At 48.0% G+C, this 72,089-nt stretch overlaps 2 long non-coding RNA genes across 2 annotated transcripts; both read right to left on the bottom strand.

Moving 5' to 3' along the window:
* Positions 1 to 6,774: 6,774 nt before the first annotated feature.
* On the bottom strand, positions 6,775 to 10,855 carry LOC143443256 (uncharacterized). The gene is made up of 4 exons (XR_013112060.1): positions 10,741 to 10,855; positions 10,079 to 10,188; positions 8,417 to 8,838; positions 6,775 to 7,981 (listed from the first exon to the last, which is right to left on the bottom strand). It is a non-coding gene; the product is annotated as an uncharacterized LOC143443256 (long non-coding RNA).
* Positions 10,856 to 13,390: 2,535 nt separating this feature from the next.
* Positions 13,391 to 29,910, bottom strand: LOC143443257 (uncharacterized). The gene is made up of 3 exons (XR_013112061.1): positions 29,810 to 29,910; positions 29,267 to 29,352; positions 13,391 to 13,521 (listed from the first exon to the last, which is right to left on the bottom strand). It is a non-coding gene; the product is annotated as an uncharacterized LOC143443257 (long non-coding RNA).
* Between the last annotated feature and the right edge of the window lie 42,179 nt (positions 29,911 to 72,089).

The raw sequence follows: 72,089 nt of genomic DNA on the forward strand, positions 1-72,089 counted from the left end.
AATGTGATCAGAGGCTGTTGAGCCAGGGGCAGCTCACTTCCGTATGTCCTCAAGCCTCAAGCCCTAGTGACAAGGTCTCTCCCACCAGGTCTCCTTATCTTTTTGCCTTCGGCCTATGTATACCCTAGATGAAGCTACCTGTCCTTGAGAAGCAACATTGTGAATCTGAACAGCTTAGAAGAATTAACTTTATCCTTCCTTTCTGTGGCGTTTTATTCTGTTCCTTGGGTGAACTCTGCCTTTTAATCTCTCCAGCCTCATGGGCTTTCTTATAACTGGGACACCCAAGCTCCCAGGTTTTATTTACAGAGAACCACTTTTAGCTTTACTTATGATTTGTAAGTGAGGAAGTTGGAAGTGCCGGAGGGCGGCGGGAGGGAGTCTAGTTTAGGCCTTTGCATGGAGCCATGACCAGATGTTACCAGAAGGTTTTGCAGGCGGGAGTGACATGGCTATTGAGTGCAGCTGCACACCCTCATCTCAAGATCTCAAGGCTATCAGGCAGGCATCTTGTACGGAGGCTCACTCACCTTGAGAACCTGGTTTAGAAGTACCACTGTGGTATATCCACTCTTTCTGTGATCAGAAGATGGTCACGGTTGGTGTGTGTGTGTGTGTGTGTGTGTGTGTGTGTGTGTGTGTGTGTGTGTGTTGGGGGGTGCTGCTCAGAGCTGAAATCTTGTTGAGTGTTCTAAGGCCACGGATACAGGGCAGGAGATTGTGCTCCAGCCTTTCTTAACAAACCTCCAGCAAGTGGCCTGGTACTACAGTCCTTGGTCATCACTCTACAAATAATACTTATCGGTCATCAGTAGCATGTTCCCAGTCCTAGATCCTCTGAGAAGAATGAATGTTGATCAAGCCTGAAGCTCCAGCTGAAGGTCTGAGAGCCTCTCTCACTTTTTGACTCTGGCTCTACAATCCGAAAGAAATCTACGGTGGTTAACAGCCAAAGATCTCTGCTCATTTCAGCCTTATCAACTAGAATCTCCTACTGTTTATAAATAGGCCCCAGGCCAGAACAGTTTTGATATACAGGCCTAGAAAGGGCTCCACGATGGGCCGGACTACTGGTCAAACAGACTTCTGGAACTTAAGTCATAGAAAACAGCAAGCATTTTGTATCTCAGGATCTCTGTAGACAAAGAGCAGGCTGGCTATGGCTATTTGTCTCTGACTTAGGGTTTCCCCCCAGGCGTTATGGCCAGTTCTTTCAAGACTTGCCTTGAGGCTTATTTGCTTCCTTGATCACTGTGGCTTCTTGCAAGTTCTCCAGGCTCCATCTCAGGACCAAAGACTCAACTCCATGAGAAACAGGCAGCTTGGGATGAAGGGGTAGATCTACTCTAAGCACTGGGAAAGAAGAGAACCACCCAGAGGTGGTGACTGTGCAGCAGAGCTAACAGACCAACCAGTACAGTTTGGTGTGAAGAGGCTCCACACAGAGCCACCCCATGGACCTGGGCCCTTGCTCCTCCATCTACACACACGGAGCAGGGAGCAAACAGTGAGGAGTGATGAGCAGGGACACTGATGTCATAGCATGGACACTGACCACATGGCAGATAACTGAACTCTCAGCCAGGACACTGCATCCGCGTTAAGGCCGATGACCACACTGCAGAGATACTGACCACACCAATCCCACCCATTTGCAAGAATGATAAACCTTAGTTCTGGGGAGATGGCTCAGTGAGTGAAGTCCTTGTTTTATAAACATGGGGATCTGAATTCAGATTCCTGGCACCCAAGGGAAAATTCAGGCAGAGCATCAGGTGAAGCAGAAATGGAAGAATGTCTCAGGCTTCTAGGCTAGCCACTCTGGCTTAATCAGTGTGCCCCAGGTTCCATGAGATGTATCCTGTCAGGGAAAAGTGAGGTGAAGACAGACTGAGGAGCCATCCAACAGTGACTCCTGGACTCCTCATGTCCTATGTTTACACACACACACACACACACACACACACACAATCATTTCACCTATGTCAGTACAAAATACTGAGTATCCCTATGTTTAACTTGGTAAGCCAATGAGGTTTTATTGGAGTTACTAACAGAAGTACAGGCGAGGGGGTTCTGACAAGGAGCGGGGAACAACTCAAAAAACAAAATGGAAATAAACCAATAAATAAAAAGCCCGAGTTTCATTACCAGAAAGCTTACCTCAGAGTGGGACAGCCCAAGACAGAAGCAACCCTGGAGTTCTCTGCATGGCTTACAGGGAGCTCTATAATTGGCATATGTATTTTCCTTGGACTATGATGGTGTAGAACCCCTTCTTCCATCAGCTGCATATTCCATCTTGTGCTTCTGTTCCAAAGCCTTCAGGAAGAGTCCAAGTTTCTATTCTCTCCATCACCTGACAGTTTGCTTACCTTCTGAGGCTCTGGGCCTTTCCTGTCCACCCCATCAGGATATTGAACTTAGAAGGAAAGCACTACCCAGCCAGCCATCCCCTCCTCTGTGCTTAGGTTCTTCCCAAACCCCTCTTTCACAGAGCTCGCTGAGTCTGGAAGCAGGTGGTATAGATGCTCACATATGACCATGAACTGGGCCCCTAAGCCATAAGAGGTACTTCGTTCTCCACAGCTTCACCAGTGGTTATGAGTATTCTATACCATCCTTTGGGGGGGGGGGTTAAGGGCATTGTTGTTTTTGTGACAATTTGAAGCTGACAGTAACAGTGACGTGTTTGCTGCTTTTACTCCCATGGTCTGGGTGCCAGGCATCCACAGGGATGAATAGTGTCCCTTCTAATCTTTTATCTGGCTTAGCTGTTGGTTCAGTGATTGGAAAAGGCTCAGTGGCTTGAAAAGACACTGTCCCCAGTACAGCCTACATGGCAATGGCGGTGGAGCTCACACACACTACACCACGTTGCTGTAAATATGTGCATCACCTTTGTAAGGTTTGATTCTGTGCCACCCCAGAGAGGATTGGCTAGAGGGCTTTCAGTCTAAGCCATAATTGCATGAGCTCTTTTTGTGTGACTGGGGTGGGAGCCAGTGATGTTGAGTTCTTCCAACTGTAATGCTTTATCTACAGGGAGCCACCGCCGCTCTGGTACTCTACACCAAGCTTCTGCCCTTTTCCATACCTGTTGGAACTGTTTGCTCAGATTGTTTCTGCTCTAGTTCTTCAGGGCTTCTGGTAATTTCTAACTAAGACGCAAGGAGAGTGGGGGTGATGGGTATATAGATGTTTAACCTGCCTCACAAGGGTCTTAGCCTGCTCAATGGCTTTTGAGCTTTTGAACTCCCAACTCCATTTGGACTTTATCAACCTATACCAAAGATGAGCAATTAAGCAAGGTAGGCTGTGACAATCCTCCCCAAAACCCTGGAGCCCCAAGAACACCTGCAGCTCCTTTGCATTTACAGACACTGGCCGCTGTAGGGTTCTTTTCAATGACTTTGTCACCCATCAAGTGTGGCTTGCAATACTGTAACTCTCCCAGGAGTTTTACAGCTGCATCTGGCCTTGCATCTCATGTGGTGGATTCATCCCCCATCTTTGTTCCCCCAGGTGCACTGTGTGTCCTTTAGCTGCTGTGCTCAATCTGTAAAGCCCTCAGAGGATAGCATTATGTCATCTACATAATGAAAGCTTTGGACAGAGGAATACAGGATAACAGAGAGAGTTCCAGAGCCGTCATCTCATGACAAACAGTGGATACTGTAAAGGTCACCTTGGGAAGGTACTATGAAGGTCTACTGATGACCACTCCATGTGAATATAAATGAGCCTTGGGACCCAGCAGCTAAAAAAAAAAAAAAAAAAAAAAAAAAAAAAAAAACAGCAAAGTCTAGCAGAGCATAGAAAGACATCATTGCTTTTATCAGCTGTTCAGTCAAATATTTTGTATAGAGTCATTGTGGTTTGAGTATGTTTGGCCTAGGAAGTGGCACTATTAGGAGGTGTGGCCTTGTTGGAGTAGGTGTGACCTTGTTGGAGGAAGTGTGTTATTGTGGGTGTGGGCTTTAAGACCCTTGTCCTAACTACCTGGAAGCCAGTCTTCTCCTAGTAGCCTTCGGATGAAGATGTAGAACTCTCAGCTCCTCCTGAACCATGCCTGCCTGGATGCTGCCATGCTCCCACCTTGATAATAAACTGGACCTCTGACCTGTAAGCCAACCCCAATTAAATGTTGTCTTTATAATAGTTGCCTTGGTAATGGTATTTCTTCACAGCAATAGAACATTGACTAAGACAGGCATGGATGAGAGAACTATCTTATTTAATTAATCTTATTTATTTTATTTCATCTTATTTAACTATCTGTAAGTCACAGTCATTCTCTGGGAGCCATAGCTTTTTCATGGACCATAACGAGTTATTAAAAGGCTCTGCATGGGATAAACAATCTCTACCCTTTCCAAGTCTCTAATGATTTTTTTTAACTTTATCATGGCCTCCCAGGTCATCCATACTACTTGGCCTTCATCACTCTACTACGATCATAGGTTATCAACCCGTGGGTCATCACCCCTTTGGAGGGAGTAAATTGACCCTTTCATGGGGTTCTCCTGAGATCATTGGAAAATACAGATATTTACATTATGATTCATAACAGTAGCAGAATTATAGTTATGAAGTAGCAACAGAAATAATTTGATGGTTGGGGGTCACCACAACATGAGGAACTATATTAAAGGGTCACGGCCTTAGAGAGGTTGAGAAGCTTCTGTTCTACTTTGAGTAGGCAATTCTACAGGCTCCCTCCCGTCTTGCCCGACCACACATAACTCTGGCTTCATCATTTGCACTCCTAGACAAAACTCACCAAGAGTTGTATAGAGGGTGTGGCCCAATGGTATATCTAACCCAAGGGTGTTCTCTCGCAGTGGAGAGAAGCGCACCATGTACTCTTGGGTGGGATACTTCCTCACCAGAAGAACAAAAAAGCCCCTTTTACCTGCACCGGCTTTTCCCTATGTTCATCCGCTGGGGCCCTGTTGTTCCCGGTGCTTTTGGGGTATGCCATGAATTGAGCTTCACTCAGCTCCAATATCCACCAAATCCCAAATATTTAACACATTAGTTGGGGGCCAATAAATCCATAATTCAACCTGAGGTCTCAGGTTACTGTGATGTTTCCTTCGCTCACAGGCACCCTTGGCTGTCCCCAGAACAGGAATGTTTCAGTGGCTCCCACTCTGGGGCATCTTCTTGCATAGGGGGTGCAGTGGGGACCACCTATACTTCCATGTCTTCTGTTTTCTAACATCATTTGCTGAGTTGCTGGTCAGACCTTAAGGCCTTCCAAAGATCCATAAGCTCAGATTTTTGGCTTCTTATAAAATACTTGCCCTAGAAAATCTAGCTGGACACACTTCTCTCTAAATCCTCCTTTGGGTAATTCAGACAGGACCCATTGTCTGTTTACACCTCATCTCCTCCCAAGTGATTAAGCACTTTATAAACCTGATTCACATTCTGGTCTAGATTGTTCAGATTTGCCAAAGCCTCTCTTACGAGACCGTACTTCACCACAAGACTCACCAAAGCCCCATACCAATTTTAACCGTGAATTAACATTTGTTGTTTTTCAAGTGTCCTGTGAACACAGTTCTATCTGACCCACTGACCCAAGGATTGAACACAGGCTCCCCATAGTCCTAGGTCTACTAGCAAAGTTTACCAATATTCATTCTATTGGGTTTTATGTTTATTCCCAGATAATTTACAGGAACTTCTGATGAAGAATATAACCAAGTGCCCTACTGGCTCTGATAAGCCAACCTATATGGGACTACTCTACTCCTCACCATCTCAGGATGCAGACTGCATCTTGAGGAGGAGGTAGGTAGGTATACTGTTAGCTTTTCTGCCTCGACAGCAGTCAGACTGATCTGGTGCATGTCCATATCTCACAGTCTCACAAGCCAAACTGTGACAGTCTCTTATTACTCATTTAAAGGATTTCCCAATTCTATAGGTTCAGGTGTGAGCCTTCTGGTACTGGACCATTGTTAAGGTTCAATGTTAGAACACGGATTTTCCTTCTTTTCTGTCAAAGGTCACACTGGGTGGGTTACTTCTCATTACTTCTACCAATTCTCCCTACTCTCAGGTTCTTCTCATGGATGCAGAGGTCTTGGTTCCCAGGAAGGGCTTCTCAGCACGGATCCAACTTATATTATTCTTTTCTTTTGACCTCCAAGCCAAAGACATGCAAGCCAACATCGGTACATGATCCTCTAATTTATCTAATTTGCCTGCTGAAGCGGAGGCTGCCATGGACAGGCTACCATGGAGAATACCAGCCATCTTCCCCCTCTCTCAGTCTAATTTCTCCTTTACACAAATGAGTTCCTGTTTGGCTGTCGCCTTGGCCTCTGATGCATTTCTGATTACAGGCATCAGTAGTGGCCAGGCCATGTCTGTAGCCACGTTCAGACAATCTCAACCCTTGCATGTTACTCTGAAAGGCAGCTTCATCCTCACGTCATAGACCTCGTTCTTCAAATAGACATGCCACATCACACAATATAGGCAACGACTGCCATCCTCCACTGCCCCCATAGACACTCCAACTTGCAGTCTCTCAGCACAGCTGCATCCTTCCGTACCTATAGTAAGAACCATGCAACCCACTGCCACAGCAGGCTACCCACAGCACCACCATGCAACGGTCCTCTCCGATTCTGTCAAGTCCTTGTTAGGATGCAAAGTGTCATAGGATGGACCTTTTCCCAGGGAGACACAATGCAAACACGTTTGTTCACCCCAGAAAGGAAGTCCGTGAGAGACCAAAGTAATGAATACATGATTATACACAAATGTTTTATTTGGTGAAGCAATGAAGTTTTATTGGGGGGTCACTGTCAGGAATATTGATGTGGGGTTACATACAAGGCACAGCAATGACTTTAAGAAAAAAGGACATTTTTACCACTGGAAGGCCCACCCAAACCTGAGTGACAGTCCATGAAAGCTGAAAACCTGGGCCTGTCTATGCATAGCTACAGGTAGCTTGGCAGTCCAAACATCTCTGAATTTCTACTACTCAAGAGTCTCTTCCCCTGGCTATTTGGAGGACTATGCCACACAAGGCTGTCCTCCAAGGAGACAAGTATGTCAGTTAACCTTCCATAAACATACAATTCAGAAGTATTCAGTTTGTGACCACGGGAGACTTATTTTGTCCCTGAGTTTTGGAGGTTTCCACCCGTGATCCAATCTCTAACCTGTCTAAGCCCGAGGTGACCTGCACAGCGCACCTATCAGCACAGGTCTACCTCATGAACTGGTTATCTCTCATTTGCACTTCCAAAGGTACAAGACAGATTTACGTGCTCTGTGGCCAAAGCTGTAGCCATTCCTCATTAGGCTATGGGAAGACTGCAGTGGAGGACACTGTGGGAAGGGTCGCTAAGAGCTGTGTGCATGCAGCAGCCATTTAGAGTGGGACCCTGTGGCCCACAGTGGCCTAGAGGAGACTCACAGAGGACCCGAACAGTCCACATTTCCACTTTATTTATGTTGTCTTTAGTCCTTAGGACAAAGGGTGTTTTAACCCTGGGGAAGTTTTATTCAGCAAATGGAGAGGGTTTGGCTCTTAAAAGGCTTAAGAGGATAGGCTACAGACACTACTGTTTTCCATTTGGCTTGCAGGCATCCCAGCCAGGGTGGGAAGAAGCTTGAAGCCTGACAGAACATATACCAACCAGCAAAGGGTCAGTTGTCCTTCAATAGCAGAAAGGAGCCTGGAGAAGGGGTGGGGATGGTTTTGTGCCACCTGGACACCTCTGTGCTCTGCAAGTGGGGAGACAGATCCTTGCAGACAAAGGCGAAGCAGTACATGGAAACAACCACTCACTATCACGCATCAGCAATGTCATGGATACATCTCTGGAGCAGAAGGCTCTATTGGGAGCCTTGGAGCTGCAAGCTGGGCACCATCCCCCTTCTTGGGGGGATGGGATTTTCAGGGTAACAGCAGCCATCACAAAAGGAGGTTTTAGTACTGTCTTTATCCCTGCCAGAACAATAGAAAGAAATGAGGAGACTGAGTCTGAAGGTAGACGGGACAGACACAAACTGAAATTCTCTATACTCTGTCACCATATTCTTTTTGGCATGTCTTAGCAGCATTTTGCTCCTAGCTTCAGTGAGTCACGTGGTTTTGACTCCCTGTGGGTCTTGTGCCCACAAGTGGCTGCGTGACACCAAGTACCAACAGTGGTGCCATTGGCCATGAAGTAAGATGGGCACTTTCCTGGGGAGACTCTTTCTCAACATCACTTAAATCTAAACATGTGCCCCATTACCTTAAACTGTGGGCAGCCATGAAGGTACTTCCCTCCTTTGTCGAGCATACTTATGAACGGCTGCTCATCTAGGAATATGTTTAAGCTCCCTGAGTAAAGTCCTCATGCTTTTATCAGAGGGGGACAGCGGCTTGATTCCTTACCTGCTGAGGGTATTAAATCTTTCTCATCTCTTTATGTGTCATCTTCTATGTGATTAGTCTTTGCATTCATAGACATGAGAGTCCTTGGAGTTCAATTACAGTGTCTTCTAAGCCATCTGGGTAGTCACTAATAAGCATGCGACAGCTATGGCATTCTCTATGTCTGGTTAGAACTTGTGATCTCAAGAGCAGCCTAGCTGAGCTGTGGCTCTCTCAGGGCAGGCCAGCCCTTTAAGGCCAAGGAGAGATTGTCCGTGTGGATGTTCCCAAGTCATCTTCACATCAGCAGTGACCTGGGACAAGGAAGAGAAACATGCCTTTCCCCAGGTGATTTTGTCCAGGGACAGGCACAGCTCTACATTGACTTTGCAGGGATCCGCTGGGGACACATTCTTAAACCCTTTCAAGGTTTTTTGGAGAAGCTGTATGGAAAAAACAGAGACATTGGTAACCTTTCTGCTCTGTGAAAATACAAAACAGCCAAAGGGGGAGAGGTTTCAACAGCAAGCCCCCAGGTGATGCTACCCAAGGGAATTCTCTTTCTCCCAGATCTTACCGAGGAGGAGAGAGGCCATACATAGTAACTGGTATCTGGGATTAAAATTGTCTGGGTCCCCCAAACACATCCTGTCCTCATAGGCCCCTGCGAGGCTGGGTCATATTCTGGAGTCCCCAGGAAACCCACTGTCCAGTCTCCATAGTGAGTGAAAGTTGATGGACCTATGCAACCAGCACTGGGCAGCAATGCAGGCTGCCAGCTCAAGGCAGACCTAGCTACAGGTAGCAAGGTTTGGCCAAGCAACTATTTTTTTTTTTAAAAAAGTACATTCCAGACAAATTGATAGCTTGACACAAAGTCCCATGTTCCCCAGGACTGAGACCGAAGCCTCTGTAGAGAACAGCTTGTTCATTTTCACTGGTGATGGTCAGAGACTAAAGAGAGGCAAGTAAACAGCCTGTCTCCTTCCTTTGTGACTTCTTCTGGGTAGAGGCACGAAGCAGAGCCTCTCAGTCCAGGGTTGGGCTCAGCCCTGTTGGCCCTGCAGCTTTCCTCTGGAAGGAAAGCTTTCATCTTTCCTTCCAGAAGGCTCTGGAAGCAGATGATCAGAAATGGCTTCCCACCACTTTTCTCTGCCCTTCACTCTCAATCTCCCTTATACTTGTCCAGGGTGAGTGAAGAGAGTTTTAATGCCAAACATATCAAACAGAGCCAGCAGAGCTGAGGAAAGAAAAAAAAAAAAAAAAAAAAAAAAAAAAAAGGAGACCACGGTGGAACTCTGGAGTTGACATGTGAACTCCAAACCCAGCCTGGAGTCACAAAGGACTGCATGACTAGGGCCACATGCCTGGCTCAGAGATACAGCGGCCCCCAAGGGCAAGGGATCCTGTGAGACCCATGATGTCTCCTCTGTTGTGAGGTGGGAAGATGATTCGGCCACTCCCTTCGGTATGTATGACTCAGTGCTCCACAATGGTCTGGAGAGTGAAATTCACAGTGAAGACCTGCTGCCCAGTAGAGTGGACCACACCTGTAGCCTGTGTGCTACACTGGAACATCGAGTGTGGGCAGCCCGATACCCAGTAGCTGCTGGTGACCACATTGGTGCCAGCTGGCAAGGTGAGAACACATACGTGTGCAGGGCTTTGGGATCCATTCCTCACCTAATTCTCTGCTCTCAGGAAGCAAGCCAAAGGTCCGTTTTGGAGAATGCGTGTAAAGTTTATGCCCCTTGCACATCTCCATCCTCCACACGTGGGGAAGGAGGATGGTCCTGGTGGAGAACAGGAGAAATAAATGTTCACACTTGAGAACTGCATTTGGCCCACACCTAAAGAAGGTGGCTGGGCGCCACTCATTGAACGAGGGATCTTCTAGAAAATTAGAACCAAGGGTAACACGTAGCCATTGAAATAGGAGTCTTCAATGACCCACCAATGTCAATTGAAATCCTCTAAGAATGCCATGGAGGGAGAATGCGCTCGGCTACCTGGTATCCCTTTCTTTTCACTTTGGCAGATGCTGCCAAGATGAGACTTCGGAACAGACCCATCCTGGAGTTAACATTACCTTCAGTGGCATGACCAGCACAGATTAACTCCCCTGCTGATTCAGGTAGCTGATGCCCACCTGGGGATGCCCAAGAGAGCCCTGTGTCCACTCTTACCCAGCAGGGGTCCATGCAGCTGATATCTGCAGCCACACAGTGACCAAGACATCCTTCTAAGCCTGGTCCCTAAGATGGGCACTGGACACAAAGCAGTCCCATGGCTACTGGCCTTGTAAAAAGCAATGCTGAGTCCCAGGCCTGAAAATACCTACTTACCTTGCCTCAGTGTAGCAGAAAAAAAAAAATCTCAAAGGTGTAGTCAAAATGAAAATCAAGATGCCCCTCCATGGGACAGGAAAAATTACACCAGTTTTTGGAATCCTGGGACAGGGGACCAGCACGGAAGGAGGCCTGTGAAAATGAAGACACGGACATTACCAGATCATCCCAAGGCTGGGTTAAGCAGAGGCAGAAGAAGGCACCAGTGGAACCCTGCCTTAGCACCTCAGGACAGGGGCAGGTTTGCAAGGCAGCATGCCACCGACGCACCCTGGCACAAGTTGTTACCCAAGAAGAAATCCTCTTCTTCTCACAGATACCTGTAGAGGGACTGGGGGCCATAACACTTGCAGGGATGGCCACAGGGACAGGTGCCCTCGACCCCCAACTCTCTTTAGGGAAAGTTTGCTCCCACTTGTCCAAGGCCATGGTCCCCACCCAAAACACCCATTCCTTTCCTCTCAGGCACCTGACTCTGAAGTTTCCTCTGAACAGACTCTCTCATGCCCTTTCCCTTCCTGTCTTCTTCCTTTTCTTTCTGTCTTCCCCATGTCCCATTTCCCCCTCACCCCCCTTCTCTCCTCCCTTTACAGTCAGTCACCATCCTGCTAGACTTACACAGTCTCTGCACTGGTCAGTGACAATGTTGGTGAGGATGAGGGGCAAGCTGGTGAAGACCCTGAGTCCAGTGGGACACTCAGTTCTCTCACTGTGGACGTTCCATCCCACATATCCTGCCAAGGCCGGAGGGATGTAGCTTCATAAGATGGAAGCCATGTGGACCATGTCCTTCTCCAGAGGACAATACCGGCCTCATGTTAAACTAAAGGAAGGAGGAGCTGTTAGCTCAGACCCGGAAGCTAGAGGAGGGGTAGGGAGCCTGTGCCTGGCTCCCACAGTTGTCCGAATGGCAACAGGTGTTCAAGCAGACAGGCTCCTGGAGTTCTAGCCTGGCTCCTTCCTGTAGCTCTCAGTCCATACCAGGTCGACCCCAGCCCTGTGGTTTGATGACCACAGAGCTGGGCTTGTTTTCACCCCTTGAAAAAGAACACAAGAAAAGGACTCTGTTAGTGACTTTGACACAGACTTTTAGCACTGAGCTATCCCTGATGGACCACAGTGCTCCTCCTGATTCCTCACACCTGAGCCTGTGTTCCCCTTCCCCAAGCCCTGGTCCTTCCTCCCTCCTCCCTCACCCCTCACCCCTCATCCCTCAGCCCCCGTCACACCCTCTGCTCTCTGCTCCTGGATCAACTTCCCTGGAGTTCACATTAGGGGGATTCAGGGATACATTTCCCTCTCGGGTCACAGACATCTTAGGGTTCATGCCCTATACATGGTGCATCCCATTGGCAAGTGAATGTCGGTAGTCAGTTGTGCTGTGTTTCCCATGAGACCACATTTTCCTCCCTTCATTACCTCTTACCTGGGAAATGTGCTGTTTTCCTCTGAGATAGAGAGGCAACAACATAGATTGTGAAGCAAGTGAACAATCTGCACCCTCACCTCCTTTCAGCCCCTTCGTACAGAGGTATGGGAGGCTGTGGGGGCCGCCTGGCTGCGGCCAGTGCTCACTGATGATAGGAACCAGTGACAGCTCCTCAGGGGACCTTCTCCTGTCATTCTCTTCTTTGGTTCTCCTATCCTAGGGAGGGTTCAGGGAGCCTATATCATCAGGTAATGTTTCACTGGATCCCAAGTCAAAGCCGATCTCTTCCGTGATGCTGCAGCTACTCCCAGCATGCACAGTGGCACGTGGTGGGGTTGGGTAGGAAGGATGGGCAGCGCGGTAGGTCACGTGGGCTGGACCTTGAGCAGCCCTTGCTCCTTCCTTTCTCATCCACCTCCTGCAGTTGGTCCTTCCCAGATGAGATGAAAGTGCCCAAGAGGCAAATGGGAGAAGGACCTGTAGGACTCATGTTTGAACGGTGCTTCGCAAACTTTCCTGTTTGATGGAAAATGAACCCATGGCTCAATCAGTATCTCGGTATAGTACGTGTTCCCGAGACATCATTAGACTTTCTCTTTCCCACAGACTCAATGACTTCTTGGACTTCGAAGTCATTGGTGCCCATGGCTTCCGCAATCTTGGTGACTGGAATTACTGGGGTGATTACTGTGAAGGCTGGTGACAAAGCTTCTTCACAGAGACGTAGCCATGAGTATCCCATGAGTTGGCCTATGGTTTAACCTGTACTCAAGACCTATAACAGACAGTAGGATATAAAGGTTTCCCAGTTCTCACAGGCTCTGTGGCCTTGGGGGTCTGCAATCAGCTGGTGCAGATCTGAAGGGCTCGGTGCCTTGTGAGCCCAGCAACCACAGAGTAAATCAGGATGCTGAGGTTCTGTGTATCCATGGGGAGTCTATGACAGCCGGGGCCCACCAATAGCTCTGGTGCTACATAAGAATGTGTGCGGCAGACTTCTTCTAACATCTGGCCAGTGGTGACTTTTATGGCCATTCCCAAGCCACAAAGTTCCATCATTCTGGACACTGACTTCATCCCCCATCTACAGGCTCCAGCAGAGAGCTCACCTTTCTGGGAGGTCTGCTGTGAGCTTCAAGCATCTCAACGTTTCTCAGCTGTATTTGAGGCTAGGATGTCTCTGGCCCCAGGAAGTCACTTTATGGGCCTTCCTCCCAGCAGACAAGCACGTCAGTTGTCCTATTATCACTCACAGAGGCCCAAACGCAGCTTCTTGGCAGAGAAGGTACAGTTGGGCTCACAGTTTTGGAAGCTTCAGGACATGCTCCGATCTTTCCATTGCTTGAGGCCTGAAGTGACACAATATGACCAGAGCATACAGTAGAACAAAACCACTCACTTCACAACCAGGCAGCAAAAGGTGGGGTGGGGAGAGAGAGGAAGAGAAAGAGAGAGAGAGAGAGGAGGAGAGAGGGGGAGAGGGAGAGAGAGAGAGAGAGAAAGGGAGAGAGGGAGAGAGAGAGAGAGAGAGGGAGAGAGGGAGAGAGAGAGAGAGAGAAAGAAAGAGAGAGGGAGAGAGAGAGAGAGAAAGAGAGAAAGGGAGAGAGAAAGGGAGAGAAAGGGGGAGAGAGACGGGGAGAGAGACAGAGAGAGAGAGAGAGAAAGGGAGAGAAAAAGGAGGAGAGAGAAAGAGAGACAGACAGAGAGAGAGACACACAGACACACAGAGAGAGAGAGAGAGACAGAAAGAGAGAGACAGAACATTAGGATTCTACAGCTCTCTCCCAGAAAAGCTCTTCAATGACTCAAAAAGCTCTCACTGAACCGAACTCCCAGAGGCTCCCCCACCTCAAGTTACAGACCCAACTTTCCATGCTTGGTCTGGATGGGATGGTCTACATCAAGCAAGAGCAGAGACTCCTGGAAGGATGGCTGAGATGCTCACCCTTGCTTTTTCCCTCCTTCCCTGAGCCATTATAGTACACTTGGAAGGCAGCCTGACAGCAGAGGTGACAGGGTTGTAGAAGAGCTGCCAAGGGCGCAGCACTCACTGGCACTATCTCTGAGATGCAGGCAGGCTCCTGGGTTGCTCCTCTCATAATTCTTTACCCATGGAATTCCACACAGCAGCTTTTGTAAAAGCATAAACTCACCCCTCCAGGTCTTTGCCTTTTGTGTGACAAATTGTGTTTTATTTCCATTTCTTCTTCCCTTCAGAGTACGTGACTTCCCCCAACTATGAAACTTGAGGTCAATTCTGCTTTAGGCCAATGAAAAATCCGTTCCATGTGTCACTGTCCATGTTTAGGGAGCTACAACCAAAGATTGGGGACTAAAACGTCCATCGGCTGTGGAGCAGGTCAGCTGAGGATTCTCCTGGAATCCTCACACACAGTGCTGATCTCTACTTGATACGGCTTTCCACTGGGGAGCATGAGCAGTTGAGTCAGAGGACAGCAGTCTGTGTGTGGTTCCTGACGCCTGGGGGTGGAGAAAATGCCTGTTTCTGAAACTCTCTATTCCCAGGACACACATTGCTTCAGGCCCCACTGAGTTCGATAGGACAGCTGGCGCCATAGTATTAGGCCACTCCACTGGGCCAGGAAGCAGGAATTAAGGAAGTAGCACACTTCCATTGGCCTAGGAACAATCCCAGGGACCCACCCCAGTTCCACTTCACCCCCTGCGTGGACTGGAGATACTTTACAGCACCCTCAGCTCCTCTAAAGGCAAGTGTAAGGAAGAGACAGGCATGGAGTCAAAACATTGTGCAATGGGGTTGGAATATCCACATATGCAAGAAGCTGGGTTCTCTTACTTTCATGATAAAGAGAGCTGGTTGGGTGAGCCCAATTGAGAAGTAACCTGGTATGGTAGGAACACGAGTTCAAAGGAAACCCAGCAAGTGGGCTGCAGAAGATCCCCCCCCCCTTCTAGTCCAGCCTGGTTCCTCTGTTCCCAGGCTAGCCAAGGTAGCCAAGGGCAGCCTCCCAGCCCCCACTCTTCCTGGTATCTGGTCTCCCTGGCCTTGCAGCCCCCACGGAGATTATCAGCTCCCCTGAAGTGAGCTCTCAGCTGCTCATGGGTTTGCCACTCGTCCCTCATTTCCCAGTGACTGAGCTCATGCCCGGTCACTCATCAGACTCTTGCAGAGCACACCAAGTGGGCACATCTTGACTTTCCTAGAAAGGACAAGACAGGAAGTGGAGGTCCCACCCTCACGGTTTTGTGGCTAGAAACTGCTCCTTTGCATTAGAAGGTGACTTGCACTGTGGAACCTCTCCCTGGCCAGGCTTCCCACTGGTGTATACATCACCCAAAAGCCCTTGTCTCTAATTGTCTGCTATCTTGAGCAACTGCCAACCCCCCTGAAAACATGGCTTTTCTCCAGGAAGGAGCCCAGGTGAACCAAATTTATGTCAGTAAGTGATGGAGAAGTTGTTGAGTTGCCCCACCTGGATTCTGACCAGAGTAAAGAATCCATTCTCTCTCAGGGAGGATGAAGGCCTGACTGCCCAGTGGGATAGTGTGTTCAGAAGGGAAACCAAGGCCACTGTGAGTCGAGGCTCTGGACTTCCTGAGCAGGAGCACCTCTGTCATAGGGAAGACATATTTACCATGAATCAGGGTTCAGATGCATGGGTAGCAGAAGGTGCCCATAAATGATGTGCTACTACAACTTTGATTGGAATTTGGAAAAGTGCATTGGTAAGATCCCTCGCTCAGCCACCTTGTGTGAGTACAAGCACATGACATTTCTTCCTGCCATGACAAATCCCTGAGATGAGAAGGAGTATTCTGGCTCGTAGTCTGAGGGGACACAGGCCTTTGTTGTGGGGAAGTCACAGCAGAAGGCAGGGAGTGAGTGAGTAACAGGAGCAGGAAGCCAGCTGGTCACAAGGTAGAGAGCGGTGCCTCAACAGGAAGTCGTACTGGGTTATAAACCTCAAAATCCTGCCTCTGGTGACTCATTTTCTCTAGCCAGGATCTGCTTCCTAAAGGTTCCACACCATTCCCAAATATCGCCTTCACACGAGGAACAAATGTTCCAACCCTGGAGCCTGAATGGTGGTTCACATTCAAACCACAACAGCATCCCTCTTCCTAGCTCTGCTCCTCCATTTTAGCCTCAGCATATTTCTCTCATATGGCTCCCCTGCAACACAGTTGGGCCACTGGAGCAGGAAACCAAAGAGTAGGTTGCAAGTTAACACAGTCCATGGTAGCACACTGTAACATTTGCCAAGTTGAGCTGAGGAGCCTCTTGGGAGGGAACACCCTTACCCCTGTGCCTCTTGCTGGAACCAAGTTCTGTGGAGGAGAACACACTGTGCAGGGTTCCACCTGCGCAGGCTCAAGTCACATCCTCCTGCCTTCTCACGTTTCCACCCAACAGCCTTTCCCTAAGAATAATTCATCCTGTACTTCAAAACAAACAAATAAAAGGGGCTCTGTGGACCCACTGTTTCAAAGGGGGGGAGCACCCAGACCTTCACCTGCACACAGGGGCAGGCTGCATCCTGGGAACCTATGGTATGCAGCAGAATAGGATTCACTCCCTCCTTTAGCAGGATCAGCAGAAGAGACAGTTCCCCCTCAGGAGGCAGCACTACAAGCATGGCTCCTACCTGCTGCTGTTTATCTGCGGCCAGAAAGCAAGCTGCCCGCTCAAACGAGCAGGCTGCATGAGTACCAGTCAATTTCTACTCTGGCACTAAAGCAAAAAGGGAAGGAGGAGGAACAGCCTAGGTGCCTTGAAGACAGTACAAGCATGCCATGTGTGGTCAACGGCCCATGCTGTTAGCAATGGGAGAGACATTTTGTACCAGCCTGTGCTCAGAATGGCTCAGCCCACTCCTGAGCCAAGGACAATTTAGTCAGAGTACAAATCCTTGGGCTCTGTCGGTACCACTTCACTGGGAGTGGGCCCATCTTCCTCACAAATGGGCTGACGATGCTCTTCAAAGAGAGGAAAAGGAATGCTTCAGCTTGGGCTCCAGCTTCCTTTCCTCTCTCCATAGCCCTGTTACTTGTTCTCTCTCTCTCTCTCTCTCTCTCTCTCTCTCTCTCTCTCTCTCTCTCTCTCTCTCTGTGTGTGTGTGTGTGTGTGTGTGCTTGTGTACACGAGTTAATGATTACATGAATGTGTGCCCTCGTGTGTGCATGCATTATTATTATAAGCATGTGTGTGTGTGTATGTGTGTGTGTGTGTGTGTGGTCATGTGTGTAAGTGCAGATGTGCTAGTGCCATGAGACCTATGGATGCCAGAGAGCAACCTCCACTGTTAGCCCACATCTTCCCTGTCGCCTGAGGCAGGGTTTCTTGGTATCCGCCACTGAGATAGCTGGCCTGAGAGCTTCCAAGTATTCTCCTGTTTCTCCTAGCTCACTGTAGATGTGCTGCTCGAACAGATGCCTGCTACCACTTCAAGGTTTTATATGTGTTCTAAGGATCCAAACTTAGGTCCTTACATTCTAGCTATGTCCCCAGATCAAAGCCCTAATGGTACCTGTTTGTGTGTGCATGCGCATGCACACACACACACACACACACACACACACACACACACACAAACTTGACCTGGAGCACTTCCCCCTTGTGACCTTAGCACCTTCCTTCCTCTTTCACCACAGCACCTGAGGGCTCTTCCCTGTGACTGCCAACTGCCTCTGCTTTCCTGTTTCCTCTGCTCCCTTGTCTCTTCCTTCACATCTGGATGGGAGGCTGGCGTCTTCCCAAAGATGCTCTGGGGCTCTCCAAAATCCTTCATGACTCCTGAATCTTTCTTATGTCATTCTTGCTCTTTGCCAACCTCTGTCTGAGAGCAGGGACTCTCTCCTCACATCTCCTGGCTCTCTGCCTAAGTGAGGAGTCATCACCTGCCTGATTCCCTGAAAACTACAGCGTCAACCTCAGAGTCTGTCTCCTTCATGCAGGGTAAACTTGGTGTGTGTCTTTCTCTCTCCAGGAAGCTGCATGCTGCCACAAGAGCACCTTGGGATTCCTCAGACCATTCCATGAGCCACCTGCTTGTACCCTCAGTCCCAGCCCCATCTTGCTACATCCTTCACATTTGCATGTTGATCTAGCCCAAGTGGCTTTGCACAGATGTGGAAATGTTCGGTTTGCATTATGGGGGAAGGGCTAGGTGTGTGTGTGTGTGTGTGTGTATGCTCACACGCACCCTCACACAACATACATATATGTGTACACACACATGGATGATTATGTGGGAAATGACACAGAGAAACAGGGAAATAGAGATGGGAACAGATAGAGCTTGGTGAAGTCACTTCCCTCCCTTATGGTCCTGCTGACCCTGGAACCCCATAGACTTGATTCCACTATGCTAGACACAGACTCTTTACCCATCTATGACCCTGCTAATCAGGATGTTAAGAATATAGGTTTTCTTTTCTTTCCATATGCTCAGAATGCTTGGTGCCACTTGTTGGTGGGAAAACCCAACAAGTCAGTCATTATACAAGGTGGTGACTGCACAAATAAATCAGTCTTCAGGAAAGAGCACTTGGGGAGACCTTCAGTGGGTAGCTTTGAAAGGGTTTGGGAGATGCTTGGTGGGTTAAGGTCCTTACAGTGCAAATATGAGGATCTGAGCTTGGACCCCCAGCACCCACATAAAGAGCCATATCTGGTTGGTGCATGTCCGTAACCCCAGTACTCGGGAAGGGACAAAGATAAGTGATCCTTGGGGCTCACTGCTCAGTCCAGTCTACCAGAAATCAGCATTCGAGGTTCAGCAAGAGATCCTGACTCAATAAATAATGGGGATGGTTTTTGAGGAATGACCCCTGACTGACATTAACTTCTGGTCCCCACATATGCACCTACCTCAATATATACATATATATATATATATATATATATATATATATATATATTCCATGTATAGCACATAAAGACACAGACTTAGAAATGAAAAACAAAATTAAAAAACGAGCTTTCAAAAGTGAACTAGGCTCCTGTAGAACTTTCTAGACTTCTCCTCCAGGAAAAACAAATGGAAGGACGCTGAGTTGGCCCCGCTCTGAGAGCTACAAATGGCTGCATTCCAGACCACGAAGCTGAGAGCTGCTCAGTCCTTCCTGGAACACTTCAGCTAACACAGAACTCAGCGAGAGGTCTGAGCCTCATCTGCAGGAAAACACATTCATTGTTTCCTCAAGGACTGGTGAGCTTCGCTTTCTGACGGGGGTTGTGTCCCCATAACTAGAGAGCACTGCCACAGCAGGCACAGAGCAGCAGAGCAGCAGTTGCCCTGGGGGGGGGGGGGGGTGGTTACAGAACCAACAAGAAGCTACAGCCTACTGCCTCTGGCCAGCATCACACACACACACACACACACACACACACACACACACTGGTCATATAGAATGTCACTATCCCTGAAAATACAAAAATTTAAAACCTAAGGTATGGTTTCTTCTGATTGCCTATAGGTTTTTGTTTTTTTTTTGTTTTTTTTTTTTAATCCATCATGAAATCAAATGGAAAAAAAAAAAACTTTCGAAACCCACCATATGCCAGGAACCACGTGCATTAACTGGTCCCTTGGCAGTACTGGGCTGTAGAGTATGGAACTAGGAAAGAGCAAATATTCTGTAACTGAAAAGATAGTACTAAGAACATGTGTGTGATCAGACAGTGCAAACACTTCAGGAGAGGCAATGAGGAGAGAGATTTAGCTAGGAAAATATTTATTAGGATTGACCAAAAGGCTGAAGCAAAATAAGACACAAGGAGGGTTCTTCGATTCCTGTGGGCATAACTAGACACACCCACTGCAGGAAAGACTACAGGGGAATGCATGGGATGCCAAAGGACACATCATGACTTGGTGTCTAGAAACGGGAAGGGTCTTCAAGGTAACTACGGTGCAACCCTGAGCCAGCCGGCCAGGAGCTATGCAAATTTTAAGCTCTGAAGATTATGTCAATATGATGACAGAAATATGTATATAGTTTGCAAATCAGTGGTTTTGTAGAGCCAAAAGAACATAATCACATCTAACCAAAACTTCAACCTAAATTGAGGTCAGCAATGAAAGGATTCAATATCTCACAGAACAAGAAGCATGGCCTTAGAGCCACTAAAGGGTGACTCATCTCACCATGACACAGACAACCCATCCTTCTTAGGAATCACCCCAATATCTTGACTAAATCTGTAGGATGCAGAGGTAGTGGCAGTCCTACAGTGTTGTCCAGGAGTCCTGTCTCGGGTCAACAAAAAGTCAGTATTCCTAAGGTCTCTCCTATGGAGAATGAGGCTCAGAAAAGCCACTCAGCAGAGGAAGTTGGATCCCATGCAGAGATATTCCCATCTGACTGACTGGCTTGTATCTACCGGGGCTGGATCCCAAGTCACGTGAAAAGATGGGCCAATCTGGAACCTTGACAAGAAATAAGGAAGTGACTGTAGGAGGAAATTGCTGCGGTTCAGGTGAAAATTCAGAAGGAAGGCCCCAGTTTAACAGCGGTTTTACAGGGTCAACCTGCCAGGAGACTGAGGTGTGGCCAAAGAGGAGGAGGAAACCCAGGACCGAGGGCAAATCCAGCTTCATCTGCTGTTCTCATTTGTAAGAACTCCGCAGAGCGAACATGCAGCGCACAGAGACTGTTAGTCACCTGAACCATGGGTGTATCGCTGGCACAGTGCCAGCAGAAGCTAGATCACAGTGATGGCAAAGTGACAGGGAAGAGAAAACTGGAGTAGTGTAGGCAGCCCCTGCGGGGGAAACCCCGCCCCTGCAGAGTCAAGGCCGGGCAGGAGTTGCAGCTTGGTGGTTTTTGCTAGGTTTTAATTTTGAAAGAGGCTTACTGCATTTCACAGATCACTGCAGGAACCCAGTAGAGAGAAGGAGAAGACTAAGCAGGGAGGAAAAGAGATGGTGGACAGGCAGAGAGTCCTGCAAAGATAAGAAAATGGCTGCAGTGATTTTGGAGAGAGTGGCAGGGGCTGGCATTAGGTGGGAGGAAGCAGCCCTTCCTTCACCAGGCAGGACAGGCAGGCCCTGCAAGGCTGTGATGGTTAATACTGTCAACGTGACAGAAGGATCCAGAGTCTCCTAGGAGACAAGCCTCTGGCCATACCTGTGAGGGAGCTTCAAATGGAAGATTTGCCCCAAATGAGGGTAGCGCCATTCAACAGATGGGGTCACAGGCTGCATGAAAAGGACCAGAATTCTCATTCATTCCCTATCCTCCCCCCTCCCTTCTCCCTCCCCCTCTCTCCTTCCCCCTCCCCTCCCCCCCTTTCCTTACTGACAGTGGATGCAATGTGAACAAGCCACTTCACACTCCTGTCACCATGCTTTTCTCACCATAATGGACTATGTCCTCAAATTGTGAGCAATAATCCTTTTCTTCCTCAAACTGCTTTTTTTGGGGTGGGGCAGATGATGCCAAAGTGAGGAGAAGAGTAATTACAACAACAGGTGTGCAGAAGTGACAGGTCTTAAGGGGATGAGAAACACCCATGTGGTGGCTTCTGTCTTCAGCACAAAGGCTGCTGTGCACTCTGTCCACGTCTCAATGACCCAAGGGCAAGGGCTTAAGGCAATCATCTGAAACTTAAAACTCTCATCACCCACCCTATGTCCCTATGTCCTGAGCCACTTGAGGAAGAAGAATCCAGAATCAGCATTGGGGAGGAGGCAGAAAGATCATTTTTGTTACTGACATGAGTTAGAGAATATGATGTACCCCCACAGGGAGGGCTCGCTGATGTTCATCTGAGAATGACTAGACCAGAGGTAGCACAGTTCTGAGCCCACAGAGCCCAGCAGGAGAGACAGTGGGTACAAGAAGCTTTTAGACCTCAGGACGAACAGAACTTCCCCCAGAAATGACATGAGCATGGAAATCTTAGCATCCCAACCAAGTAGATCAATAAAATGAATTCCAAGACCACTCCATGACTAAGATCGAGCCTGCCTTCCTTCCACCATGCCAACCTTTGTCCTTCTGTTCCACACACCAGGAGTCCTCACTAAACCCATAAGGAGAAGGCAAATTTCTGTGCCTTGTGCAAAACACTAGTGTGGTCAAAGGGACAGGATCTCCAGTTGCTGAGTTCCCAGGCAAAGAAGCTAAATCTTCTGGCAGCTTCAAATTTCTGAAGCCTATGCAGGCACCTGAGAGGGTTCAAAGACCTCTTGAAGGATACAAATTCCCCTAAAGAGAAGTGGATAACACAAGTGGCCCCTTGCCTGGAATATTGGTTCATATTATATATTCAGTAGTTCCTTGGATAACATGTGAAAACACTAAAAATAAGAACCACCCAGCTCAGGTACTTCTACCAGTAAATTCCAAAAAACATCTAAAGAAGACACAATACTAATTTTTTATACTTTCTTCTAGAAAACAAGAGAGCAGATCTGTGGTGAGGGCACAAAAACCGAGCTGTCAAGCCTGGGATCTCAGAGCCTTCGGTCTCCTGGTGTAGGATTTCAATCCCAGCATTATGGGGGGCTGACATAGGAAGATCAGAAGGTCAAAGAAAGCCTGGGCTACATAGCAAGACTCCGTCTCAAGCCTGAGAGCCTTCGTACCCTCGTAGCAGGCGATTGAGAAGACACTAGCTACTAAACCCACCGTGGCCTCAGTCTTTGACTTTCAGCTTCGTGGACTATGAGAAATATGGGCTGGGAGACAAGTTACTTAGGAAGTGCTGGTCATAGAAGCTTTCGGACCTGCATGCTCTCCAGAACCTACTTCAAAAGTCAGGCATGGCGGCATCAACTTGTATCCGTGTGCTGAGAAGGTAGAGTCAGACGGGAGCTGGTGCTGGCCAGCCACTTTAGTCTACCCAGTCAACTCCAAGTTCAGTGAGTGGCCTGACTCAAAAAACAAAACAACAAAGAAAAGCGAAGGCAGACGGCTCCCAAGAAAGATGCCTGAGGGGTATTCATGGGCTTCCACATACACGTTCGTACATCTGTGTGCACAGGACATCAGCAATGCATGTATATATACACAATCATGATGGATGGATGGATGGATGGATGGATAGATAGATAGATAGATAGATAGATAGATAGATAGATAGATAAGGATAATAGATACAATTTTGTTGTCTAAAAGCTATCACATGTTAGTTTGTCACAGCAGTATCAATGAATTAAGACAGCTGTCCTGACACAAGCTTCTGTGGGAACATGTCTGTGAGAGGGCAGGAGAGTCTGAGCACTCCACAAAGTCACGGCAGACTCCCCACCCCCTGGCCAGATCCTAGAGATCCTACATGCTTATCCCCTAGAGTCTTAACCCCCACATCTCCCAAGCAGACCAACAGTTACAGTTCCGAAGCAGCTCTAATCAGAGGCTGATTAGACTGGAGACATTAAGCTACAGAAAAATGCTTGGTTTCTGGTTCCTTCTGAGTGCTCAGTCTCGCTCAGTCTCACAAACTGCAGCGGAGTAGCACTTCACCAGTGAGCTGTTCACCAGCGGTGTCCCATAAGTAATGGGTGTGGGAGCTATGGTGTTAGCTAAGGCAAGCCAGACCACAAACGTCAATTATTCAGGCAACCACCTGTGAGGGGGAGATAATACCCTGGATTCTCTGAGGCCCTTGTCTCCCGTATATAACAAGAGGAGGGTCATTGACTTTACCTAGTGTCACTGAATAATTAAATGAAACTAAGCGAGGTAGCGTGTACCCAGGGTCCCTGACAGCACAGAGCCTCAAGGATCCTCCTCCTTCCAGTCTCTCCTCCATGCACAGATCTATGCCTCCTATGGCTCTGAGCTACTTGAACCTACAATCACACAGAGATGCTCAGAACTTTTCCTCCTGGAGATCTCAGCCCTCACAAGGCAACCCCAACAAGAGCTGATATACTGAAAGTCTCTCTGTAGGCTACCTGGTGGCCACTCTTTGCAATGATGGGCAGAGAGAGGTAGGTGGTACATATTTGATCCTTTGTATGTGTTCAGGAGGACATGATGAATGATATTTATAATTTAGAGAGGTGAGGATGAGAGAGATTACTATAAAAATGGTGGGTATCAAAGAAGGGCCAAAGCAAGAGGTATAGAAGACACAAACGTGTGTCTGATACCAAGAATTGTCACAAAAGTCTCTGCCAGAGCCACAACCTGGCCTAAAAGCCACCGGAGCCTACACAGAAACTATGTCTACAAGGATATCTGTCTACCAGCTGTCTATCCAAACTTGAGTCCTACCATGTGTGTTATTGAGTCTTGGGTCAAAAATATTGTTTCAGAAGCATTCCTCATATTGCCTTTAAACACTTGCCCTTGCCTCGAACTCCTTGACTGGGCAATCAGTGGCCCCCAATGAACTCCTTGTGGTCCTTTCTTACAATCTCTTTGAATAGGTGGCCCTTTTCTATGAGCATATGGTTTGAGGAATGTCCTTGTTCCCTTTCTGTTGCTATGATAAAACATCCTGATTCAAAACAGCTTAGGGAGGGAAAGGTTTATCTGACTTGTACATCCTTGTTACAATGTGTCACTGAGGGCATCCAAGGCAGGAGCTCCAGCAGCGAGTAACATCACTTCTCCAGTCAAGAGCTGAAAGTAATGAACCGGCATCCTTGCTTTTCACGGCTTTAGCCGTGTGGGCAGAAAAGGTCACTGACATGGCTGAAAACTCACAGCTCCACAGTCTCCTCAGCTGTCTTAGGCTGGCACTTGTTTTCCACTAAAACGTGGTGCCTGTACTGTCATTAAATGGAATCAGGAATATTTCTGCTAGAAGTTCTCCTCACGCTCAGCTTCCAACCACATTGGGTTTGCTGAGAGAAAAGGAAGAAGAATGTGCCCAGAGCCCTGCTGATTTGGAAACACTGTAACTTCTGTCTCCTTGGGCAGCATTCCCATTTAAAAAAAAATTAATGAGGCTTGAACCTGTGGCTTCTGGATCCCGAGTCAACAAAGTTTTCCCCTGCAAGCATCCTGGAGACTGGAGAGCAGAGGAGAGAGCAGGTAAGGGTGCCTGTCTCCAGCTCAACAGCTGGCCACTCCTGGAGCCTCCAGCCTATGGCCTGATATAGCAGGCTCTCAGCTCTGATGTGTACAAAGGTACAAGAATTAAGTCAGCTTTCTCTCTCAAGACTGTTCTCCAGGCTGCGAACATAAAAGAAGTAAGCTGGGCATCCTAGGATAACTGCTGTAGGATGGATGGACAGATAGATAGATAGATAGATAGATAGATAGATAGATAGATAGATAGATAGATAGTGGATAGTAGATAGATAAGATAGATAAATATATAATATAGTTAATAGATGATAGATAATAGATAATAGCTAGATAATAGATAAATGGTAGATACATAGATACATTGATAGATAGAATAGATAGAGTGGAGAGACCGGCTTAGCCAGTACAGTGCTCCCTGAGCAAGCACAAGGATCTGAGTTCAGACTGTCCATACCCAGTTAAACTCTGAGCATGGCAGCTCACATCTGAAATCACAAGGTGAGGGCAAATGGAGACAGAAGGATCCCTGGGATCACTAACCAGCTGATTTACATACTCCATGAACTTCAACTTTGGTAGAGACTTTCTCTAAAAAGATGAATGAATGAATGAATGAATGAATGAATGAAATATGATAATAATGATGGAAGGTCATACAAGTGATTGAGGAAGGTACTGTGCATTTATCTCTGGCCTCTAAAGGTATTCACACAAAACACACACACACACACACACACCATGAAATAAAAATAACTGAGGGCACAGAGGGCATGCTGGGGGTGTGGCTCAGTTTGTAAAGTGCCTGCTCAGCATACATGAGGCCCTGGGTTAAGGCCCCAGTACCACATAAACCAGGCATGATGGTGCATACCTGTAATCTCAGCACTTGGAAAGTAGAGGCAGGAGGAGATCAGAGGTTCAAGGTTGTCCTTGGACACATAGCAAGTTTAAGTTCAGAGCTAGCCCAGCCTGTACTACAAGAAGATTTGTCAAGAGGGAGGGAGGGTATGAGGGAGGGAGGGAAGAAAGAAAAGAAGAAAGGAAGGAAGGAAGAAAAATGAGGTGGGAGAGAAAACTGCTTGTTGAACCACCTTTCTGCCCGAGATGTCACACTCCACAGATCCTGGACTAGATTTCTGTGATCAATTGGTTTTTTTTTTTTTTTTTTTTTTTTTTTCTGGCATACATTAGACATGCAAGAAGCAGTTATGAATTAGTGAATGAATGAATAATCACCAACCCATAAAAGCAGTCAGGTGCAGCCCCATGTCTGCCTCCCTGGAGCCTGCCTGTCCAGCCTTCACCCCATGGGCTCACTGCCTGAAGAAAGGCACACCTAATGGCAGCAGCAGCATCATTCAGCTCGGCCCTTCTTGTCACCTGAGGGAAGGAAGGATGCTGGTCTTTTCCCGGCAGAGAAAGCACCTGGCTACAGGGACAGGTGACATGAGATACTGCTGAGACTTCCGAAGAGAAGGCACTGCCGCTGGCCACCCCTACTCTTTCCTGTACCACACTGAAGCAAACAGAAGTTTCAGAAGCAATCAGAAGTGGGGAATTACACCCACCATGGTCCTGTGCCACCAGTGGGGACATCCTTAGAAGCCCCCAAAGAAAGAGGGTGGGGCAAAAAAATGGACAGTGTGGTATAGTGGTTAACAACTCTATGAGCTAACCTTCTCCTGTGGTCCTACAGGTTCTCTGTTCCAGAAAGTAGGACTTGTGGTCTCAGGTGGCTGGACTCAGGAAAATATCCCATCCAGCCATGACATAAAGGCAGTTACTGTGTCACCCAGTTGATTGGCATCCTCATAAATGGCACAGGTATTGCCACCACATACTTAAATTCAGAGCATGCTTGCTTTGTGGCTCTAGACAGAGGAAAGGCTAAGGTGGAGATGGCCCTCGATCCTGGGACAGTCTTTAAGCAAGAGCAAGACCACAGCCCTGCCTGCTTCTGCAAGCAAGACACATGGAGCCAGACCTGTCAGTGGGGGGTCCTGAATGTTCTGGATGGTTGAGTTCCTGTAGTGTCTCTTTATTGCTGTTGTTTTGAAACATGGTAGCCCAGGCTGATCTTAAACTCCCTGAATAGCTAAGGGTGACCTTGAACTCTTGATTTTCTTGCCTTTACTTTCCAAGTGCTGGGATTTTACTAGCATGATCATTCTCAAGCAAACATACCTGCAACCCCAGCCCAGAACTATATTTTGAGGATCTCTGCTGGTCCTTCTAGTATGCTAACTACTTCCACCTTGACCACTCAAGACATGGTTGCATTATCCAGATGGTCTACCACCCTGGAATCTCCATGAGAAGAGAAAGTTTCCTCCCCCAGAAGTACCACAAAGGAGTAACTGAGAATCAAAGGCTCCACCACATAGCAGTCAGTATCACAGCTGCATGGGGCTTGCCCAGTTCTCTCTGACCCTGACTCTCGAACATAGCAGTGCAACCAAACAGCAGTGCCATCCATTCCCTGGTTGTGTTCCCCTCACCAAACCACCTTCATTTTGCATCACTGGTCAGTACCAGCCCTACTCCCCAGAGTGCTCAGTGGGGAAGTTGGCTATCCTGCAACCCAACACTCCCACAGAAAGCCTCCATTGTCTCTGCCCTTGGTAGGAGGTCAGCAGATGTTCTGATAGATCCATCACAGGGATCTAGAGATCCAGTCCAGGAAGATTGGCGGAGACAAGAGGATTGAACAGAGGTGGGCTGAGAAAAAAAGCTGTGAAATTCTCCTAGGAGTGGCCATGCTGTGGACTGTCCCAAGACCTCAAGTTATAATGGCTGCTCTTGAGCCAGTGTCTGCGTGGAGAGTGGTGGAGAGAAGTCAGTCTCTCACCCATACATGGGACAGCAGAACTGTTACCCCTGCCACAGGAACAAGAAGGGTGAGGTGTTAATGTGGGAAGCATCGTGTCACAAAAGCTCTTTCAAAGGGGACAGTGATGGATGAAGCAGCCTGGCTCCAGGAGCCAGAGAATTCTTTGCAGCATTGACAGCATGCACAGAAAACCTCCAAGGCAGGCTTGCCACAAGAAAGTCAACACATTCTCCTGCCAGGAAGCCCGTGCTGTGTGTATGCATTCCCCAGCTCGCGCGCTTCTGCTATGAAATTACGCTTCTAATTTTAGCTTAAGTACAACCACACAGTGAAATCAAAGCTCTTTAAGTAGCTTATGTTAAAAGACATGGGCCTGATGCCCAACCCTTCCCTACATCATAGAGGAAGCCATTGTCTACTTTAAAACATTTCTTTCTGGTACTTATTTCTGTACATCTACGTAATCTACTATTCTGACACTTCCTGATTGGGACCATTTTAGTGTAGTTTTTGCTACGGTAGGCAAGTTGTTCCTCTCATATCCCCCAAGCTCCCTACCTCCTCTTCCTGCAGAATCCAAATTGGTACCATGAGGCTCAGATTGCTCATGCCCAGTCCCAGGTCCTGCTACCCAGCATGCCCTCTTTCTCACACAACATCCATATCTGTTTGTTTTTTTCCACGTTTAGCATTGCATCCTGTTTTTATTTGTTCAGTTTTCCACGCACTACCTACAAACATTTCAAACACTTAAGATGGCTGTTAAATGCCTCAAAACATGTTTCCAAGTATTCAAAAATCTTTGTTTTTCTATTGGACATCTGTGATCCTTCCCTGTCTCACTTGGGTTTGGGACTCTGCTTTGAGAATTTCATTTGGCTCAGTTTCCCTTCTTATTTTGTTTACAGTCTATTACGCATTCATTTAAAAGGAAGGGTTCAGGGCAAAGAGAAGAAAAATGAACATAGTTTGGTTGGTAGACAAATGATAAATAGATGGTAAATTAGTATTGATAGATGACTTATAGAGTGTGGATAATAGATTATGGATGAGCTAATTAATAGCTAAATAGATGGTAGATGATTGATATATAAATAGATGGTAGTTAGTTGGTAAATAGTAGGCATGAGTTTCATGCTTAAAAACATATATTCCCCTTCCCTCTTGAACAATATCCAGCACCTCCCCTTCACCCTCACACTGTTCTTTCCCTGTGTGTACCCTGCCATCTGACTTTTAAAACCATGTTTTTTATGTCTCTGGCCATGCTCAGTTCTACCACTACATACCTGCTTCGCTTTCTGATTTTGTCCTTCTGAGGCTTAGTTTTCCAAAAGCTGTTCCACATCATCTAGTGGTCTTCAACACTTCATTCCTGTTTCAAAAAGAGGCATTAAACAGTTTGGGACCTGAGTGGGTAGAAATCAGGGTAGGGCTTTCTAGGCTATAGAGAGAGATCCAAACTCTGGTGAGGAGGCATCTTATAACAGCCATTGGTAGCTCCATCCCTGGGGACTGTTATCTCTCCAATATAGTCCCAGGTGAAGGTAGGGTGACCTGGTCACTGTCTAGATGAAGAGAAAGCCAGCCCCCTTTGCTTGGCCTCCACGGGCTGTCATTCCCAAGGCTTTCTCTGACCTCTGTGAGCTCTGCTGTTCCCAATCTAAGGGGAATTTGCTGTCCCATCAGCAGGCAAATGTCTCACCTACATATAGGCTGCATTGTTCCCTCCACCCCAAATTTCAAATGTTAAGGCCCTAACCAGCATGTCAGAAGGTGACCATAGTCAGAGAGAGGGCCACTACAAGTATAGGAAGTGAAGAAAAGGTTACCTGGCTGAGCCCAAACTCAATGTGATGGCTGTCCTTACAGAACTGGAAGCCTTAACATATGCACACCCAAGTTCAGAGGACACTGTAGAGAGATCAAAGGCACACAACCACAAGCATAGTAGGTGATGTCCCCTAGTCCTTCAGGAGTTTTCTTGACCTTGGATTTCTGGCTTCTGAAAGTGGCTGATCCTGAATCTCTATGGTTCTGGCCGCCCAGTGTGGTACTTTATGCCAGGCCATCTTAGGTTGACCTGTTGCAGGAGCAAGAACTGCCAGGCCACAGGTACAAGCCTCTGGTGATAGATAACCACCTCCTAAGGGGACAGCAGGACCTCCGTCAATGTGTGCATAGGTGCCTCATACAATGTGTTAAGATTGTTGTCCCCTTAGTGTCTTCTCTCTCTGGTTCATAGACCGTACCACTATCCTGTCACTTTAGTGGGATATTTAGTGGGTCTATTTTGGATTTTAGAGGTTCCATCCACAGTCATTTGATCCTGTGGCTTGGGGTGTCCAGTGGCACAGTGCATCACAGAGGTAGTCTACCTCATGGTGTCTCATAAGCCAAAGGAAAAAGGAGGAACCAGAGTCCCACTTTCTCCTCAAAAAGCACATGATGACAAGGTGACACGCTTCCTTCCATTAGGACCTGTCTTCTAAAGTTATCAACATTCCCCAGTAAAGCCACAGGCTGAAACCAACCCCTTTTAAATACATGGGCCTTTGGAGCCATGTAAACTATAAGGAACTTGGAGAGAGAGGGGCTGCACCTGACTATAGTTTATCTGTTTCTCCCTAACTGGGAGTTCCCTTGGGTCTGTGCAAACCAAAACCTCTCAGTTTTCATTAGCAGCTTCCTCTGAGACTATGGCTATTTCCCAGACTGTCAAAGGTATTGGCATTCAAAATGCCACCTTCCTCCAGGTAGAAAGGGCAGTTAGGATAAACTTTATAACCAAAAAACATGTGATGTGAGCAACATTTCTTAATAACACGGATGGATAACACAGCATGCCACAGCCAGAGCTCCTCAGTTCCCCACCCAGGAAGTAGAATTTGTCTCTGCCCTTCTGACCAATCTGTGGAACAGGAAAAATATTCGCCTGCCAGCCGAGACACTACACTAAGAGATGGAGGTGAAGCCCACCAGAAAGTCAGTTGGCTACATGGGCTCTGCATGTCAAATAGGAGGAGGTCTCGTGTCTGCGCTCCTCTCCCCAAACCTGACACTGCAACTCAATCTGGGAAACTGCCAAGCATGCTCAGCTGAGATGGAATTCCACAGGACCCCAGGCCAGAATGTCCTCCAAAGTACTAAGGGTACGGACGGGAAGATAAGACCGGGATCTACTGCAGACTGGAGGAGACCATTGGACTGCAGTGATCTACCACAGTATGGAAGCCTGAAGGGAAAGAAGAGAGAAACTTAGCAAAGCCTGCAATTCAGTCCACAGGCCTTCCCAAGGAGGAAACACAAAGAGTTTTGTCATGTTTTGTTTTAGGTGTGTGTGTGTGTGTGTGTGTGTGTGTGTGTGTGTGTGTGTGTGTTGGGGGAGGGGAACATGTGGGTGAAGGGCAGAGGACAACGATGAGTGTTATCCACAGAATGCTAGCCATCTCCTTTGAGACAGGATCTCTCACTGGCCTGAAGCTCACGAATTAAGTCAGACCTGCTGGCCAGTGTGTCCCAGGAATCCTCCTCCTTAGTGCTGGAGTGACACTGCACATGGCTTTTTCTTGTGTGGCCCGAGAGACCCAAATCAGACCCTGATCCTTTTTCCAGGCAAACACTTACCTGAGTTACTCCTGTAGCCTCTTTTCTGACATTTATATTAGCATATATTAATTATGCGTACTAATGGGTTTCTTTATGAGGTTTTCATAGACATATTTTATCATAATTAACCCCATTACCTCCGCTTCCCCTCTCCCACTGGTCCCTTTTTTCCCAAACAGTGCCCCTTTCTACTCCCATGGATATAACTTTGTTTTTGGTGAGCCGAGGAGCTTAATTAGGGGTACTTACAGGAACACGAGAGAGAACTCATTCACAGGAGCGGGGACAGTTAACTGAGGGGCTACAGCACTGAAGAAAATGTCTCTCTCCCTCCCAACGTACAGTAACTGCCGTTAGATCGTTAGGGAGGGGTTAGGCCTTGGGTGCCCTTCCCCCCTCCAGGACGGAATGTCCAAGGGCCCAATCGTGTGCAGGTCTTGTACAAGGCAGAGCTGCTGAGAAAACTAATCACCCAGGTTTTTGACTGCGGCTGGGAGGTGGCTACATGTGTAAGCATACACACACACAAACACACACACAGACACACACACAGACACACACAGAGACACACACACAGACACACACACACCTGTAAGCTCTATCCTTCAACATTTTTACAGTTTAGAAAGTATTTCATCATTTAATGGGAGAAATGACTCCAAGATTCTGGCTATCCCTCCCTCCCTCTTCAGACAGTTAAGCAGCCCCTCCCTCGTAACCCAGCCGTGTATCTTCCTCCTTCACAGTCGCCTGCCCCAGGGCTTCTTGCCCCCTCTATGAGCTGTATGGGCACATGTCTGCTTGTAGGCACAGAGTTTCTGGTGCCCCACCCCAAATCCTTTGTGACTATCTTCACAGCAGACGATACACATGATAGGCAAGACCTTCAGGGTCCTCCACTCTGCCTCCTCCTGCCTGGGGCTCCACTCTGCATCCTGGCCTCTGCCTCTCTCCTGGAAGCCTCTCTGGCCATCAGCTGTCAGCTTTCCTCCTTCTGGGTTCTATTTCCTGCCTGTCAACTGCATGGCTAACATGCCCTTTTCTTATTTCTATCTCCTGCACAGTCCCCCTAAGCTTTATGAGAACAGGGGTATCCCTTCTGCTCTCATGGAACCCTCTCATTCTGCATGGTACAGTGATTGTCCCAAGGATGCTGGGAGATGTGTTGGATGAAAAGGTGTCTGTGGCTGGTGCTAGAGGGGGATTTTTGTCATCCCTCAGCTCTCTCTGGACACAGCTCAGTCTGGATTTTCTCAGGAACCCCTCCCATGCTCAAATCTGTAGTCAAAGAAACAGTGACAAAACTGAAGGATCTGAATGCAGACTGCATGTATGCACGTGGGACGTGTGAGCGTGGCATGTGATGTGTATGACCAGTGCTGGGTATGTGTGGAAATGGTCTGTGCTACATGTGTCACACGTTTCATTTTATAGTGTGTGAATATGCATGGTATGTGAAAACCAATGTGCTTATGATGCCGTGTATTGTTTGAGCCATGTTGAGCTGCTTATTGTGTGTCACACATGTGACATGTGTGGGGATGTGTTGAAGAGTACGCCATGTAGATGTTGTAGCATGCATTTAAGGTATCTTTGTGGTATGTAATTTTTGTGGTAAGAATGCATATACATGTGCCCCTGGTCTTTGGTATACGTGGCTGCAACTCCGTGGGCACACTTATGTACATACAACACACACACACACACACACACACACAGGTTTTGGACCTCAACTCAATCAAGGAAGCGTTAAAGAATAAAACTCCAGGTGGTCATAGCTGCTGCCTTCCTGGAAGCCTCTGTAAAAAGGTCAAGTGGACTCCAGGTGAGCAGACAGGACAGGCTTCAAGGAGCCCTGTCCTCACTTCTGACTGCGGTTGAGACTATGCACCCGGTGTGAATCTCTCAAGACATTCCCAGAAACTTGGAGCGGAAGAGGTCAGACAGGCTAGCGAGCTCCAGGCTGCTTTGCACAGTCGCAAGCCCACACTGTCTGGGCGGAGAGGTTAAAACCTGCAGACCTGATGGCTGCTCTCAGGCATGCTGCTAAACCACAGCCTGTTCACACACTGCTGCTGCCTGCCAGAATATTCTGGACAGCTGCTCCCAGAGGTTAGAAAATGGCACAGGTAGCAAATGCGCTGGCCATGTTCCCATTGGCTAGTAAAACAGAAAGGGACTTAGATCCAGCCACTACTGCATGCTGGTTCATCCGCTTATCACTCAGAAGTTATCTCGTGCTTTATACCACCAAAAGTGTACTTTGATGGCTGAATAGACAGCAGCCAGTGACAGGTGTCAGACACACAGTGGTTGGTTGCTTCAATGCCATGTGCTCTGAAAAGTATGGCACTTCAAGGCCACCAAAGGCAGGCTACTTGGACCTGCAAGCCAGAGGGTGGATACTGCCCCAGAAACAGAAAGCCCAAGACCATGAAAATGTGTTTGTCACTATAAAAAATAATAAAACAACATCTAAAATTTAGAAAGATATTGCTTTTCCACTAAAATCTTCTCGAATCCAATTGAATAAAGGTTTCCTCAGAATTTTCCATTCTCCTTCCTTCTTCCTTCTCTCCTTCATTCCTTCCTTCCTCCTTCCATCCTTCTTCCTTCCTTCTTCCTTTTTTGTGTAGTCCCGGGGATTAAATCAGGTCTCACATGCTAGGCAAGTGCTAAAACACTGAGCTACATCCTTAGACCTCTTTGTAATTAAAAAAAAAGCAATCTGTGTGTGAGTGTGTATGTGTGTGTGTGTGTGTGCACTTTCAAGTGTATGATCTACATGTGTATATTTAGATGTTTACATGTGCATTTTCATATGTGTGTCTGCGCACATGTCTGTGTGTGTGTCTGTGTGCATGTCTCTCTCTGTGTATGCATGTCTGTGTGTGTCTGTGTGCATGTCTGTGTGTGTGTGTGTGTGTGTGTGTGTGTGTGTGTGTATGTGTTTGCAGCACACATATACTATTTCAATAGCCTCATTTGAAATAAGATCTCACTGTTGGTGGTCTTCTCCTGGGTACACTGGGCTATCTGCCCTAAGAGTTTCTGGGGTGTCTCCTGTCTCCACATCCCCTGTCACCATAGCAGGACACTGGGACTCCAGACCCTCACACTACTTGTCTTGTTTTGCATGGGTTCTGGGGATTTGAACTCCAGTTCTCACACTTGTATGACAAACACTTTCTCTCATTGGTGCGTAGCCTCAGCTGTAGGCATAAATTTTTCTCAAGCTGCTTTAATAAGGGGTCAACCTCCCCTCTAGCCCACCACTCACCATAGGCAGTAGAAAAGAAAGGTTATTAGAATACAGGCAAGTGGACCTGTTTAGAAATAGTTCTTTTGGGTGATTCCAATCTTCGTTGTTCTCAGTCCAGTCCCCTAGCGAACACCAAACGTGAATCAGCAGCTGCAGTCCAGTTCACTCGGCAGACACCACCCACTAATTAGCAACTGCAGTGCAATCCAGAACAAACCACAAGGCTCACCAACCAGCCCGGGGCTTCAGAAGTAGCAAGAAGCTGCAGGAACCTCGAGAAGTTCTTTGGCCGGTTTCTCTCTATGATCTCACCACAAGCAAAGCTCAGCAAAGCAATGTAAGGCCAGCCAATACGTGCATGCTGTCAGTGCAGAATAGTGAGGTAGAGCAAAGCAAACCAAAGCTCCAGCTCCCACTGTCTGTGGGGTCACATTTATATTCTTTCTAAACATCACATGTCGGTTCATGTGCCTGCTTTAGCAATATGCCCGTTTGCCCAGCAAAACATCATTTGACATAACTGACTCTCCAAAGAAACCAGAAGTTTCTACTTCACCGGGCCTCAGTTTTCACTTTGGTGTTTTGATACAGTTGCCAAGGCTGGTCAGGAATTTGTAATCCTTCTGCCTCAGATTCTTGAGTATCTGAGATTACAGGTCTGGGCTGGTTTTACTTCTAAGGAAAAGAAACAAAAAGGAGAAAAGAAAATCCAACAGTCTCACTGAGAAGCCATGAGCTGCTGTCTCCACAGTGTCCACTCCTCCGCCTGCCCCATAGTCCTGATGATCTCTGGGCCGTGTGCAATAGTCTTGAGATTTTAATAAAAGAATTTGAATGGCTGTTTACCAAGCCTGAACTCAGCTATGATGTCAAAGAAAGAATTTAGACATGTCACTGTCATGCCACATGGTTCCTCACACCGTGCTGCCCTATGAAATGTCATCCTCAGGCAGTACACATAAGGGTTGACCAGAGTCACAGGCCCACTACAGAGGCCACGCTGCCCCATGGTTTCTCCTTGGCTCTGAAGTTCTGAAGTTCTGGCCCCGGTATCATCATAGTTACTCTGAAAAATAGGGCAGCACTCTTCTGGGAAGACTGTTTCTGGGGCATTGTCCCCAGGGTGTCTGCGAATGTGGCTGCCATGTGCAGACAGCTACTGCTGCCAGCAGGGACAACAGCGGTGGACACAGCCTGGGTGTCAAAGGCAGCAACGTGTTCTATTCATGCTGCCCGCTGTCCCCATTCACGATGGTATTTCATGAATGGATATTGGAATCGCAGAGCTTAGAATACAAGGCTTGGCACCCTGTGGCCCCCAGGCTCTGTCCCCACTCAGAGAATGAGGCTGTGTTTGTCGCTCATGATGACCACAGCAGAATATCATGGGCTGAAGCTTAAGTAGCAACCATTTGCTTTCTTTCCTTTCTGGAGGCTGCAATCCAGGGTCAAGGGACTGGCGTGGCTGTGGCCAGGTGAGGCCCCACGTTCTGACCTGCAGACGGTGGCTTCTGGTTGTTTCTTTGTGAGATAGGCAGAGAGACAGAGAGACAGACACGGTTCAGTGGGGCAAGGTGCTTGCCACACAAACCTGGTGACCTGAATTTGATCCTACAGCCTGTGCAAAGGTGGAAAAAGAGCACGAGGTCTCAAAGTTGTCCTGTGGCCTTCATACCTGCACTGATCCCCAATCACACCACACACACACACGCACACACACACGCACACACACACGCACACACACACGCACACACACATGCACACACACATGCAAACACACACATACACACATACCCCTCCACACACAGAGTAATGGTAAATAAATAAGTTACTCTCTATCTATGCACGTATGCACGGTGTACACTCTTTGTTTTCTCTTCCTTCCTCTTGTATTCCGGGGATGAAACTCAGACCCGCAGGTTCAGCAGGAAGGGCCTTGGCCTGCAGGTTCAGCAGGAAGGGCCTTGGCCTGCCGAGCTGTCTCACCAGCCCTTTAAAGAGATTTTTAAGAGCAAGGCCCAGCCCTCCTTTTGGGGGAAGACTCCTGTCTTCCTGTTCCTCTTCTGATAAGCAACCCTGTCATGGACAAGGTGTGCCAGACAGTCGATTGTCTCCTTCCTCTCCCTCTTGGCTTCTTGTTTTATAATGAGAATTTGTATTTTTCTTTTTAGAAGTAAATGCATGTTTTCATTAGCATATGTAGTGAGGAGGAGACACCTGTAGTAGGGAGTTGAATGTGATCAAATCACATTATAAGATGTCACAACGAAACCAACTGTTATAGAAAATTAATAGGGTGTTAATGAAACTTATTTATCGCCTCTCTCTCCCCTCTGTGTGTGTGTGTGTGTGTGTGTGTGTGTGTGTGTGTGTGTGTGTGTGTGTGTGTGATTGGGGATGATGGGTTGCCACAGTGCAGGTGTGAAGGCCACAAGACAACTTTGAGACCTCAGTGCTTTTTCCACCTTCACACAGGTTCCAGGATCAAATTCAGGTCACCAGGTTGGTGTGGCAAGCACCTTACAATACACACATACCATAAGAAATAAGCCTTTAAAGGGACAGATAACATAGCTCTGGAAGCCAAACATGGTCTGGATGTGACATGCCGATGTGATGCCTTTCTTCCCTCCACTACCACACAACTGAACATACTGGACTTGCTATGTGCCAGGGATGTTCTGCCTTGCGTTCCACACAGATATTGCTGGCTTGGCCCTGAAATCCTGCGTGGCTCTGCTCCTCCCCATGCATTCACCCCTAAGGCTGTGCTGCCCACCACCCCTGGGTCAGGCCTTGATGTGGAGTAGGTAAAAGCAACATGAGACAGTCCCTGGGAGTCAGTTGTGCAGAGTGCTTTGCTGGGTGTGAGACTTCAGGAAAGTTATCACTGAAGCAGCCACGTGAGAAGTGAGACTTCAGGAAGAGCTAGGACAACACATCAATGGCACCCGAGGAAGGCATGCAGCAGGCGTCCTACACTCGGAGGAGACGGTTTCATGGATATTACTGATAACAGCAGCAAAGAAGCCAGAGGCAGGAGCAGTAGAAAAGCCAGCAGGTTTTTATGGCTTGGTGTTATTCTCCATGTGACAGGACAGCATCAAGAGGCATAAGCAATGGGAGAGGAGGTGTGAAATAAGTTGTGGATGGGCTAGCTGGTGGTTCAGACAGAATGTAGTTCCATTACCAAACTAGGGGTCACAGCCTGTGCCCTAAGAAGACAAGTTGGACCCTTCCTGGAAAATCTAATTAAAGCATCCAGATAAACAGGATAAAGCAGAGAGGGGAGACATATGTTCAGTGAGGCCCCATTGAGAAGAGGAACAAAGATCCAGTGGCCCTGCTTTAGGTCCCTCCTTGAGGTCCAGAAATGAGATTCAATTTTAAATAAAGGGCCAAGGATTTGTATATCTAAGCAGTTCTGGTTAAGACATGGTCCTGCCCATCATTGACTTACCATTGTCTGGCCTTCAGTCACATCCTGTAAAGCAGTCTGATAAATTGTTAGAATTGTATGAAATTGCCAAGATAAAAGTTACCCACTAGTTGGCATCCTTTCCCTCTCATGGAATGAGATTCCAAGGGAAATTCCCATTTCTTTGTGGTCTATTGTTTCAATACTCTGATAATCAGACTGAGAGATGCAAGTGTTTTTCTTTATTTTCTTTTCTTTTATTTGTATTTTTATTTGGTTTTTCAAGACAGGGTTTCTCTGTGTAGCCCTGGCTGTCCTGGAACTCACTCTGTAGACCAGGCTGGCCTCAAACTCAGAAATCTGCCTGCCTCTGCCTCCCAAGTGCTGGGATTAAAGGCGTGCGCCACCACCGCCTGGCCCACGGTGTTTTTCTATAGAACATCTTTATTTTCCATACAGGTTACAGCAATTGGCGAAGCTTAGACAGTGATGCTGAAGGAAGAAAGACATTGTAGATGGGGCCAGAAAGCAGTGTGGCATTAAGGCAACGGAACCAAGGAGGATCAGAAGATACAGGACGCAAGTCACGGCTAGTGTCAAGGATGCTAACAGAGTCATTGGAGCTCTGGGTTTGAGGACAGGTTCCCTGAGCCCACTATACAGCGTGCCGATCACAGAAGTGACCAGTTTCACAGAAGAGACAGACTGTCTACTCATAAGGCCAACATGGTTTCAAATGCTGAGAATGGGGCCAGGGTTATTACGGGATAAAGACAAAGAGGCCTGAGGTAGTGGCAAGGAAAATCACCATGATCAGTGGTTGGCACACTCCAGGTCAAGGCTTACGGCTTCTCATTGGGTTTGGGCAGCATCTGTAGCTTGGAGGGTGTAGTTTGGAGCACCCCAATGTTGAAAGGTTACCCATTAGATGTTTGCACAAGCCTACAGGAATGGTCAGCAGCTTGAGCTCCCTGAGTTCCTGAAGAACAATTAGGCAACCCTAACTGTCATGTCCCATTGGCTAGAGCAGTTACCTATGGCAAAGCTAACAGAAGAATATTGCGTAACAGTGTGACCTCTAGAAGTTGATGTTAGGGGCCACTAAAGCCACAAGTTTACTCCCCTTGGTTTCAGGGTGATCTTAGAGCCGGGCAGCAGGATGAGATTGAGCCTCACTGGGGCAATGCCAGCTCCACCCTCCATCACTGCATAATCACCTAGTGTGACCACAGATCCCCTCACGATGACAGTAAAGAACAAGGCTGTGGCCAAAAGGAGGCTCCAAAGGCATCATGATGTACACATGAAAGACACCAATGCTAAATGAGACCGGAAGGGACTGGAAACCCTTCCAGCCATGGGCTACACACATTGCAGAGAATGCTTGCAAAAGGCCCTGTGACCTCCAGATACCAGACTGGGTGGGCACTATGCAAACCATGCACATAGGAGAAGGCAGACACAATGCAAATGGCCTATAAAGGATCGTGACTGTCTGGGCCCAGGGCCTTTGAGCTTCTTGTCTTTGCCAGCCCCCTGGCTCACTTGCATTCCCAGGAGTGCATTCTTCTCTCTTAATAAACTGTCTCTATTTTATCATTATTCATGGATCCTAGGTCTGATTCCTTGTTCCAGGACACAATCACCTGGAAATCTCAGCAGGGATTCCCTGGACTCAGATCCATGCCAATGAAAACAGGATGTCTTGATGTTTTAAATCCAAGAAAGAAAGAAGAAAAAAACAAATCCAACCCCCAAATGGGAGAGGAGATGTTAGGTTAGGTTTTCACATTTGGGACGTTACCCTGTGAATAAGACATGGCTAACTCCTTACCTTCCTTGACACCCACTTCTGTGTCAGGAGCACGGCTAATGGCATAGCCACTGGGATTCAGTCCTAGCACAACTGGAGACAGGGCATACAGGGACTCAATGGTCTGGACACTAAAACGTGGCTCATGTTCTGTGGAAGAGAAATAAAGGGTATGGCTAGGCACTCAGTGCTCAGCCCCAGCACTGAGGTGGGAGATAGGGCACAGTGGGACCCCACAACATTCGACCCAATCATTTTCCACCTGGGCATAAAGGTGCTTAGAGGTCATGTGACCTTGTTTAGCAGGTGACAGATTCAGAGAGATTCAGTCCTGAGTTCCTACCATTGGCAAAGACAGGCTACTACAAAAAAAAAAAAAAAAAAAAAAAAATTGGAAAGAATTCATATCATAGATTGTATGAGATTTTCCCTGGATTAATCATTCTCAATTTTATTTCCTTATTTAGAAAAAAAAACCTAGAATGTTTTCTCAAAAAAAAAAAAAAATCCATGTTTTTCAAGCAACCCTAGTACAGGAACTTGTTTCACAAATTATTATTATTATTATTTTATGTAAAACCTGGAAAAACTCCACAGAGGAAAAGAGCAACCACACCCGGGGCTCCCTTGGAAGGTGTGAGGTCATACTCTGAGAGATGCTGCAGGGGAGGGGGAGAGGGGAGGGGAACGGGGAGGGGGAAGGGAACACCTATCTACCTCCTCCACCAGGAGTCCTCCTAGATCCAGTGCAGAAGCTCAAAGATCCTGCTGAGGCACAAGTGAGCCTGGCCTCTATCTGCAGTGTACAGTTGGCTCAGCTTGAATTCTAAAATCCCAAGAGGCCGGGGAGATGGCTCAGTCAGGACACTGGATCCAGATACAGGCTTAAGAACCTGAATTCAACACACAGGACTTAAGAAGCTTGGCCTGATGGTGCATGACTGAAATCCCAGAGCTGGAGATGCAGACACTGAAGGGTCCCCGCTCACTCTGGCAGTCAGCCTAGCTAGATTGCTGACCTCCAAAGATAAGATAGAGTCTGAGGAAGACACTTGACATCAACCTCTGATCTTCACGTACATGCATACATGCAAACATTCACATAGGCACACACTAAGCCCAGAAGTCAAAGAATGCACGGTGGGCAGGGTGATGTCATAGGAAGTATGTGTACACCCTACTGATCCCTGGTTCCTGGCACACAGCTCCTGAAACCCTTGGAGTCTCCAGAATGTCTTGTGTGTTGGTGGGATGTTGGTAGCTTCAGAACTGGGACTGGTCTCAGGAAAGCACAAGGAGATACTAGAAGCCTCCATGTCCTGCCTTCCGGGAGAGAAAGGAGACTGAAGGTTATGTTCATCACCAGTGCCCATCAACCAAGGCTTCCCAGGAGCTTCCTTGGAATCACAGAGGGATATTTACCAAATATGTACCAGCCAGGAATCCACCCAGAGAAGCTAAGGGAGTCTCTAACATTGTCCTTCTCAAATCTTTATCTATCATTTATATTATATATACTTAATATAATATATTTAATGTTTTTAAACAAACCAAGATATTTATTAATATATTAATATTCATTAAAAACATCAATATATTTATTAAATATATCAATGTGCTTACTATTAATATATTGATGTTAATATATTAATATTAATAAAATAGCAACACACTTATTAAATACATTGTATTTATTATTAATATATTGATATTAATAAAACATTAATATATTAATTATATATTTATGCCTGTTTGCCTGACTTATCTGAGATGATGTAACAAGCACTTGGCCCCAGTATATCGTGAGAGCTCAGGCTGTTAGAAGCTGAGGTCAAAGGACATGGGGGTCAGTGCTGGAGAGCAAACCTCAGCCTTCAGGATGAGACTATCTCCACTAGATAGTGTCAAAACAAGATCCAGTTAGAAGACACCCAGCTGGTATCTTTGCTGCTGAACTAATTATGTGATGTAGGGGGCAGGCACTTAGCTGGTGTTCTGAGTGAGTGGTGAGTGGCAGCTCAGAATAGAGAGAAACAGTCCATGACTTGTAATCTCAGCATTGGAGAGAAAAGTGTGGGAGGGTCATGAGTTCAAGGCCAGCCTGGACTATACTGAGAGAAAGGAGGAAATGAAAAGAGGAGAGGGGAAGGGGGTGGGAGGGAGGGATAGAAGAAGAAAGAGGGAGGAAGGAAGAAATGAAGCAAGCAAGTAAAGGGAAGGAAGGAAGGGAGGGAGGGAGGGAGGGAGGAGGGAAGGGAGGGAGGAGGGGAGGGAGGGAAGGATGAGGTGAGGAGGGGAGGGAAGAGAGAGGGATGGGAGGAAGTGTGTGCTAGTGAGGCATGATGGGTGGCTGTGGCCCCTCAGAAAGAGCCTAACCCCATTAAAGGGATGTGGCCACAATGGTCACCCTTTCTTCTGAATTGACTTGTGCCAAGGATGCAGGATAACTTAGACCTGTGTCCACTCCTGGACTCAGCCCCTTCTGTGGCTCTTGCAGATTGTGTGCATGCATGTGATAGCCATGCCTCTGGCTGTGTGCATGCATGTGATAGCCATGCCTCTGACTGTGTGTATGCATGTGATAGCCATGCCTCTGAGTGTGTGCATGCATGTGATAGCCATGCCTCTGAGTGTGTGCATGCATGTGATAGCCATGCCTCTGACTTTGTGCATGCATGTGATAGCCATGCCTCTGAGTGTCATACATTGTCCTACACAGCATCTTCTTGCCCTGACCAATCGTATGTCTGCAAAGGCAGATATTAAAGATGGCAGCCACAACTTCACTTGAGCGGTGCAATATAAAACACTTGGGACATCTGGAGCAAGTAGCAGTGAGCCCTTCTTTCTGTCTTGTTTTGTTGCTGATGCGGGCTTTTCGTGGTAATCCAGGCTGGCCTCAAACTCGTCATCTTTCTGCCTCTACCTCTCAGGTACTGGGAGGGCAAGTGTGAGGCCTTGATTGACATCCAGCCTCTCAGTATTTCCCCAGACAGTGTGGTCTTTCTCACATGCAGCATCTTATTTGGGTGATTGTAACTGTTAGCATCATTTGCTTGACTCAGGCAGATTGCCTTCCTTCCGCACCCACAGGTTCCATAGACAGGGACTTGTGAATTGACCAACCATGGATGGGAACACTTAGAGGAAAAAAGTTGTGCCTGGTGTCCAGACTTCTAATCCAAGTACTCAGAAGGCAGAGGCAGGCAGATCTCTGGGTGTTTGTGGCTAGCCTGGTTTATATGGTCTGTTTCTCACCAGCCAGGGCTTCACAGAGACTTTGTTTTAGGAAGAGAGAGAGGGAGGGAGAGAGACACACAGAGAGAAAGAGAGAGTCTATTGTACAGACAGTTTTCTTGCTGTTTCTCCCCATAAATGGTATACCATAACCATCCACATAGTCTTTACTTTGTATTAAATCCTATAAGCCCAGGGGTGGTTTGAAGCACACACAGGATATGCAATATCTGAGGAGTCTGGGATCCACGTGGGTCCTGGAGAATCCTACACAAGTACCAATGGCTGACCACATCCTTCCACCTAATCCGCTCTAATCTTGCAGGAGAGGGTGGCAGAAGAAAATTCAGAGTTTTATAGAAGCAACTGGGACCCTGTGGGAAAGGAGGCTGGTGGTCATTTTGGGTGAGGTGTGGCCAGTCTTCAAAGCAGGGACAAGCATACTGCTGCCAGCCAAGCGGTTCAAAGTCTGCAGAGGAGAAAGATGGGGCACGCAGGACAGGATGAAACAAGCCCAGGAAATAATACAGACAGGGGAGACAAACACAGGGCAGTGAAACAGGAAAAAACGCTTTGAACAGTAAGAAAGTAGACATACCTACACAAGAGATGAGAAAACAAGCCGGGCAATCCATCTGCCTCTGCTGAGGCACCCTGCACTGCAGCCATTAGGAAATAAATGATGAATTAGGGGAGGGTGGCCCTGTCTTCCCTCTCAACAAAGTCCTTCTGACTCCCAGTGGCACTCTTTAATCTCCCCAGCACACACACACACACACACACACACACACACACACACACACACTTACTTCCCGGCAGAATATAAAAGGATAGCCAGCCAGCTGAGCGAAGCTCTTACTCTAGACCTGATAAGCAAAGATAAAATGTACAAGCAGGAACTAATTAAAGTGACCTAACAGGAAGAGATATGGGGTGCACAGGAAGGGCAAGTGCCAGTGACATTTGACCAGGCCTTAAATTGCAGGAGGAGGACAGGACTCTGTCTTCTTTGTGAGATCTGCTCATGGGTACCCCACTCACCAGGTGTCAGAGTGACTTCCTGATACAGTTCAAAGCACATGGATATGGGAAATTCTCCCAACTCCACCTGGAAGCCTTAGCCCCCCCCCCCCCCCCCAAGCAAAATCTGTCTGTTCTCATGAGCTCACAGTAGCAACCACCCAGCAGCTGTCAGATGGAGGGCTGGACTGTTGGCAGCAGCCCATGAAAGAGACTGAAGAAGCTAGGTTAGCATAAATGTAAGCCCTCTAGGACTTGAAGCTAGGGTCCTCTCCTTCCAGTGTCATCCAGCCAATCTCCCCTGACCTTCCCCACATGACAGAAGTACTATGAAAGGCTGTCTCACACTGACCTACCATGGCCTCCAAGGCGCCTACATTGGCTGGGGAAATGACGGACTAATTCAGGGAGATACAGAATTTCCCTGGAGCCTCTTTGCTGATGATTGGTCAGAGATAGTGACATGGACTCCAGTGTGGCCCAGACCCCCCCCTCTACATCTTTACAGGGACACACACACACACACACACACACACGTGCACATGTGCCCATGCATGGGGGCATGGTGCCAGCATCTAGCAAGCTATACTTTGGGAAATGATGGACGAACCACCATCCTGCTATAGTTTAGGTGTAGAAATGTCCTAGAAAGGCTTGCAGCTAAAGATATGGAGGTTAGTCTGTGGGATAACTGGAAAATGGTTGAAGCTTTAGGAGAGAGGGTCTAATAGAAGGAAGTTAGGTCATTGGGATGTACCCTTAAAACAGAAAAAGGATAATGGGACTTTGGTTTGTCTCTTTCTGTCTTTGTCTCTCTCTGACTCTGTCTCCTATCTCTCTCTTCCTCCATCATAAGGTGAGAGGCTTCATTCTTCCACATACACCTCTTTAGTGCATTCTTCCTCTGCCCAGATCCTAAAGCAAGAGGCCCAAGCAGCCAGGACTGAAGCTTCTGAAACAAAATGGTGAGCCAAAGATAACCCTTCCTCTGTAAACAGAGTAAGCCACAGTATTTGTCACAGTGGTCAATACCACATTTTACAACCCCTTGGGTCTGTTTTTTCTCAAGGGTCCCAGAATTCGCCCCTCCCCCCACCTCCCTGGTAGGTGTTAGTTTGCCCTGCCCTAAACTTTGTATGCACACAGCTTTCAGCCAGCCGACCATAACAGGGGAAACACAGAACACAGGTTCTTTCCCATCACCCCTTGCATAATGTTTTCAAGTTCCAGCTGAAGTTTTTCAGACCGTTATCCACCCACGCTCAGTTCCCTCACAATTATTCAAGCCCCCATTTCTTTATTCTTTGTTCCTCTGAGGGGCAGATCTATTTTCCTGTTCAGAAAACTTAACAAAGATTACATACTATTAATCATAAAATGCATCCCATTCATGGCTGATGCACAGTCTGCCTTCCCCCTACGGTGTTCATAATGTGTGTGACAAAGAACTACCTCATTTACAAAGGCTGCAGAAATGCCCATTTCCTTTGGAATGGAAACATAGTGATTTCCATCACAGGGAACACATCCACGCACCCCACAGACAGAAGGACCACAGAGGGGATGAGTCAGCCCAGAGCCCTTCATCCTTCCGGCCCCACAGTCCTCCCACTGCCTCTCAGAGCCTCCTCTCCTCTCACCAACACCCTAGACAAGACAAGAGCTCTCACCCGCAGGTGGGCAGGAAGCCCCTGCTGGTTCCACCCTGTTAGAGAGTATAGCCTGGCCACAGGGACTGATGGGATAGTCTTTTCTTTGTAACTAAGCAACAGCTTGCTCTTCTTCCCATTTTATATTGAAGACTAAACAGTGTTAGGAAATGAAGTGAGAGGACTAGAATGGAGGAGCAGGGAGCAGGGAGAAGCCTGCAGTGCCTGGGAGCTGACAGCAGAGCAGCCATGAACCTCAGGCCTGAAGTCACTGCCAAGGACAACATGACCTACCACCAGTGTCCTTGAACTATCTTTGATCTGAGTCCTTGATGCTAAGCAGGGTCCCGTCCCTGGCAATGTCAGCACAATGCATATAAGGGGTTGGGGATAGCATAAAGTAGCCCTAGCTAGCCTGGGAAGCAAGACCCTATTCTGATTTATGGGTTTTTTTACATTTGGGAGAATAAAGACACCAATCAGGAGGGTTTTTACAGTGTTACAATGTGGGTAACACATGATGTTTTAGGGGTGTGTGTGTGTACAACTTTTAGAAACTACTTCTCCCTTCCCTCATAGGTTCCAGGCTTGAACTTAAGTCCCCAGGTTTGTTCTGCAAGCACTGTTACCCACTGAACCATCTCTTGAGCCCCACATTTTAAAACATGCTGCGAAAAGTGTTGTATTATAAAAATTCTTGATGCAGCCCAGGATAAATACAGAAGTATAAATATAAATATAAATATATATGCATATGTCACCGACATCATTACTCTTCTTGAATAGTCAAGTTTCCTGTTACTGTTCTGAAAGCTTTAAGTGTTACACTATGCAAATGGATTGAATCTGTGACTGGAAAATTAACACGCTATTTTGTCTGAGACAAAGAGAGATGTTTAACTTGGTAAAAGTGAGACTTTGAACCCATGTATTGGACTTGGTGTCACAGCAGTGTATAATCCATGAAAAAAGCCATAAGACACACTTCAACTCAGTGCATCCAAACTTAACCCTCCATCCTCCTTCCTGAACCCACCCCTCCCCCATTCTTTCCAACCCAGAGATTAACATCCCAAAGACTCTCTCTGGCCCTATCCAATGGGACTCTGTCCCACATGCTGACACACTAAAGCCTCTTCTATTCCATCTTTTCCTCTTTTCACTCCAGATTCATCATCCCAGCAAAAACAGCATTGTGTACAGCATCATCCCATAGTTTACATCTATAATGTTTTTAAAGAGCTAGATGTTAAAGTCTTGGTCACCAGATAATGGTATCTAGGGGGGGGGGAGGGGTTGGAGCCTCTAAGAAATGGGGCCTAGCTGGAGCCTGTGGGTCACAGAGTCATGCCTTCAAATTGTGGGGTTGGAGCCCCTTGGTTTTCTTCTCTCTGCCCATAGTTATGAAGTAAATCATAAGCCACTTTGTCTCACCTCACACTTTTACCATGATGAACAACCTCCCCTCTCGCTCTCTCAAAAGAAGTGTGAAAAGTGTATCTCATTTGCACACAGGTGTGTGTGTGTGTGTGTGTGTGTGTATGTATGTGTGTGTTTTCATAGGATTTAGGTGTGTGTGTGAGAGAGTACACATATGTGCATGATGTTAGAGACCAGAGATCAGCCTTGGATATCATTCCTCAGCCACTATCCATTGTCTTTTAGAGACAGAGTCTTTTCACGGAGCCTAGAACTTGGCGAGTGGGCTAGACTGGTTGGCCAGCAAGCCACAGAGATCCTCCTAGCTCACCTTCCCAGACCTGAGAGTACAAGCTCACCACCACATCTGGTCTCTTTCACATGGGTTCTGGGGATCAAACTTGGGTCCCCATGTTTGCATAGCAAGCACTTCAACCAACTGGGCTATCTCACTCCAGCCTAAGAACGAGTGCCTTCAAATACAAATGAAAAGAAAATGATCCATGAATGTTATAAAGAGGTGGCATCATGGGAGGTCAGCAGAGGAAGCCTTCTAAGACATTGTCTCTGTAGATGGGGTAAGGAGGGAAGGTGACCCTTCTCTGCTCAGTCCTCACTTTACCTTCCTCATGCTTTAAGTCTGAGCATGTATTAGCTTCATTGAGATAGGAGAGAAAGACAGAATAATGGCTCCTTATGAATACAGACTGAGAGTCGGAAAAGCAGCAGCATCAGGGGACACTTCTGATATCCACACAGGGACTGCCTGTTACCCAGACCTTTGTGTCACCAGACTGTGAGAAGTAAAGCCTTCTCCTGTGCACTCCATCCCAGTCCACGTTTCCAGGTTAGTCTGTGACAGGGCTCCCTGTTTATGGGTTCTGCCAGGGAGACAAATGGCAAACAGTCAGTCCTCCTTCCTGAGGCTCAGAGGGCTAGCTCAGCCAGGAGAGGAAAGGCTCCGGGTGGCCAGGACACAGCCTGCAGCAGAGACAGGCACTGAGGCCCCGTTCAGATCAGGTGAAGCCATTTGAGGTCCTGGATCTCTTTATTCTTTTTCTACTGTGAAGGGTGGGAGGATAGGGGGTGTAGGTGAGAGCATACAGAGCCAGTGTCTACATGGGACAAGAGTCAGTATCAAAGCCACTGGCGACCTTATGTTTGCTGGGGAAAATGTCATATCGTCTCTATACTGAGTCCTCAGTGGAAGCTTGCCTGTTAAACATTATTTCTCTAAAACACTAAAGGAAATGGGTTTTTAAAAATGTGCTCTGGCCTCTGTGTCTCCTCTTACCCAGTTCCTAGCCAAGTAGAGCAAGGTGGGCCAAGCATCATCTCTAACTAAGCCACAGGAGAGTTGCTAAGCGTGCACGCGTGCACACATGTGCGCTCGCACACACACACACACACACACACACACACACACACACACACGTACACCCACACTACCACTTCTCTTCAGCTCACATGAGCTGCAAGCTCACCCAAAACTTTAACACCTCATGGTTTCTACTGGAAAAAAGTAAAACTCAAGGTTGGCACTCGGCCTGTTTTGACAGCTGAGACTCTGGAGTCAGCACTACAATGACATCTGCCTGTGCATCTTCCCTTAAGGTCAGAACCTCAGGCCTGGATTCTACAGTACACATTGGATCAAGAGCCTTGCAAGCTCCCACGTTCAGCCCTTTAGACAGACCAGTCAAAAAGCCAAGGAGGAGGGGCAGGAGGAGGACAAAGAAGATGGGGGTGAGGAGAAAGAAGAAAACAATAAATATCAGTGTCCTGATAGTCAATGTCCTGATATTCAGTGTCCTGAAAGTAGATTGCTGTTGTGGGTCTAGCCCAGCCACAGGTCCTTCAGGGCTGCCCAGATCCCTTGCCCAGAAGGTCCTTGTAGAAGGGACCATGAACATCCTCCCAAGAGTCAGAGGGGCCCAGGCTGGAAAACTGGTTCTTATTTTCTTGGTGTGGAAGACTGAGCAAACTTCCCTCTCTGTGTTTGTAGAAGCTCCATACCCTCCCCATGCAACCAAGCTACAGCCAACAGCTACAGCCAAGGAAACGCAAGTACAGGTTCTGACTCACAGGAACCTCTGAATACTGAGCAGATGTGAAACCTAGGGAATGGGGTGAGAGAGGCCCAAGACCCTGCAGAGCAGAGGAAGGGTGCGGAAGCACATTTTATAAATGCTCCATCAGATCCCACCAGTTTTCCAAAAGTTCCAGGTTAAATTATGTGTCTCACACACACACTCACATACTCACACACACACATTCTCTCTCTCACACACACACATACACTCATACACACTCTCACACACACACTCATATACACACACACTCATATACACACACACTCACACACACACACTCACACATACCCACTCACACACACATTCACACACACTCATACACACACACTCACATTCACACACACACTCACACACACACACTCACACACACACTCACACACACACTCACACACACACTCACACACACACATACACACACATATACTCACACATACCCACTCACACACACATTCACACACACATACACACACACTCACATTCACATACACACTCACACACACACAATACACACCCCTTTGTAGATATGCACAGATGGACTATCCTGATATTTACATGATGCAACTGATTCCCTTCTTGAGATGCCTTCAACTTCGGTGTTTTGCTCTGAAGATTATTTGGGGCACATATCTAAGGGCGAGGAGCCTGGGAAGTATTTTTTTTCTAGCTTGACCATTAGCACTCATTCCATCAAGGTGAGGAGAGCCATGCCATCTGCTCAGTTGAACTCTGCCTTGGGCCCTGCCGCGGTGGGAACAAGCTCTGGTTCTGCCCGCAGTGTTCTGGGCTCCTGAGTACATTCCCAAGATGCTTCTGGGCCGGCAGCCCCTTCCAGGTGGACAACCTCATCTTCCAGGAGCAAGTTATGAGAACAGCAGCTAAGTTTAGCAGCCAGCTCTGTGGATGTGTAAGGCTTCTATTATTAAACCGGCATGGGATAAATAGTTCCCCCATGACACACAGCTGCTCCTGGCATGCAGGAACTCCTGTTCCCAGATCCATCCCAAATAGGGAAGCTCACCGAGATCTAAAACTGGGCTGTGGGGATCCCAAAGAATGCAAGGATTGGAAAGTATCCAGCTCGTGTTTGAAATGCTTCTCCCATGAGGTGCAGAAAAGGAACCTTGAACTTTGAAACGTACGATCCTGTGACCACAAAGACACATGGGGGCTGCTGCCTGCACAGTTCTCTTGTGGCTCACTGGCCAGGCATGCTTGCAGACTGCATTCCCGGCTCAATTCTACACAGCTGTACTCAGAGAAACACACTTGCAGTTGCAGCTGTCCAAAGTGCCAGAATCCCCACCTCAGAAACTCCAGCTCAGTTTGAAACACAAGAAAGATTTCTCTGCCGAGAAGACCAACTAGATACTTCAGAAAGTAACGAATTACCTGAAAACTAGGGATTGTGAAGCAGCATGGGAGCTGATAATTGCCAGTGCCCCCTCTGACCCAAGCACCAGCTTCAGGTCACAACTCAATGACCTGAGGATGGTCACTAATTTTATTTCTCCCTTGTTTCTTTGCTGACGACAAATATGTATTGCCTACTGCATGCCAATCATAGTTCTAGATGACAGACACTTAACCAGATGAAGGAAGTGAGAAATGAGGGGGACAGTCTAAAGGAGGAGACGAACCATAACCAAGCTCAGCATAAGGACAGTACCCTGTCCAGGAGTGTTGAGTGCCTCAGAGGACAGCAGAGCAGGCTGGGTGGAGAGAGACCTCTGAGAGAATATCTGGGCATGGACCACAGAGCAAGAGAGACAGGCAGTCTACAAGCTCGGGAGTGATAGAGAATTAGACATATGGTATGAGAAGCAGGAAGCTTTAGGTGAGGGCTGAGGTGAGATGTAGCATAGCGGGGAGAGGGTAGGCTATCCCACCCTGACCATCTAGGCCTGGTGGGGGGGGTGTGACATCCTGGGACTTGGTTTAAATGTAATGGCCAAGCAACACAGGAGTAACTGTGTTCATCCGTTTCTACCTCACTGTTGTGATCAAATCCCCGACAAAACACAACTCAGGAAAGGAAGGATCTATTTTGGCTGCTGGTTTAAGTTCTTTCGATCACTGTGCTGGGGGAGAGTTTGGCAGGAGAAGCAGGAGTTCCTATCTTGACAGACCAGGAAACAGAGACAGGGCAGGAAGTGGAACTGCTCTGTAAAATCCCAGGGCCCACCCAGAGCGACTCACTTCCTTTGGAGAGGCTCCACCTTCAAAAGGTTCCACAACCTCCCCGAATAGAACCACCAGCTGGGGACCACGTGTCCAAACACATGTGCCGGTGGGAAACATTTCATATCCAAACCACAGCACCGTCCTACACCACTGTTTGATTAAAGGCTGATCAGATGTCACAAACCAACTTAATAATGCATTAATACAGTTACATGCATAGAGCTTGTAGGCCAAGCCTCCTGGAGAACCCTTCCTTCTGAATCGCTGTCGCCAATATGTAGTCATTAGGACTGGAGAGGTGGCTTAGAGCACTTGATGCCCAATCATGGGGACCAGCATCGGTACCCCAGCCCCCATGTAACAAGGTTAGCAGACATTTGTAACTCCAGCTCTGAGGGATACAATGCCTTCCTTCTTCTGGCCTCTGTGCATGTACATGTCACACACACACACACACACACACACACACACACACACACATGTGTGTGTGTGCATACATACATGCACATACATATACTCACACAGATACAGACACCACACACATAAATAAAATTGTAGTCATTAAGAAGGAGCCAGGAAAATTGACTGTATTCTCTGTACAGGCTGAGAACTGACAGAAGAAAAAACCTGGGGTAGAACCAGAGAGCTAAACATTGAGTCTCTGGTTTCCCCTTTCTTATAACGTAGGATGTGTCAGTGGTCAAAGCACCTATGCATAGCAACTGCATGGACTTTTGGGTGTGCCAAGGAGTCAAGAGCTATCAGACATCCCAGCCCCATGACTGGAAGACAGCTGACCATGGAGTGGAAGCCACCTCCACACCGGATCATGTCCACTCATGATCTTATGATCAGAGTCCAGGGTATTTGTTGGCACACACAAAGGGATGGAAGAATTTGGATCTGCAGATGCTCTTACAAGGAAATTGGCTCCCTCACACATTACAGACACTGCAGGCTCCTCTTGTCTCAGGCCAGCATTCCTCCTGTATCTGCTGCTCAGAGTGTAGGAAGTCACATGCTGGAGGCCTGCACTTCTGCAGAGTCACACCAAAATTCCTCAATAGGCAGACACAGCCTCCCACCAGACAGGATCTCACAGGATCCAGTAACACCAGCTCACACCGCCACCTTCATGGAAATCTAATTGTGCAATCCCCTCCACCCCAAGATGCATTTCTGTTTTTGAAAAGCAGCCCACCTGCCAACTAATACCTCTACCATCTCAAATACCAGGATCCCCAGATTTCCTCTCCAGCAACCTAGAGGACTGAGTTCACACAAAGAAAACCAGGGGTTAAGCCAAATCTCACTTATCTTTGAGGTGACCTAGGCCTGAGAATTTGCTCCATGCTGTCACCAAGTAGTCACCAGCTTCAAGCTGCATATAGGCTGAGCCGTGCAGATAGGTATGGGACCACAGTTTCCTAGGAGACAGGTCTGAGTTGGAGCTCTGCAGCCCTGTGGATGCCCAGACTTCAGCTACCTGGCCCGTACAACCAGAAGAGAACAGGAGAATGCATTGCTGTTGACTTTCAAGCTATGCAGTGTGTGGTCCTCAGTTACAGCATCACTGGGGAGTGAGGGCAAAGGCCACCCACAAGTGTGCCCATACTGCTACCCTCGTGAATATGCCCTGCTGTGAGCTGTGGGTGGTATCAAAATGCCAGCCCTGACCACACCATCAATAATGCTCAGAACCCTATGGAGAGAGCAACCTCTGGCCCCACCCACAGTCACTGGGCCCAGCAGACTGAGTCATGAGGAGTTTCCAAGAGATTCAGACCCTGCTCCAGCTTGAGTACCTCTGCAGAGAAGGAACTATGGAAGACAGGGGATGGGGGTGACTGACAGAGGCCAGAGAATGGCCAGACACAGACAACTGATGTGCAGAGCCAGCCTCCTCAGAATGCCTTGATGGGACATAGCAGAACACAAAGCTGCCCTGTGGCACAGCCATGCAAGATTTTATTTACTTATCTTAGGTATTTTATGTAGTTTATGTGTATTTCAGACACACCAAAAGAGGGCATCGGATCCCATTGTAGATGGTTGTGAGCCACCATGTGATTGCTGGGAATTGAACTCAGGACCTTTGGAAGAACTGAGTCATCTCTCCAGCCCCTGTCTGTGACATCCTTTGCTTACTCTCCATGAGTATTTGAATGCAGGTGTGGCTGTGTACATGTGCGTGGGTATGTGTGCACATGCCCGTGTCGAGACCAGAGATCAGCTTTCCGCTATCATTCATCAGGAACCAGCCACTTTATCTTTTGAGACAGGGTCTTTAATGAGGATGCAAGGCTTTCCTGGCTGGTCATGGAGTCCTAAGGGTTCTGTCTCTACCCTGCAAACCCCTTCCCACAACTCCAAGATCACAGTTGGCTTTTTACGTGGGTGCTAAGGAATGGACTTGGGCCTATGCTTACATGGTTATCTCTTTACCAACTCCCTAGCCACTTTTTTTCTCTTTAATTGGTCTTTTGAGGCTAAGAGGCCAAGCCAGGTTTGTTAGGACTGACTCTAACAGCCCTTGCAACAGAGATAGGGCCTGACTGGGTTGTGCTTGGTGCCATAGGACCCCAAAGCCTGAAAACACTGACTTTTGTACCTTGCACACCTATCTAGAACCTGGTGTTCTGCCTGAGGAGCTCTCAAGCTTGGTGTCATGGATATCTCCAAAGAATCACCCGCTTCATCCTTCAGCAGGAGAGGCTGATGTGAAGCCAGATGGGTGTGTCACAGCCAAGGACAGTGCTGGCCTTCCAGCTATCTCCTCTAGCATAAATCCCAGACCCCAACCCACCCAACCCCAGCACAGTATGGCATCCACTCTCTCAGCTGGCTTCTGGTGCATATCACTCCCCATGGTTCCAGGCCTCTGCACAGAGTGTCCAGTCTTCTTTCCCTGCCGACTCACCCTCCAGAGCCAGTTCTCTAGACCTGCCTGTTCCTCTCCACTCTTTATCCCATAACAGCATTTGGGGCCAGACCCAATGGATCCATCAACACATTCATCTCTTCCCCTAGACTGTGACACACCCTGCTTCCCAACTTCATGCAGATTATAGCTCTAGTCCCTCCAAATCATAGCACCTGCCCAGTCATTGGATGGCAGGATAACACTCTGGGCATATGTACAGCATGAGGGAAGCTGGTCCTCATTCCGGTCTCTGGCTCGCCTAGCTGACCCTTCATTGTCTTTTCTCTACTCTCTCCTTGAGTTCTTTCTTTGGAATATATTTTTGTTCTAGTTTTATTTTTGTGCTATGATACAATACTCTGAACAAAAGCTGTTTGTTAGAGGGAAGGGTTTATTTGGCTTACACTTCCAGGTCATCATCTATCACTGAAAAAAGTCAGGAACTCAAGCAGGAATGTCCTTTCTGGCTTTTACTGACCCCTATTTAGCTAGCCTTCTTATACAGCATAGGGATGGTGCTGCCGATAGTGGACGGGGCCCTCCTGCATCAATGAACAATCAAGATGATCACCTACAGACATGGCTACAGGTCCATCTGATTTAAGCAATTCCTCAGTCTTAAGGCTTTCCTCTCAGATAGCTCTAGGCTGTGCCAACTTGACAGTTAAAGCTAACTAGGACTGCCCTCCACCAGATCTCCTCTAGAGCCTATGTCCCTGTATGCTGCAGAGCCCCCAAGCTTGTGGGTGACATTCTCCTCTTTCTGACAGTCTCCTCACTTTCTTCTTAACACAGCATAGAAACAGAAGGCAAAGTGTCCCATCTGGGCTATGGATTTTGAAACCTGTGACTCCAAGTCCCTCCTCCCTGAATCTTCCTGAAGCTGGGCAGAAAATAGATGTCAACCGTTCTCCTCAATTCTTGGAGATTGATAAACCCAATCCCATCACCAGACTGGACTGAGTGCTATAAGGAGACCAGCCCAAAAGTACTGAAGTGTTCTCTACGAAACATAGAGCCAAGCCCCTGTAGCAGCAAGGCCAGGAGGCTGAGTTTTCCATGCACACTCTCCTGACACTATCTTTGGTCCTTCCAAGGCAATTGATTTTTAAAGAAGCAATACCCAGATAGCAAGCGGGGCTGTTAAGGAATATCTGTGAATGACTGTTAAACCAGGGTGTGAGGTTGGGGACTGGGACAGAGGGACCTCTGCCTTGAGGGATCCTGATAGCACGTGTAATAAAGCCAACTCCAACTGAAGATGAATGGAGAAGGGAGTCCAGCTCCCCCATAGAAAAGGCCACTGCAAGTTTGGGTCTCTGGAGGGAGCCCTCTGCTCCTGCCCTCTTATAGAGAAGGGTTAGCAGACAGAAAGCATCACCAAAAGCAGGAGCCTTCTGGGTGAATCAGCCCAGGCCACTGTAACAAGATGGCTAGAAATCTCTTCAGATGTCTGCTAAAAGTCTGGCATCAAGACATCAACACAGTTGGTTCCCTCAGAGGAGACGCCATGTCCTCATAGGACTGTCTCTCTGAGAGCCTGTGGTAATCTCCTCTCCTTCAGGACAGTCTTGTTAGATCTGGCCAGCCCTCCAGCCTTCACTTTGACCTAACCTCCTCTCAAAAGTCCCTATCCCCAAACACATTCTAAGCACTTGAAGGCCGAGATTTCAGTGTAAAATATTAGGTGGGTGTATCTTGGCCCATAGTACCACCCCAATGTGTGTGTCAGCTGAGGGGGAATGTGTGCCCCATCAACAAGGTCACCACGTCTCCCTAGGTGAGGAATACAGGCTAGGGGACTATCCTGGAACTGCAGTACATGGGCTGTTTTGAACGTAGGCCAAGCCTGCCTTTTACTTCAGAGCCAAGTGCTAAGAACTCTGCTCTGCACACCATGTTCCTGGCTGCTGGACAGAGGGGAGAAGAGACAGAGTGAAGTGATGCACCAGAGGCTCTTTCCAAACAGGGGGCTTGGACAATGGAAGGATAGGAGGGGCCCCTCTCCTGAGGGACTGTACCTACTTTCAACCTGTGAGGCTTCCTCCCTAAAATTAAATCCAACACAGGTGACCTACCAAACAGGCCCCGTTGGAGAGAAAAGAGTGGGCTCTCTTCTGAGAACTGACTAACTGACACACACGTGTGTGTTTTATCAACTTCAGCCTGAGAGTACTGACAGCTGAGTCAGGAGCCTTCCTTGTCCCTCTCATGCCCGTGGGTCTGATAGCAGTCCTTAGTGGGGAGAAGTAGACCTTAAAAGGGAGGGAGACTGGGGAAGAGGGGGAAGGAAAGAGATGGGAGGAAAAGAAAGGAGGAGAGGTACAGAGGGATGGATAGATGGAGGGAGAGGAGGAGAGGGAAAGAAAGAACAGTTTGGAGAAATGGACAAAATCAACAGCTGTGGAGATGTTGGGTGGGGGAGGGGGAAAGCAAGAGGCTCCTACACAAAAGATGGAGAGGGAGATCCTGGGGTTAACACTCAGGTGAGGAGTGAGGCCATCTTGGTTCTCCATCCTACTTCAAGTGACGAAGGGGCTGGGCGCACAATGGGGAGAGTCAGTCGGGATCCCTCACTGGAAGGCATCGTGGTTTGCCTCTCTCCTACCTCATGCTCGCGATGACGGATTTATGTTTTCCTATGGTTTCTTTTTTTCTCTCTTTACCACTAGCTGTTGTTTGTGAATACTTTAGGGTCCCCACATATTCCATGGTAAGCTGATCCACAAGTCCTTTGTCCCCTTCCCTGGGCCCAACCAAGGCTGTCGCCTAAACCATGCTATCTTATCCACTAGTCCCACCATGCTATCTTAGCAGAGCAGAAGCCCATTGGCCCAAATGTCCCAGACACTCTGGTCACTTCCTGTCCCTGGGTGACCCTGAGGTCACTGTCTCTCCAGTTCTTCCACCCTGCGATGGTTCTTCTTTGATTTAGTTACCTTTGTGCTCCTGTGATAAAAATGCCATGACCCAAAGCAGCTTGAGGAAAGAGGCTTTATCTTAGTTTCTGGTTTCAGAGGTACCGGTAGATTGCAGTTTGGTGGGGAAAGTGAGGCAAAGGCGGCAGAAGCTAGGAGCTATCTGTCAGGAACAGGGAACAGGAAGTGGGCCTGTGCTATAAATCTTCAAGCCTGCCCACAGTGGCCAACTTCCTTCAGCAAGGCTGCTCCTCCCAAAGTCCCATAGCTTCCCCGCAAACAGCGCCATCAATTGTGGATCAAATTTGCAAATATATGAGCCCATGGGGACTTAGCTTTCAAAGCATAACCATTTTGTTTGACAACTTGATTAGATCTGGAATCAACTGTAGGCTAGACTCTAAGCAGGACTGGGAAGGCATTCTCAGCAAGCCCGTTGAGAAAATCAGCAAAGGGGAGAAGCTACTCCCTCAGAGTGGGCGGTACCCTCAGGCAGTCCAGAGAGAAAGAGGTCTGAGGACCAAGTGTGGCTGCCTGCCTGCATGCCTTCCTTCACTATGTGGTAAAGGTGTCCATTCTGTTGCGGGGCTACCACTATCAGAACACAGTTTTTCAGGGCTTCTGATGTGGGTCGAAGACCAGCAACTCTCCAGGAACCCTCTGGAGCACTGGTTCTCAACCTGTGGGTCGCGACCCCTTTGGGAGCTACACATCAGACATCCTGCGCATCTAAAATTTACATTATGATTCATAACTAGCAAAAATACATTCATGAAGTAGCAACGAAATAATTTCAAGGTTGTGGGTCACCACAACTTGAGGAACTGTATTAAAGGGTCGCACCCCGCAGCATTAGGAAAGTTGAGAACCACCACTCTAGACCTTCAGTTCCAGACTAAGACTGTAGAAGCACGTGCCACAGACTAAACAGCCACCTTGTTCTCCGGCTCTCCGAGCACACAAGCAGCCGCTGTTGGTCTATTTGGCCTCTAGCCTGTAAGTCAATCTAGTAAACTCTCTTTTAATACGTATCTCTTCTGTCCATTCTGTTCCTCTAAATACATACACAGAGTTGGGGGAAAAATCAATCACCAAATCCCAGAGCCTTCCTCTGAAGCCTCAGGATGCTAGGACTCCTTGCCTCTGGAGACACCAGATTTCCTAGTTAGTCATGGCATATGCTCGACACTTAAAGGTCAGACAGCTTATGTTGGCATTTTGTCTAGGCTCCGCCCCACAGTTACCTGGCAACAGGTAACCTGTGAGTTACCTGTCTTATAGTGAGTTACCCGACTCACTATAAAAGGGGCTACTTGCCCCCTCCTCTCTCTCTTGCTATCTTCTCCTCTTCTCCTCTTGTTCTTGTCCCTTACTCTCTTCCCCCTCTTTCCCCACTCCCCTCCCCCCACTCTCTCCATGTGCTCATGGACAGCCTCTCTCTCTCTCTCTCTCTCTCTCTCTCTCTCTCTCTCTCTCTCTCTCTCTATCTCTCTCTCTCGCTCTCTCTCTGGCTCTACTACCCTCTTAACTCCCTTCCCCATGCCCTAAATAAATTCTATTCTATACTATATTGTCTTGTGGCTGGTACCTCAGGGGAAGGGATGCCTCAGCATGGGGCTGGCAGAGGTACCACTTTCCCCCATACCTTACCGAGCCTCCACCAAACATATCCCCACCACCACCATCACCAAACACAACACTTTGGGTCTCCAGCAGCCTCTTCATGTCTCTACAAATAGCAGTCAATTGATCTGGGACTTGCAGGGAAGAAACCAATTCTAGTGAGAAATGAGACTGCTGGTCAAGGAAGAACTTCCTGGTTGCTATGGGCTCAAATGCCAGCTAGCCTCTCAGATCAATACGGGCTTCAACCACAGTGTAAATCCAAACAGGCCAGAGGTGAGCGAGGTCATGTTCCTGTCCTTGCAGAAGTTTAGCAGTTGGAGGCCAGGAAACAGGGTCATGTGCACCCAGACTTGGGGACAGCACAAACAGGATGTGAAACAGGACATGCCCAAACATGGGTGTCTGGCTTCTGGCTTGTTCTTTCATTTAATTATCAAATATGGGCACCTAGTCCTTCTGCTGGGAGGCACCAGCAAGTGTTTAGCTTGGGACAGCTCACTGAGTGGAGGCAGTTGGCCAACTTCAAGGGTCAGTTGTTCAGGATGCCGTCTACCTTGTTTTTGGAAACAGCATCTCTCACTGACCTGAACCTCATCAATAGCCAGGCCCAGGAATTCAACTGTCTCTGCCTCCCTAATGATAGGATAAAAGGCATGAGCCACTCGCTAGGACTTTTAAAAGGTGAGTTCTAGAAACTCAAATTCTCACGTTTGCAGGGTTGACCCTTCACCTACTGAACCATCTTCCCATTTCTAGTCCTGACTTTTCTGAGCAGCCTGCTCCCACACTATTTCACTCTCTGCTGTGCCCAGAGATGAAGAATTCAAGATGGTGCTTCTATCCAGAATGTTCCTGAGAGATGTGGCCCCAGAGTACAGTGACGGTGAGAAGCTTTGTGTCACTGTATGTGGACAGGCTGGTGGCATCTCTCCCTCATGCATTCTGCTAATGAATAACCTTTTGCTAAAAGTGAAGTGGCTTCAAAGGGTGTTCCTGAGGGAGATGGCAGGTGTTTGTCATGCAAGTTGGAGAAGAGGGCACAGGGTAGGCAGGATCTGCCTGTAACCGCTGTGTTCTAGAGAAATGGGGATAACAACCAGCTCTGGAGATTCTAGAGAAGATAAAACAAACCCAAGTGATCTTGCCTGCCAAGGCAAATACTTGATTCTCTAGAAATGCACGGCTCAGGTCAGCATCCGAAAAGAGCTCAAATTTACTCTCTCAGGGGCCTGCGCGCTCACTTCACTAGCTTAGGGCAGAATCTCTTCATGTTCTCCTTAGCTATGTCCTCATTCCTGAAGCTACCACAAGATGGAGGACTATTTGGTCCCCCAAAGAAGCCTAAGGCACTCGCTCAATTCACTACCTTGGGGCCCTTGAAGAAGCACTGAGGAGGGAAACACCCCTATTTTAAAGATGAGGATACTGAAGTACAGAGCCATGCAAGCTTGGCTGGGGGTGGAGTAGAGGTGGCAGGAAACCAGGGAAGAGGAAGAGACAGGACCGGGGACTCAATATCACTTGCTCAGCTCCATGTTGTTCTGAGAAGCCAACGCCTACTCCAGGGACACACCAGCTGGGCTTCCTGTCTAACCACACCACACCCACGGCAGTGGGACCCTCTGTGAGGTGATGTAGAAGCCACCTTGTGCAGGCATAACATAGGCCATGCCTGATGCTGCAGAAGGCCTGGTTTCTCTTGTGCATTCTGAGACCCTTAGGTTCAGCCCTCAGACCCACAGGAGCAGACTAGACATGTATGTCCTCAGATTCTTACACTCTGAGAGGCAGCCCCAACAGTCCATATAGTCAAAGCCCTCTGGTGTTGAGAGAGACAGACCAACCCAGACCTGGGAGACTAGGCACAAAACACCCATGAAAAGGTCCTGCCAGCAGGGCACACCCTACAGAATCCCCCGTGTTCCAACTCTCATCTCCATAGAGCCTGATTGTCTGGGTCCCCTCCAGGGGCTGCATGCTACAGAGTCTGTGGAGGAAGTAGAATACAGGTGCTGGAGCTGAGAACAGTGTCACCTGGAAACTGGTTGCTGGTAACATTCCCTGGCCCTGAAGGGTAGACGACAGATACCTGGTCCAGCTAGAAACCCTGGATCCCCTCAGCTCCATCCAGTTACACACCATGGAACATATGACGGATCACTCCAGCAAAGTATCCTTTCTAGTAAGCCACTGGGAACTCCAAACTTCAAAAACAAGATCCTAAAAATAGCCCTGAGGGAAGTTGGAAAGAAAACAGTGGGTTTTGCACAGGAAAGCCTAGGGCCAGGGCAGCAGGGTTCCAGCGTGACCTCCATGTTAGATAGCAGCCTCTGTTGGCACCTTGAAAGCCCAGAAGGCAGGATGTTTAGAGATTCTGGGTAAGGCTGTATGTTTATTAGTTGGGGCTTCCCAGTAGCTCACTGTGTAAAGGCTTATTAACCCCTGCATTTGGGAATGCAGGTATTTTCCTGTGTTTGAGAGCCAGTGTGGGACACGCATCTGGCATGTGACAACTTGTCAAGGCTTATAAACCCACTCCTTCTCAAAGGGAACCCTAAATCACATACCAAGACCCTCAGACTCACAATCTGCAGGCCAGTGAGGTCCAGAAAAGCAAAAGCCTGCTTTAGGCTTCTGAAGATTCAACAGCGGTCTGGGGTCAGGGATCAGGGTCCTGCAAAATGGACCTGGGTAGAAGTTAAAGGCCTTAGAACTTAGGGGCCACTGTAGGCCAGGGGTCTTCATGAGACTTCTGAGAGTGTGGAGATACAGCTGGTAGTGAGCAGAGCCAGGAAGCCAGGGCACTGAGAGTCCAGGCCAGGAGCCAACTTAGATCTCTGTGAGCAACAGAGCTGAGATGGCACTGTTGGCTTGGACACTTGAGATTCCCGTGACACCCTGAAGCCACTCCTGTGTCCTGGGTAGAAAGGCTCCTAGTCAGAAAAGAGCCTCGACTCCTAAGAGAACTCTAAAACACACCAGTATTGGAGCCCACAGCAGCTGAGGGATGTCCCTCCTCTAGGGAGACAGATGCAGATAACGGGGAGCAACACAGGTGACGAACTGAGCATCAGCACAAGTGACCAGAACCCAGGGCAGCACCAGGCAGGTGAGCCACCATGGGGAGACATCAGCCAGCCTGAGTCCTTCCTCAGAGGTTTTCCTTTAGTTTCTCCAAACCTCCCTTTCCCATGCTCCCTAATCATTCAGTTCGTAAAAGCATAACTCTGTACAGCCCAGAGCATATTCTTGGTCATTACATCAAAGCTCCACCCACATTGCTGGCACCTTATCCAGCAGGGTCCAAGCTTCTCTGCCAAGACTCTTTCGCCCCTTTCTATTGTCCCTATGGAGCACGGCTTCCTGACTTCTTAGCTCAGATAATGTTTTCACATTTATTTTTCCATGTGCGGGTGTGTGGCGGCATGGGTGATGTGTTGAATTATTAGAACTGCATAGAGTTAGTGTTGTATCCTGCCATGCTTGTTGGACTGCATGGGGCTGTGTTGTGTTATGGTGTTAACACCACTTAGTGCTATATTGAGCTGTGTCATTATGCTTTGCTTCGCACCATAGTATACTGCCTTGTGCCGAATTCTTAGCCAGAAGAGAACAGAATCCACATGCACTTACCACCATGCCTTCTCCTAGGGTATTTTTAGTGGATAAGTAAAACTCAACTCTCCTGTACCCGAGCAAACCGAGAAAGAGACTGCTATGGACTGGTCCAAAGGTCATCAAACAGGAGCCTACCTGTTTTAAACAGTCTCGGTATGTATCCAAGGTGGCCTTGAACTTGTGATCCTTTCCCTAATCCTCCCCAGGCTGGGATTCCTGCATCGAGAGGACTCTTTTATGACACCTGCCTATCCTAGAAGCCAGTGCATTTATCCATCAAGTCTGAAGACACTTGGGAATCACTTAGGGAAAGTGACATCAGAACTCCTGCTCAGAGGGATGAATCATTTGTGATCAAGGCTCAGAGTCACAGAACTGGCATCTCCATCCAGCCTGTCCGCCATCTCTGGGGATCGCACACAGCTTTTGACAGTCACAAGCATGTCCTAATAGACAGAACGAATGTGTAATCCCTCTGCCTTGCGCACAGAACAGAGTAACCACCCCAGCCTCTAACATCTTGAAGTCTGGAGGAGTCCCTTCTGAATAGTTCCCGTGCTCCCACAACTGTGCTCCCACCGGAGCAGATTGCAGTGGAGAATGCTCAGAGTTAGGATGCCCAAGGGCAGCCCAGCCCTGACCACATGGGTGGATTCTCCTTTGCCAAGAATTTTCTTAGTGGTACAGACCTGTACAGAGATGGTCTAAGCAGTGGAGAACCACACAGGCCAGCTAATGGCACAGCCCAGTAATAAAAGTGTGCCCAGGTAAATGAGACTAAGGTCACTCCCAACCAAATCCGGTCCCACCAGGAGGGCTCTCTGTGTGGGGGTTGGTAACCTTCACAGAGCTGCTGTGAATTCTCCAGCTCTCCCCTGAGGGTCTGGCTGGGTTTCCTCTTCAAGCACAAAGACAGATGCTGGACACATAGGGATCGCGTGCCTAGAGCTGGATTCCACACACCTTGCCTTTGAAGCCCTTGAATAAATAAGGAAGGGCAAGACTCTGGTGCCATTTCCACTGCAGGGGAAAACAGCTGGACACATACCATACGGCACCTGCCACCAGCACACGGCTCAGAAATAGGAGTGTCCATGGACGAGGTCACCCGCCAAGTCAACAGTCACTGCCACCCAAGAAGGCTATAGCTCTTCAGAAGGAGAGGGACGTGCCTGCACACGCCTCAGGCTCTAGGGCTTACTGTCACCGGCAGAGAAGCCCCAGGAGTTGGCTCAGAGGAATAAGGACGAGAACAGAGCTGGAGAGCCAAGATGGACGCGCTCTGGTGTGCTCCTCAGATGGAGAGACTGACTTCGTGAGGAAGGCACAAGAGGGGTCAAGGAAGATCTCTCCCATCAACCATATACTCTCAGATGTGTGGCCTTCCACTGGGTCATGGTCAATGTATCAGGGTCCACACTCTTAAAGAAAACCAACTTTCCTTCTCCCAGAAGTTATCCATTGTCAGTAACTTCTTGCCTCTGTGCTGGGATTTGGTCCAGCTTGAGCTTTCAAAGGTCTTGTGCATGTTGTCATATCAGCTATGGATTTGTAAGTGCGGCTGCCCTGTTGTGTATGGAACACACTGTTTCCCTGTAGTCACCCTCTGCCTCTGACACTCTCCTCCATCCCTCCTCCCTAAGGATCCCAGGGCCTTGGGAGGATGGGGTAGGATACAGATGTCCCACTTATGGCTGAGCATTCCACAGTCTCTGCACCTTGACCAGCTGGATCTCTGTGATAACTACCATCGACTGCAATAGAAGCTTCTCAGATGAGAGTTGAGAGACCCATAATCTATGGGTATAATGATAAGACATTCGAAATCAGTTTAATGCTATATTCATTAGCAGAATAATAGCAGTCAGTTTCCCCAGAGTTTATGACATGCCCGGGCACAGGTACTTGGCCCCACATTGCTGCCCAATATGGGTTTCATCTTGTAGAGCAGGACTTAAATCTAATCAGAAAGTCATTGGGTATTCCCAATGATTAGACACTCATACTACTACTGTACCAGTGGGCATGTCCTTCTAGACAAATAATTATTACAGCTTGCAGGGCCCGTGGCTGGGAATGATCAATAGTTATTTTTCTTTTATGGTAGTGTGCATAGCAGCTTCCAGCACCATGAAAGCCAGGTGATAGGGATGAAGCTTCCAGATGTACCAGCTTGATAATTCCACATTCTGTGAGTCAACTATGTGACATCTCCAGCAATAATATCTTACCATCAAGTTCTGGAGCACAAGGGATAGCTTTGGTGGAAGCCTGCTATATTTGGGAGACTCTGGGAGCTCACTAGTCAACATGGTAACCCATTCCTGACACTGGCCTTTTAATTTGTTAGCCTGTGGTGTTTAGTAAGACCACTGCCTCTTTGTTGTAAAAAAAAAAAAAAAAACCAAAACACTCTCCTCTCCTCTTTTCTCTCTCTCTCTCTCTCTCTCTCTCTCTCTCTCTCTCTCTCTCTCTCTGTGTGTGTGTGTGTGTGTGTGTGTGTGTGTGTAAATAAGCATCTACAGTAACAGGTAGCTTTCCATATGACTTTTTCTAAATGTCTTTAGTGGTATTTACTCCTCTACATATTTTCACCTGTACCCTGCTTTCCTACGCCTACCTCAACTTAACCCTTCCTGTCCCAGTACTTGCCTTTAACCTTTATACCACTTTGTCCTATCTCTGCCCCCTTACTAATTCCCTGGTCTCTATAGGTATTCCAGATGAAACACACATATCTGAATATCCAAAGCTAACATCCACAAATGAGAAAAAACTTGTGTTATTTGGCTTTATGAATCTGAGTTACCTCATTCAGAATGGGTGTTTCAACCCTCCTCCATTTATCTGAGAATTATCATAATTTCATATGTCTTAGCAGCTGGATAGTATTCTACTGTGTAAATATGCCACATGTTCATTGCCCATTCATCGGTATTCAGGAAAGTAATTATCATCCCAGTGAAGATAGTAGCTAGTGCTATACTTTCAATCTCTGATGACCTTTCACCTGACACCTGCCCTTGCACCTGACACCTGCCTTTGCACCTGACACCTGCCCTTGCACCTGATACCTGCCTTTGCACCTGACACCTGCCCTTGCACTCTGTAGTGCAAAAGAAAGAGAGCAGGCAAAGAGCAGGGGTGAGGCTATGCCTTGAAGCAAATATTCTCAGTTCCTTACTGTGAAAATTCTTCCCAACACTGGAGATGCCCCCCCCACCACCACCACCACCAGTTCTAACATCTATGTGTAGAGTGGGGTTTGCTGCATAGACATTTCAGAGGAGAACCCCATGGGCAGTCATCCGTTCCAGTACCCAAGGCCACCTGCTATGCAAGCAACCATTCCTCCTTCTCCACATGGAAGCTTGCATGTTTGAAAAGACACGTCAGAATGTAAGATGCTCTTGCAGTCTTCCAGGACTCTGTCCTCTAGTCTTAATTTCTGGAGACAAGGAAGTTTCTAGGGCCATAAAACCTTCATCTTATTGGATCTAAATATCATTGTATAGAGTCATAGTCTTCACACACCCCTGGGCTGCCTCTGCCCCTCAGCTCAGTCTGTTCTGTGGCTCATGGGAATCTTGCCTGGAATCATTAGTGAAGGTCTTAAGAGGTGTCCTCCCCGCCCCCACCTTGCTTTCCTTCAGTTTCTATCTGTAGTGGTTTGAATAAGAACTGCCCATAGACTCATCTATTTGAATGCTTAGTCACTAGGGCAGGGCACTATTTGAAAGAATTAGGGGGTGTGGCCTTTTTGGAGGAAGTGTGTCACTAGGGATGGGCTTTGAGGTTTCAAAAAGTCCATGCCAAGCCCAATGTCATCCTATCTGACTGCTGATCAGAATGCAGCTCTCGACTACTTCTCCAGCACCACGCCTGCCTCTATGCCCACCATGCTTCCTGATAATGGACTAAACAGCTGCAAATATAAGCAAGCCCCCGATTAAACACTTTCTTTTATAAGAGTTGCCTTGGCCATGGTGTCTCTTCACCACAATAGAACAGGAACTAAGACATCATCACTTTCACTCTTCATTCTCAGCCTCTCCTTGTCCTCACAGGCCCCAGAGACAGCCATCCCTTAGCCTCAATAAAGTGACAGTGGGAACTGATATTGCACAATTACAACCATAAGCCAAGGCCTCAGCCCCTTCCTGCAGGGACACCATAGGAGGACAGTGACACCCCAGCAAGTAAGTCTTGTGACCACAGCACTTCCTGCAGTCAAGCTCTGCAACCCAGCTGCCTTGCTCAGCTCCGAGTGGCATCCCTGGAGCTCAAGGAGGGCCACATGGAGGCTTATCCCTCAGGCTAGCAGGAACAGGAAACAACCAAGAGTTAGAGGCCATATAGAGCCAGGACAGAGGTGGAGAACAAGAATACACTAAGGTTAAGAGCTCGTGGCAGCAGCTCCAGGCTGACCCCACAGCAATTCAAACTTCTATTGGCCAGAGTCAAGAGGCCAGAGGACTTCCCTTGAGATGCTTGCAAGGTTTTTTATCAATTATGTGATCTTGTTTATGAGGAGCTACTGTGTGTGCTTGAGCTTCCAGTATGAAAGGCCCAAATGTAGGGGCTGCTACCAAGATATTCCTGAACCCCCACCCCCGCCTTGTTGATGTGTACAGCGGTCCTGTACTTCTAGGGGGTCAGATCCCAGGAAGGGTTGGAATTTAGCCCCAGCATCCCAATATCCAGTCTTGACTACTTCCTGCAGGCAGATGATACCAGGAAGCCTCTGCTATCTTCCCAGAAGCTACACAGGCCCTTGCCATGGTGACAATATTCCAGGAAAGACAGAAGCAAAGCACACAGAAACCCTGCCAAGGGCCAGATGCTCCCACAGGCTCTTCACTCCATTTGGTTGGGTTGTCTAACCTGAAGTCAACTCTTCTGGGGATGCAGAGCCTGGCTTCCTTCCACCCTGGAGAATTATTACCGTTGGGTTTTTAGAGGCAGCTGCTCACCTTCTATTCTAATTCCCATCAAAGGCAGGAAGGTCCAGAGTACAGGCTACTGGCAGACCAGGTCACATGAGGGAAAGCAGTTTCAACTGCTAGAATGGAACTGCTATGACCAGATCCATAAAAGTGGGGTCATAAAGCAGAAGGAAGCCTCTGGGAGCAGCCAGGTGGCTGCACTGTTGCTGAACCTACAGCGGGAAGGGAGGGAGTGTCCAGGAAATGGACATTCTGCTGTTTATGCTGTCAAGTTCTTCCGATGCGTGGGGGCCACGTCCACCCCACATGGCTACTTGTAAACCTTGAAGCTCACAAGTATAAACAGTCCAGACCCAGGTGCCCTGCAGCCTCAAAATGTCACAGGCATCCCCCACTCACCCCGGGAGGGCTTCATGCCATGTGACCACCACTTTTCCTTTGTACAATCATCCTCAAAGGGGGGCGGGGGGCTTTGCCAGTAGCGGCACCATCACCATAAGTTGTGAGGGCTGAAGATACAGCTCCAAGGGAAGAATTCTGGCCTCATGTGGTGGTTGATATTATCAACGTCATTTTCTAAAAAAAAAAAATACATAGGCGAAGCAGGGTTCTGAGCGGGTCTGTGGAGGAATTTGTAGACTGGGTTTATCTAGGTGGGAAGAGTCACTCTGAATGTGGGTGGCACCATTTCCTGGGGTGGGGGTCCCAGGCTAAAGGAAGAGAACGGAGAAATTGGGTAGCAGCATGCTCGCATTGCTCTGTACTTTCTGACTGCAGCTGCAAAGTGAGGAGTTTCACAGTATGTTGCCCGTGCCCTGCACAGCTCTCTGCCTGACCCTACCTGCCCTTGGGGGTTGAGGGTGAAATGGCGCAGAGTCAACGACACAGACTCCTCTGGGAGCAGGTGAGACATGCTGCAGCTAGCTCGTCTGAGCACTGCTGCAAGCTCCTTTAATACCCTCCACCGGTGCCCCATTGGTCTCTCTTCTAAACAGCAGCTCCTGATTGGCTGGCATTGTCTGCGTCAGCAATCATTGGTCTCTCAAGCAGTCCTCAATTAGGTCCTCTTCAGGAGATGCAGCTGCACAGCTCTCAGCATTTACTTAGAGGTGGCCCGGCCATTCCTGCTACAATGGTACACGCATGCATGCATTCAGATCACAAGCCAACATAGATGCTTTCTTCCTTAAGAAGCTTCCATTGAGTATTTTGTCACAGCAGTGAGGACAACAATAAACCACAAAGACATGAGAATCTGAGTTCACATCCCCACCATCCACATAAAAAACTAGGCACAGGGCACACATCCCTGTAATCCCAGTACTTTGAGAGGTAGAGATGGGATTCCTGGAGCTTGCTGGTCAGCCATCCCAGCCTAATTGATGAGTTAAGAGGTACAGAGCAATTACAGGAGACACTTGCCATCCACTTCTGGTCTACATACACACACACATACACACACACACACACACACACACACACGTGCACACATTCACATGAACACATATATGTCCATATATACACACGAAAAAAGATCTAGAGAGAAGAAAGGCAGGTTCTCGGCGTCTCACTCTGCAGCCCTGCCTGCTCTGGAACCAGGAGACCTGGCTGGCCTTGAGCCTCAGAGATCTGTCTGTCTCTGAAGCCTACTGAGTGCTGGGGTTAAATGTGTGTACTATTGCACTGGCTCAGATCTTTTGACTCACAGAATGGGAGTCCCTGGGAGACAGAGGGCTCCCCACAAGTGTCACAGACACTCGGCTGTGCTCAGAAATGTGAAAGCCATGGCCCTAACCCCTGCCTGGTATCCCAATCCTCAAAGCTCGTTTATCCTGTGTGGGTTTTTAGAACTCTGAACATTGGTACAAGATACACGAACTTTATCAAGTACTCTATATGTGTTAACAATCTTAGAACATGAGTTCAGATTCACAGCCAACATTGGCTAGACACATGGGAAAATTATTATGCATTCACACCAAGTCGCCCGTGAATACCTGCCGTTGGGTAAGTAACTCCACAAAAGTGCCCCTTCCAGATTCATAATTTGAAAGTGTGTTACCGGGTGGTGCACTGCAGACAGAGACTGTTCCCCTTCAGGGATGATGGGAAACAGGCTCACTGCCTCTGACCAGCTCTGCCTTGCCCTGACCTCTGCTCAGACAGCACATCCTCTACACTCCCCCATGGCCCTTGCTTGAAACTGCCCGGCTGTGAACTGGGACCTCAGGGGTACTTACAGAACCCGCAGGAAGCTGAAGAAAGAAGCAGCCATCCTTAAGCACCTCTCCTCAGAAACCTGGGGTGGAGCAGGCATTGGGAAGTGTGTCCTTCCTTTCCCTGTGTCAGCTCTGCTGAGCCACAGCCCCACTAACCCCACACTGTAAGAAGCTGGCCACTACCTGCTTTCCCAAAAGCCACGAGGCTCCAAGATGGGAGCTGCATTGTTGTATAGCCTGGCACAGAGCTGTTTTCTGTTGATGTCAAAGAAACAATTTTTCAAGGTAGATGTAGAGAGCAGGAGGAGGAAACAGAAGCAGCTCTAGGCCAGGCATGCTCAAACCTTTGTCCGCACAGAAGCCCCTGCAGAGCTTGTTTAGACCCAGATTTCTGACCTGCTGGGTCTGAATGGAGCAAGGCTGTTGATTCAGCGCCTCTTTTTGAGAGGCTGTGCTCTAGGGATGGTCTGTGCCAAGCCCCCCAGGGTACAGATCCCGAAAGTGGGTGGGAAAGGTGAAGAACTTTCCCTAGCTAGATGTGGTGGAACACATTTATCATCTCCAATGTACTCTGTGTGGATCACCTCCGATGCCCAAACCTTCCTCAAGCCAAGAGAGTAGAAATACAAGGTTGAGTCTCATTCTGCTACTGGGATAAAACACTTTGACTAAAAGAACTTGAGAAAAGGATTCATTTGGTTTATACTTCCAGGTCATCATTGGGGGAAGTCTAGACAGGAACTCAAAGCAGGAACTTGGAGGCAGGAGGCTGCTTGCTGACTGGTTCAATAGCACGTGCTTGACTGGGCTTCCTATACAACCCAAGACTGCCTGCCTCAGAAACAGTACCACCCACAGTGGACTGGGCCCTCCTACATCAGTTAATAAGTAATAGGATGCTCCACAGATGTGCTCCCAGGTCAGTCTGACCTAGGGATTCTTCAGCTGAGGCTTTCCTCTCAGATGACTTAGGCTGTGTCAAGTTGACAGTTAAAGCTAACCAGGACACTCCCTAAGCCGTAACCAAGTGTAACCAATGCCAGGGATCACAGCTCCTTCCCAGAAGCGGCCGGCCACCTTACAATGTGTGTGGCAGATGGAGAGACCAGGCCTGGCCAGAGACACACATTCCTCAATAGCATCTCCTCCCCTCCACATGTAAGGACTAAAGGCAATCAGGCACAGCTTTGTGGGTCCGCACCAGAACTCACAGGACCCTCAGGGGTGTCTGTCACCGTGAGACAAGTCCAACAGTCCTTTTATGAACAAAGAATCAATGTCTTCCCATGTCAACACTGTCCTCACTGGAATGGGGCTTAAATGTGTAACACAGCAACACCAGGTAAAGATTGTGCACATGCTTACAATGTCTAACCAACCATAAAGCCGAAATCGTTTTCTGATGAAGGGCTTTAACTCAAACCCAATAAAATTCAAATCAATTTGTTTAGGTGGCTGATGATGGCACTTTCATAGACACACTTGCTAATACCCAATTCAGAGCAGCAGGCAGCTGCCCCAGGTGAGCTTTATAGACAGTGTTTTAATTTCAGTGAAGCAAACGCAGACAATGGTAGTCCCCTGACATACTTCAATAACTTGTCCAATTCATTTGCTGCTTGGGGATGACCCATCCCTTCGAACCCCCTGGGGAGTCTCAGCAGCAGCTTGCTAGTCTTCTGTGTCTGATCTCTGAACAGGGCTGCCTCTTCATGAGCCTGTGTTCTCCTCCCACCCACCCCCAGCCCCATGGTCAGCCCTGGGCATTTCCAATTTGCACTTAATTAATCCCATACACACACCACTCCCCCATCACACCTTCCTTGGAATCTCATTGCATTTTGAAGGAACTCAACTTTAGACTTTGCACTACCGAGGCCCCCTGGGCTGGACCACGGCCTGTTCTTCTCCAGCTCCAGGGTCCACCCTACATCCTTTCTGCTTTTTATAACCTCTGATATGGAGCACTGCCAGCTCCTTCCCAGTTCCAGGTATCACTCTGAGCCCTCCTTTCTGTTCCTCACCTCCTGCTCCCAAGCGCCCCCTACTGACTAGGTCCATGCATTTGTCTGCTCTGCTCCAGCTGCTTCTCCTCCTGACTTACATCCCTCTGGACCTCCATCAGCTCCATTTGACTTCCTTCAGAGGTTTCAGCCACTGC

Source organism: Arvicanthis niloticus, chromosome 8, assembly GCF_011762505.2.
Source record: "Arvicanthis niloticus isolate mArvNil1 chromosome 8, mArvNil1.pat.X, whole genome shotgun sequence".
NCBI lineage: Eukaryota > Metazoa > Chordata > Mammalia > Rodentia > Muridae > Arvicanthis > Arvicanthis niloticus.